At 41.4% G+C, this 72089-nt stretch overlaps 3 protein-coding genes and 1 long non-coding RNA gene across 9 annotated transcripts; all 4 read right to left on the bottom strand.

Annotated features, from left to right (window-relative positions):
• Positions 16673–25431, bottom strand: LOC8067718 (polynucleotide 5'-hydroxyl-kinase NOL9). Its single transcript, XM_002446062.2, has 9 exons — positions 25138–25431; positions 22200–22297; positions 22063–22096; positions 20527–20696; positions 20220–20400; positions 19932–20112; positions 17840–17957; positions 17592–17719; positions 16673–16950 (listed from the first exon to the last, which is right to left on the bottom strand). The coding sequence occupies exons 1-9, from the start codon at positions 25383–25385 to the stop codon at positions 16903–16905; spliced, it is 1206 nt and encodes a 401-aa protein (XP_002446107.2). The 5' UTR covers positions 25386–25431; the 3' UTR covers positions 16673–16902.
• On the bottom strand, positions 28479–30887 carry LOC8067453 (ATP-dependent DNA helicase pfh1). The gene has a single exon (XM_002446061.1). It carries the CDS (start codon positions 30885–30887, stop codon positions 28479–28481), a length of 2409 nt encoding a protein of 802 aa, XP_002446106.1.
• LOC110436092 lies at positions 34059–34395 on the bottom strand. Its single transcript, XR_002453761.1, has 2 exons — positions 34331–34395; positions 34059–34231 (listed from the first exon to the last, which is right to left on the bottom strand). It is a non-coding gene; the product is annotated as an uncharacterized LOC110436092 (long non-coding RNA).
• On the bottom strand, positions 60387–65384 carry LOC8083412 (acyl transferase 15). 6 transcript variants are annotated; one of them, XM_021462414.1, is made up of 6 exons: positions 65101–65379; positions 64705–64868; positions 64479–64569; positions 64229–64395; positions 63130–63222; positions 60387–63044 (listed from the first exon to the last, which is right to left on the bottom strand). In XM_021462414.1, exon 6 carries the CDS (start codon positions 61965–61967, stop codon positions 60531–60533), a length of 1437 nt encoding a protein of 478 aa, XP_021318089.1. In that variant the 5' UTR covers positions 61968–63044; positions 63130–63222; positions 64229–64395; positions 64479–64569; positions 64705–64868; positions 65101–65379; the 3' UTR covers positions 60387–60530. The 6 variants fall into 6 exon arrangements, with proteins under 6 accessions (XP_021318089.1, XP_021318091.1, XP_021318090.1 ...); XM_021462416.1 differs by having other exon boundaries at positions 60387–62802; positions 62889–63044; positions 64229–64868; positions 65101–65384; XM_021462415.1 differs by lacking the exon at positions 64705–64868 and having other exon boundaries at positions 65101–65380.

Below are 72089 nucleotides of genomic sequence, written 5' to 3'. Positions count from 1 at the left end.
TCATTAAGATCTACATTTGATACATAGCACGTTTTTGCATTTGACAAAGCGTTATAAAAGTGCAGTTCTAAATCCATAAGTCCCGCATGTAGTTTCATAAAGTCTATGTGTGATTCAAGACTTTGTGACTAGAGTTTACAAACACTTTCTCAAATGCAAAAATGTCCTGTATATGGAATGTGTATCTTGATGAGCTCTAACTACCTTATATTCAAAATTTTTTCATTTGAGGTCATTTACTCCCTCGTTTGACAAGGTTTGACCAAGTCACGCCTTGGGTTTTCAAAACATGTGAACATAGTTTACCGAAACTTTTTCAAATGCAAAAATGTATTGTATATCAAAGGTAGACCTTGGTGGTGTCTAACTATGCTGTATTCAAATTTTTTCATTTGAGGTCTTTTATTGCCTAGTTTGACCTAGTTTGACCAAGTGAAACATTAGATTTTTCAGAAAATACAATTTGACCGGACCCGAGATGGTCTCAGATGCAAAAGTCATGAATACAAAGTTTGTTCCCCTTATCAAGATACACATTTTGTGTAATAGTTAACTTTTCATCTAAGATGGTTTGGACCACTCAAATTTTGAAATTTCAAATTTTCATGGCAACACGCACGTTTTCGGGACCCTAGACGGCCCCAACTCCAAAAGTCATGAATATCAAGTTTATTCCACTCATCAAGATATACATTTGATACATAGGACATTTTTGCATTAGACAAAGCGTTACGAAAGTGCAGTTCTAAATCCATAAGTCTCGTATGTAGTTTCATAAAGTCTATGTGTGATTCAAGACTTTGTGACTAGAGTTTACAAACACTTTCTGAAATTCAAAAATGTCCTATATATGGAATGTGTATATTTATGAGCTCTAACTACCTTATATTCAAAAGTTTTTCATTTGAGGTCATTTACTCGCTCGTTTGACCTGGTTTGACCAAGTCACACCTTGGGTTTTCCAAACATGTGAACAGAGTTTACCTAAACTTTTCCAAATGCAAAAATGTATTGTGTATCAAAGGTAGACCTTGGTGAGGTCTAACTATGTTGTATTCAAATTGTTTTCATTTGAGGTCTTTTATTGCCTAGTTTGACCTAGTTTGACCAAGTCAAACATTGGATTTTTCAGAAAATACACATTGACCGGACCCGAGATGGTCTCAGATGCAAAAGTTATGAATACAAAGTTTGTTCCTCTTATCAATATACACATTTGGTGTAATAGTCAACTTTTCATCTGAGATGGTTTGGACTACTCAAATTTTGAAATTTCAAATTTTCACGGCAACACACACGTTTTCGGGACCCTAGACGGCCCCAACTCCGAATGTCATCAATAGCAAGTTTGTTCCACTCATCAAGATCTACATTTGATACATAGGACATTTTTGCATTTGACAAAGCGTTACGAAAGTGCAGTTCTAAATCCATAAGTCCCGCATGTAGTTTCATAAAGTCTATGTGTGATTCAAGACTTTGTGACTAGAGTTTTCAAACACTTTCTCAAATGCAAAAATGTCCTATATATGGAATGTGTATCTTGATGAGCTCTAACTACCTTATATTCAAAAGTTTTTCATTTGAGGTCATTTACTCCCTCGTTTGACAAGGTTTGACCAAGTCACGCCTTGGGTTTTCAAAACATGTGAACAGAGTTTACCGAAACTTTTCCAAATGCAAAAATTTATTTTGTATCAAAGTTAGACCTTGGTGGGGTCTAACTATGTTGTATTCAAATTTTTTCATTTGAGGTCTTTTATTGCCTAGTTTGACCAAGTCAAACATTGGATTTTTCAGAAAATACACTTTGACCGGACCCGAGATGGTTTCAGATGCAAAAGTCATGAATACAAAGTTTGTTCCCCTTATCAAGATACACATTTGGCGTAATAGTCAACGTTTCATCTGAGATGGTTTGGACCACTCAAAATTTGAAATTTCAAATTTTCACGGCACCACGCATGTTTTCGGGACCCTAGACGGCCCCAACTCTGAAAGTCATGAATATCAAGTTTGTTCCACTCATCAAGATCTACATTTGATACATAGGACATTTTTGCATTTGACAAAGCGTTACGAAAGTGCAGTTCTAAATCCATGTCCCACATGTAGTTTCATAAAGTCTATGTGTGACTCAAGACTTTGTGACTAGAGTTTACAAACACTTTCTCAAATGCAAAAATGTCTTATGTATGGAATGTGTATCTTGATGAGCTCTAACTACCTTATATTCAAAAGTTTTTCATTTGAGGTCATTTACTCCCACGTTTGACTAGGTTTGACCAAGTCACACCTTGGCTTTTCAAAACATGTGAACAGAGTTTACCGAAACTTTTCCAAATGCAAAAATGTATTGTGTATCAAAGGTAGACCTTGGTGAGGTCTAACTATGTTGTATTCAAATTGTTTTCATTTGAGGTCTTTTATTGCCTAGTTTGACCTAGTTTGACCAAGTAAAACATTGGATTTTTCAGAAAATACACTTTGACCGGACCCGAGATGGTCTCAGATGCAAAAGTCATGAATACAAAGTTTGTTCCTCTTATCAAGATACACATTTGGTGTAATAGTCAACTTTTCATCTGAGATGGTTTGCACCACTCAAATTTTGAAATTTCAAATTTTCACGGCTACACGCACATTTTCAGGACCCTAGACGGCCCCAACTCTGAAAGTCATGAATAGCAAGTTTGTTCCACTCATCAAGATCTACCTTTTATACATTGGACATTTTTACATTTGACAAAGCGTTACGAAAGTGCAGTTCTAAATCCATAAGTCCTGCATGTAGTTTCATAAGGTCTATGTGTGATTCAAAACTTTGTGACTAGAGTTTACAAACACTTTCTCAAATGCAAAAATGCCATATGTATGGAATGTGTATCTTGATGAGCTCTAACTACCTTATATTCAAAAGTTTTTCATTTGAGGTCATTTACTCCCTCGTTTGACCAGGTTTGACCAAGTCACGCCTTGGGTTTTCAAAACATGTGAACAGAGTTTACCGAAACTTTTCTAAATGCAAAAATGTATTGTGTATCAAAGGTAGACCTTGGTGAGGTCTAACAATGTTGTATTCCAATTTTTTTCATTTGAGGTCTTTTATTGCCTAGTTTGACCTAGTTTGACCAAGTCAAACATTGGATTTTTCAGAAAATACACTTTGACCGGACCCGAGATGGTCTCAGATGCAAAAGTCATGAATACAAAGTTTGTTCCCCTTATCAAGATACACATTTGGTTTAATAGTCAACTTTTCATCTGAGATGGTTTGAACCACTCAAATTTTGAAATTTCAAATTTTCACGGCTACACGCACGTTTTCGGGACCCTAGACGGCCCCAACTCCGAAAGTCATGAATAGAAAGTTTGTTCCACTCATCAAGATCTACATTTGATACATATGATATTTTTGCATTTAACAAAGCGTTACGAAAGTGCAGTTCTAAATCCATAAGTCCTGCATGTAGTTTCATAAAGTCTATGTGTGATTCAAGACTTTGTGACTAGAGTTTACAAACACTTTCTCGAATGCAAAAATGTCCTATATATGGAATGTGTATCTTGATGAGCTCTAACTACCTTATATTCAAAAGTTTTTCAAAAATGTCCTATATATGGAATGTGTATCTTTTTATTCATTACTTTTGTTGTTTAGACCATCTAGGGTTTAGTCAAAGTGTATTTGTGTTAACATCCAAGATTTGACTTGGTCAAACTTGGTCAAATGAGGCACTAAATGACCTCCAATGAAAACGTTTTGAATACAAAGATGTTATAACTCATCAAGATCTACATATGATACACAGTTCATTTTACCATTTAGAAAAGTTTTAGTAAACTCTAGTCATATGTTTTAAAAATTCATGATGTGACTTGCTCAAACTTGGTCAAATGAGGCACTAAATGACCTCAAATGAAAAACTTTTGAATACAAGGGTGTTAAAACTTATCAAGATCTACATTTGATACATAGCTAATTTTTGCATTTGAGAAAGTGTTAGTAAACACTAGTCACCAAGTCTTGAATTTCACATAGACTTTATGAAACTATACCTAAGACTTATGGACTTAGAACTACACTTTCCTAACACTTTGTCAAATGAAAAAATGACCTATGTATAAAATTTAGATCTTGATGAGTGGACCAATCTTGGTATTGATGACTTTTCGAGTTGAGACCATCTAGAATTTCGAAAACTAGCATGTAGGTGTGAATTATTCGAGTTGAGATCATCTAGGGTTTCGAAAATTGTTCTGGAGGTGTCAAAATTTCAAATTTCAAAATTTGAATTATTTAAACTTTGTCAAATGAAAAGTTGACAATTTCAAAAAATGTAGACCTCGATGAGTTTTATTTTGTAAGTATTAAAAAAATTATCTGAAGTCATTTAGTGTTTTATTTTTCAAAGTTTGACCAAGTCAAATATTTTACATGTATTTTTTAAATTTTTCAAAAGAACAAATTTTGAAATTATATATATAAATATATCATATATTAAATTGGCATATAAGTATATCATATATTAAATTAATATATATATATATATATATAAACTAGGCTCAAAAAACAAAAAATATTTGTCGAGGATCTAGCCTAGTCCTTAGCAAAGTTGAACCCTAAATCCCAATCGGGCCGGCCCAAGAAAAGGCACGCGTCTCGGTTCCTTCTCCCCCGTGCGTATCCCACCCACCCAAACCCTAACCCAGCAACCCTAGCTCACTCCCAGGCTCGTGAGATATCTCTCTCTACTACGGAAAAGAAGGTAGAGTGGAGGCGGCGGCTTCTGCTTCGGCAGCGGCGACGGTGGGTGCAGTGGCTGTGGCAGCGGCACGCCGCCGAGGGGCGCCAAGCAGAGCAGCCATCTGGAGGTCCAACTCCAAGCTGGCCCCCCAAGCGGCGCGGCTAGCCGGAGCTCCAAGTGGCGCCGGCGGCGGTGCAGTACGAGGACAAGATGCAGCCGGTCTCTGGTGCCTCGGATCCATCCATCACGTTGGTGAGGTCATCCCTGCCTCCTTGCTTTACCTCCTGCAGTCCCCGTTCAGATCCGATTTCACTAGGCCGGTATGGATTCATTGGCATTCGGTTGATTGTCTGAGCACGATGATAGATCCGTTGTTTGCATGGATTGATTGGCGGCGGCCTCCGCAAGACGCTCGTCTTCTACCGCGGCCAAGCCCCCGGCGGCGAGCGCACCGACTGAGTCATGCATGAGTACCGCCTCTGCCAGGACGAAAGGCGCTGGTAAGCAGCAGGGCGAAAGGCGCCGCCACCAGCAGTAGCAGCGCGAGAGGCCAGATGAGCAAGGTCTCCAGCAGCTCGTCCCTCATCAGCAGCGAGCAGCTCAGCGCATCGTTCACGCCCTCCAACTCCACCAGTCCACCTCCTACTCTGGACGTGGGGATGTTCCAGTTCTAGGTACACAACACAAGCAGAACATTTCCTAAGGAGATTTGTTAGATCTCTAGCATGGCTAGATTATTTTTCACCAATATATTATGAACAAGAACAATTGATTCTCAGCATTGTGTTGCAAAGGCAAATGCAATGGTCTGATCTTTGTTTTTCTCATCTCATATTATTAAAAACCACTTGTTCGGTACTGCTATTAGTTTCTATACCCCAAATTTGGCATCTACATATGCTTTTTAGTTTTTCTTTGGATAAAGCTATTGAGATATATTTTGAGGAACCTTTGTTTGGGTCACATGCAATGCAAGCATGGTCGGTGCCTACATTGATCTGTGGACTGCATTTTGGTTTTCAGAAACTGCAGTGCATGCATGCCTATTCAGATGAGTGATGATCCAGTTCTCGATCTCATCTTCCAGGAGGGAAATACCGAAATAGGCAAGTCAATGTGGCTGGCAGGCAGCGTAGTTCCAAAGCTGGCATTGCGTACCTCACACATTTTTTTGGCATACTTAGACACGGAGTGTTCTTTGTATCTCTTTTTTGGGAAGAACGCTGATCTGAATTTATCATTGTGGTTTGCTATGTGGAGCAGGTGCAGACATAGAACGATATTAAATGCTACTTAGACTTGTGAGTTATTGTTTGGTTTAACTAGAAAAATGAGATGCTGATATTATGTCAGTGGTCAGGGGCGAAGCTACGGCTTGCCATTGGGGTCCGCTGACCCCGATGAATTTTGAAAAACAAAGAGAGAATTACTGTACATGATTGTTATTTGCTCTTATGACCCCGCCTTGCTTCATCCAAGACCCCGATGGTCTTCTAGCCTGGCTTCGCCACTGTTAGTGGTGACTCGGTGAGTAGACTGTAGCTCAATTTTTGTTAGGAATGACAGAAGCACTAGTATCTAGGATTCTAGGTTAGATGCTTCATGTTTGATCTTTCATGTGGAGATGCTCGATCTTTCATGTTTGATGTCTTTACAAGCCATTAGCTATAGGGATCAATAGCATATGAATCGGCATAAACTGTACTGCAGCACTTGTTTTACTTGATGTTGAGTGAGTACCCACACATAACACATTCTGCAATAATTTAGTGTCCTTATGCATGTTTGCAGAGAGAGTACTACTGCAGCCCTGAGTTTGTTGGAATGGAGGGTGGGAACAAGACCACAACACCAAAAGTCTAATTGGCCCACTCAAGATCGAGGTAGAAACAAAGATCTTGTCTTGGTGCTTGCTTACCTAAAATTACTACATGTTTTAATGTTGCCTTGTTGCAAGTCTGATTCTCTGTATATGGGTAGTAGCATTTGGATTGTTTTTCTGGCAGCTCTTTTTGTATGTTGACAACACTGAAACATGTAGTTGTGGCATGCCTAGAAAGGATGGATTATCTGCTGAAGTACTGTCAAGTTTTATAGAAACATTTTTGAACAAGTAATCTGGTTTGATACTAGGATAATTTGTAGCTTGATGGTGTTCCTAACATTTAGATAAGAAAATAAATGGCATAATCATTATGCTATTATTTGGCAGGTAGTACTGGATGTATATCTATATCGTAGAGGTCTAACAATAAACCACTCCGCCTATCGTCAGGTATTTCACCACTTCTGTGTGCTTGCTATTTTTGACACATGTTTCTTTAAGGTATACTTACTGGATTCATAAGTAGTAAATTAGTTTTCTATTAATTGCTTTCCTCTCTCACTGTTTCTCTGTGTAATGAATATATTTTACTAATTGCCGTATACTAAAATTAACGAGAATGCACTTGTACTTGGTTCTTGTTATGAACAATATATATCCTCCTTGCAATCTAGTTTTGATTTTTAAGAGATAAGTTTTCATTTTAAAGAGGTAATTGTGTAATGCCAGGATTTGGTTGCTGGAGATCTGCTATTGAGTTCTCATTTCTTTGCACCTCTGAACACGGGAAGCTAAAGATCTGCTGTTGCTAGAGCTAAGCCAGTTGTAGAACGAGGATACCATTGATCTTCTACAAGCCTGAGCTTGTAAGGCTAGGATCTTATTTCTTGCTCTTCGGTGATGGATTTTGATTGCAGTTCTAGCAAGCTAGTATATTAGATTTCTTCATGGATTTTTAGATTTGTAGACAGAGTGAAACTTGTGGATTTGACAACCTTGTGAAACTTGTTATGATAGAACTTTTGAAGTGATGAAACTTGAATTCGATGTTTGTGATGTGGTCAGATTTGATATTATATATATGTTGTGCTGTGGTTAGATTAGATTAGAAAATATATATATATATATATATATGTTGTGGTGACTGCTCTATTTGATTATTGTAATTTTTATTTTTTTCTGAAAATTAACTGTAAGGGCGGCTCTAGATTGAGCCGCCGTTACAAATACAAACAATAGGGGCGGCTGGAACACCAGCCGCCCTTACTAATGCTCACTGCAAGGGCGGCTGGAAACACTAGCCGCCCTTACAGTGGTCACTAGTAAGGGCGGCTGGTGTTCCTAGCCGCTCTTACAGTGGACCACTGTAAGGGCGGCTGGTGTTGAACCGCTCTTACAGTAAAATTCACTGTAAGAGCGTTTGCATAAGGGCGGCTAGCCGGCTAGGCTAGCCGCCCCTGCTGTATCTGACTGTAGTAGTGGGGGATGCTCGTGGTTGGCTGTGCATGTGCTAGGTCCACACCCAGAGGGCCTACCGCTGGATTGGGGCTGAGAACTGGAGGGGCTATGGCCACCGGCAGCAGGTAGATCTAAGGGCAGCGGGCGGCGTCCATAGAGCTGCAGGCGGCGGACCGGCTTGGAGCTGTGGGCGGCGGACCAGACTGGAGAAGGGGTGGAATCACGGAGGGAGCTGGCGGCGGACCTGAGCGCGACGGGATTTTGGTGAGCGATGGGAGGGAGTCATGCCAGGAGAGGATAAGGTTGCCGCGTCTGGAGGATAGGTTTAGGGGGTTTTATTTTATTTTTTTAATTTTTTTACTATCTTATCTATTAGACACCGCGCCAATACCAAAAGCTAGGCGCCAATGCCAAAAGCATAGCGGGAAAGAAAAATCTATGCATAGGACTTAATTTTTCCGTGAGTTAGTAAATTTAATCTGTGTGTAAGAAACAACCCGACAGAATAATTATGATTTTTCTGTGCGTGCATATAGTTTTTTCTGTGAGGTTAGCAAAAACTGACAGAATAATATAAAATTTTCTGTGTAGCCACACGCACAGAAAAAGTACTCGATTTTTCTGTGAGTAATTGGATTTTTCTAGCGGTATTTTTGAAACTCATACTATTATTGCCAATTTTTCTGTATGTACCGAGAAAAACACACAGAAAAATTCAACACCCACAGAAGTATTCGAGTTTCCAGTAGTGATCCTACGATGTCAACCGTGGTGGCTATACATGTTGTCAAATGGTATGACTATACTACAGCCAATATTTTTAGAGGCGATTGTAGAGGCTTTATAGAGATGGCTCGGTCAGCTGCCTCTAAGCTTTGCTAGAAATAAGCTAGAGATGAATCTACAGGAAGAAGGTAGCGTAACCAAACTCTCTAACCCACCCCACAGTCCGATATATCTATTTTAGAAAAAGTAGTTGTAGCTTGTGGTATAAACTTGGGTAATGATATTGATAAAAAAATTGGGAAATACTAAAGTAGATGCACAATGTGTGTTGAAAGAGGCAAAACAAAACTGGCACAAAAAGAGAAGAAAAAACAGAGAGGTTATGTTATTAATTAGATGGGGCAAAGGCCCAAGCAGTAGAGTCTAAGATGTCCTAGAGGCAATAGAGGTGATGGACACGGAGTTCTCGATCTTCCATCATGTGGAGATAACTATCGATTTGGTTGGAGAACGACAATACCGATTCGGCTCCAGATCAAAAGATACAAACCCTACAACCTTAGTACCATGACTCCTTTGGTTATCAACTGTGTCACAATCCAGTTGACCTTGCTGAGAAGGCTAATCCATGTCTGTGAATCAAAGAATAACTCAAGTAATAACTTGAAAGAACACAACTCAATTGAAGTCACAATTGCAAATAAATGATTAAGGACTAGAATATGGTTTCACAACGATGACGGTGATGGTTCGAAGATAAATTGATCTAAGTAAAATCTAAACCCTAACTTGGTCAAAAACTAGTAGATATATAGTAAAGTATGTGGTAGCCAAGGACCCCCCCCCCCCCCCCTCACATCTCTAAGGAGTCCGACACATTACAAGACCTAATGACTGAAAAGATGGCCACGTAACACCCTAATAGTGATTTTTGTTGATTCCAAAGGAACTTTAAGATGAAACTAATGCCATTGGTTAGGTTATATTTTTATATTTTTCAAGCATATATATATATATATATCATCGAAAAAGGAGTCTATATTTGTCCAAGGGGTCAATTATTTTATTGCAGATTGCTCCTAGAGTCTAAGACGAGCTTGAACTTGATACATATTTAGCCTCCAACTTGACTTGAATGCCCACTCTAGCCTCTGTTGACGGTCCTTAAGTATCAAATATAATCAACAAATAAATAGAGAAAATGACCCAAATGCAACCGACACCCACACTTAGGGTTTTATCTGACAGAATTCCACGAGTTTTGGTGTTTGTCTATTTCTGCAGGGGGTTATCAGAAATTATGGAGGAAAGGCCCACACGTCGGGTTTACATAGAGATATTAACGTGCCACGCAATTTTCCCTAACCTAGAAGAGTCCAGAAGCCACGGAAACGAGCGGGAGGTCGAGCGGGCCCGGGGACAGGGCACCCGCCCTCCCCCCATGGGCGCCCGCCCTGGCTCAACAGCCAATCAAGCTAAGTCTCGTGGATCATGCTCCACCGACCTAAGGGATTAAGAAAAACCGTGCGATTAAGGTCGGTTTGATCCGACGGCCCATATTCATTTGGAGGGACTATATAAGCAAGCCCCCTAGCCCCTAGAGGAGACACCTCTGAAACCCTAATTCATTCATTCATCTCGGGAGAAGAAGTCTCTGATCAAGCCCTAGAGCCACCACATCAACTAGATCTCTAGTTTAGCATAGCTACATAGGATTAGAACTAGAAGGAGTCAATCTTCGATTGGTTTCCGGATCTGTCGAGAGGTTCTTCATTTGTTCATCATTGTTCTTCAATATTATGAATATGACTTTGTTCTACTTCAATATATTGATTATGACTTTGCTCTACTTGTTTATATTTGCAATTATATCGTTCTTAGTTTATCATAGTTATATGCTTGCCTTAGTTAGATTGGAATTATATACATGTTTAGGATCGTACAGCGTTTATCCATGTGTACAGTGGGTAAATGATAAGTATTGTGTAGGCGTGGTGCCTATACCGTATTTATCTGCGATTGTACCCTATATGCCGGATCGCAGGGAAGTTCGTGGTGGTGATTCTTATATAGTCCCCTTCCCGTGTATAGGGCAGACAGAGCAACATTATTACAGGGGAGTGATTGCTATGTTTCTCATCTTCCTTGATAATATCACTATGCATGGGCGTAGTCCTGTCTCGCAATGATTGCCAAGTATAATTGCACTAACTATGATATGCTAGACTTTATAGTTAAGAATAACTTAGGAAATATTCTTGTAGTTCATCCTAATTCCATGCTAATGACTTGCTAGAATATCTGTTGAGATGTTTATCATTATTATATGTGGCTAGTTATGCTGATCAGATTAATTATCTTTGTCACCATTCATACTTTATCTATATTTTATGTGACATTTATCCCTATATGAAAGAGATAGATAAATGCTCTCTATTACACTTGCAATGATAGATACTCAATTCCATATTTCATTCCATAATCAACATTGATGATTAGCAATCCTTTCCCAGTGGTAAAAATATAAATAACGATACCTAGAATACTTCCCGGTTAAAATATTATATCGGTATTAATCTGTGCGCTTGCAGAACTCATTTATTATTCATTCAGAAGAGCAATTGCATATTTCAATACCGCGTCTCTCATGTCATGCTGGGAATGACAACTTGGCTTAAGTGGCATGAGGGATAGGTTTGGCATTTTTGGCGCCGTTATCAGAATTAGAAAACTAAGTCTGCTTTTGGTAATGACGTTCAGAACGCCTAACAGCCTCCTAGGGTGGTGGCAAAGAACTAGTACATTCTTGGACATACTTTAGATGTTCTCCACATGGTTGGGGAGTGCTCCCACTTGGTCCAAGGTCCCAACGGTGATTAATAGCTAGGCCTACGACGATGTCGTAGTACTCGATAGAAATATCAGCACGTGTCTTGATGATTTGGAGGTCTTGTTGATGTGATATTGAGGTGATATCAATTCTATTTGAAATCTTACTAAACAAGCTTTCCATCAAGTACTCATTGACCTCAATCGCACTCTGGATGGATGAGTTATGACCTTCTGATGGATGAGTTATGGCCTTCCAAATGAAGTAATGTCGGGCTGCTACTAGTGAACTGAATGTTGAACTTTGTAACCTTGCGCTCCAAGACCGGTCTTGTGCATAATGCGTCCACATCCCTATTAGTTGTAGGGTCCATAGAAACCATCTTTCCCAAGTTTAGATCATCACCACCGTTGTTAATTCCTAAGCATACTGAAAGCAACAAAATTACGTAGCACCAAATTCTTAAGTAATACCTCTGTCCACAAAAGAACACAATTATGGGAAGTTTGACCAAGTTTATAATAAATATTATTTGCATTTATATCTCCAAATAAATTTATTATAAAAATATATTCTATAACTAATCTAATGGTACATATTTTGTATCATGAGCCCTTGCATATGTTTATATAATTTTAGTCAAAGTTCAAACTGTTTTACTTCTCGAAAGGCGAGAATTGCATTCTTTTATGGATGGAGGGAGTACATCATTCTGCAAACATATAGGAATGGTTCACCTTGTTTTAAATTTTCATGGGCGTATCTGTAGGTGTCGTGTCTTTGTCATCATCACCTTCTTGGTATTTCTTAACATATGCGAAAGAATCTGCAAGTATATGGATATTTGTAGCACTTCATCCAGAAGTATTTATGGTATCGTATTTTCACAAGGATCAGAGGTGTAAAAGTTTTCTTATCTAGTTCACCCAAGATAACAAGAAGGAGAGTGTCTTGGGTAGTGATGTTTTCTAAAGATAGAGAACCTAGGTTAAGATAGCTTTGGTCACTATAAACTTGCTTCAAGCACTAGAGCATACCTAGTCTGCCAAGTGATCTCAGCTTGTAGCTCTATGCTAAACCTGAACATGGAGGAAACTAAGGATGGACAGGGCTACCACCACCTACCACTGTCACACCCTGGATCTTTAAAAGAAGACTAGAGTCATCATATATATGCCCAGAAAGTCCACACATACAATAGCAAAATTGAAATATCAAAACAATGTTTATATAAAGAGGGAAACATACTTATAACAATACTTACAACTATCAAAGTATTGCGGAAATGGATGCTAATCTCCTCTTCAGGCTCTAACTCAAATAGAGATGGCTGACTAGGGGCTCTGTACACCAGGCACTTCTGACAGCTCCACATCTTTGTCCTTTTTCTAAGCAACACTTTACTAAACACTAAGGTGTGGGGGAAATAGCAAGGGTGAGTCCATGTCAAACTCAACAAATATAGGCGGAAAATATAATGACATGCAAGGTTTAATCAAAGAAAAAGACTGACACTGTTTAACCACAAATAACTTTCCAGTTGGTAAACTTTTATTAAAGCAATCTATTACTAAAGTGAGTAGAATATCCTAGCCCTTAATTAAATGGAGTAAAGTTAACAATATTATTATTATTATTATTATTATTATTATTATTATTATTATTATTATTATTATTATTATTATTATTATTATTATTATTATTATTATTATTATTATTATTATTATTATTATTATTATTATTATTACCGAGGTATAAACCTCAATTAGTAACTCGGGGTAGCAACCCCAATAAGATCACGACATAGCAATCCCAATTAAGAACACGAGATAGCCATCCCGCTAGACCATGAGGTAGCAAAAGTTTCCTTCTCCAAGTTCCATGTGAGTCCATTTTCTCATCATGTGAGAGTCTAGTCTGCTCGTGTCCATGAGCACGGCTGATATATTAGTTTTCACTCTACAGAGGTGTGCACTTTCACTTCAAGTTGTGATTCCCATTTGACCAGGTTTGCAACTCCCCCAAATACTATCAAGGTTAGTAGGCAAGTTTTCACTATGAGACATTTCACAAGGTCCATAAAGTAGGAGGCGACCCGCTAGGTTTCAACTTAGGCGCATCGCAACCGCCCCCATAGCCACGAGACCCACATTACCATACTTCAAAACCTCAATCCCCCTTTTACGCCTACCTAGTAAGCCACCAACCTATAGTTGGAGGTCCTGCTAATTTTTCAAGCTAGAGCCATATGGCTTCAAGCTACACTCTATGTCCTAGGTGGCCACTCCATGACTATGTCCTTACGGAGGTCAACCACGGGTACCCCCAGAAACTAGGCCAAGCTCTAGGACCTGTTTCACCTTTTCTCATCATAACCACAATGCTAGATCTAGAGTTATCTAGTGCACATACTTAGATGGTTCTTAGGTGACACAAGTAAACAATCTCAACATAGGGAAAAAAAGTATTGGTTCACAGGCGCTTCACCATCTCCTTTTCATGCTCCCTCTCGATCAAATTGTGGCATACTTCATTCATTTCTTGAGAGCTAAAGACCTCCCTAAATCCAGGCTTCACAATCAGGAAGGTGATAGTATGCATTAGAGTACTCACTTGATTGCATAGAGATCGATCTAGTGTGAGATCTAGAGTTATCTAGTGCACATACTTAGATGGTTCTTAGGTGACACAAGCAAACAATCTCAACATAGGGAAATAAATATTGGTTCACAGGCACTTCACCATCTCCTTTTCACGCTCCCTCTCGATCAAATTGTGGCATCCTTCATTCGTTTCTAGAGAGCTAAAGACCTCCCTAAATTCAGGATTCACAATTAGGAAGGTGGTAGTATGCATTAGAGTAGTTCTTTCTTGCACCCCACAATCTTTCACCACCTTCATGACCTCTACAATGGTAGGGATTAGGTAGAGTGGAAGAGTTGTTGATGCTTCATCACTAGAGGAGATCTTCTCTGTTGCGGTTTCTATATTCAAACATGTGTTCTTGTATAGCGGAAGAATGGGCTCTTCTCATCCTTCTCTTCAGTAGCAGCACAGGAGCCCTTGCATTTTCTCTTTCTAGGTTTTGATCTCTTGAAAGCAGCCAACTCGACATCATCATTATCTAGAGTTTTTCATACCTCAACTACGTCCTCATCACTTTCATCAGAGGATATATCTCAAATGCACTAGCCCCACTAACCTGTACCTTGTCAAATAATATATGCATATCATCAAGGTGCTTCAGCCCTTGTTTTCTAAACCTCACGTAGTTAAATTTGATTATTTTGTGAGGATTATTGCATCTCTGACATTAATTGAAAAAATTAGCAAGGCACATCATACCAAAGCATGAAAAGGAATAATGAACAATGACACCATATTTTACCGCATGGTGTTCGTTCCACCATTCCTTAGAGCAGTCAATAGTTTGCTTTCCCTCATCCCATCCAAGCACAGTGGCACAATTCTTGAACTCCATGAACCATGTATATTCCTTTTTTATATTGTCTAACTTGTTCTTCAATTGTTTCTTTGTTCATTTTTTACCCAATTTTTCTTCAAACTTAGCTACCAGATTTTTCCAACCAGTCTTAGTGAAAATTCCCATTGGCTTATTCCCATCTTCTATCTCTCCTTTGCAAACAATGATCAAATGCCTCACAAAGGCATCAGCCCAATCTTCCTTATCACTCATTCATGAATCAAACAAAAGACTGATTTCATCCAATGCTAAACACCATATACACCATGCTGATATTCTAGATTCTAACCATGACACCATTTATGTTGCATCAAGCAATTTGGGAAAGAGACAAAAACAGAGTGCAGAGGATTATCCAACCTATAGATCGACGGAGGAGGCAGGGCTATAATCGATATCGACGGAGGGGACAAGGCTGCACATAGACAGAGGTTGGGGCGGATCCATCCTGCTGGGCACCAGTCTTAGCACACGGATGCAGGATGGCTTGGGGTTGGGGCAGCGGGCACAGCCCTTGGTTTGTCAGGGTTTAGGGCAGCGGGTGCTGCCCTTGGTGCACTGGTGTTGGGCGGTGGGTGTGGCCCTTGGGGAGCTAAGGTTGGGTAGCCAGCGGTGATGCTTGGGTTGCCGAGGTCAGGGCTGGTTGCGGCAACGCCTAGGTGCCAGCGTCGAGCCTGGGGCTGCACCACGGCCAGAGTAGAGTGCAGAGATGCGCCATCGCAGCACCAAATCCTAGTGCCCACCTTTCTTCACGCGCACCTGCCTAGTTCACACAACATGGATGGGGAAAGGGAGGGGAAAGAAATGAATTGGTATCTAATAACCGATGGCATTACGGGTAATTTCGTTGAAAGTCACAGTTCCACAGCAAGTGGAAGCACCTCTTCCTGCTGTGAGAACTGAACTATCATCAAAGCATATCGTTCCAAGAAGCAGGTAGGAGGGGTACCCCTTTTGTTTAGCTTTTGGCTTTTAGGAAGCAAAAGCACTTCCAATAAGCTCAACAAACAGGACCCTTGGCCAAAAGCTCAAACAAACAGATCCTTTCCTAGCATATCTTCAGATTAACCATTGATTTACCGTGGATAGATTAGTAAGAAAAAAAATGGGCATTCCCATATTGAGTTGGAGAGTTAAACTTGGAGAGGCCCTAAACCCTAAACCCAAAAAAAAACGTTCTAGGTGAGATATATAGAGTTCATGTGTTTTCTAGTGTCTTTATAGTTGTTTTCTTGGACCTTTAATTTTCTTGTTAATATAATGATGCACCTATATTGGCCTAAAAAAGAGGAAAACAAGGAGGGAGTGCATCCCTACTCTTACAACCCTATTTGACATTAGTATAGCTCTAACAAATCCATAGGTTTCTTGAAACTAGGTATTGTTGTAGGTACGAGAGATCATATATTCAAAGCTAGAGATGGAGATACATTCAAAGCATTTAGATGATTAATTTTGTTTATAGTTTAGATTACCACTTCAATTTAATCTACTATGGATTTGTTAGCTCTGTACTAAACGGGGCCTAATAAGGCTAAAATATCTAACATATACATTGATCGTGTTAGAACCTAGGAAACTTAAGCTAAACAGAGGCAGAATATCTAATGTTGCATATTCAATAACAGAATATTAACATGTACATCGAAGTATAGTTTATCAACAGTTTCTCCATATCTTTTAATCTTCAAGATAGTTTAACCAACACATTATGAAATTGATATTGCACGGTCCAATTAATTTTGTAGTCTTAGTTTAATTGTTCATCGTCACTTTTGATAATTGAAGACTTGGTATCCGTAATGACCATGCTTGAAGCATCTCCAAAGATCTAGAGTTCCCTCAGTCTGTCTGTTATATCGGTTAATGTATCAGAGGCCTGCAAATTCAAGTACCAGTGAGAAGGAAGTCATGGACCCACTAGGGAAGAACACTTAACTATGGTTTTAAAAATGAAACCACACAACTGTTTTCTTCTTGGTTTAATATTTATGAATAATCAGTTATCAAACAGAATCCAACTCCCAATTGCACTTTATATAACCATGGAAACATTTTTATGCTCCTCTTGGTATCTAGGTACCAAAACTTAGTCCCTCCTGCTGTAAGCATATATGGAATCAAAGTAGAAAATGACAGTCATCGCTAAGGGAAAAAGCTAGTAGTAGCCATCAACTCATGATACTAGTGTCCTGAACCAGGTTATGCTTGTCATATTGTACAAAGGAAGTTTAAGATATTTGGATCAATTGACTATTCGATGCATTGTTTGCCATAAATAATGTGAACAAAAATGCTGATAGTCAGTGTAATATATGTATAGTAGTTAGGTTTTTTTTTGGCAAGAAAATGCTGATAATCAGTATAATATTATATGTATACTAGTTAGGATTTAGGAGTATTCCTTTGGAAACAAAAAAATGATGCATTAGCCATGAACTACAACACCTGCATCATAAGCAACTGTAGGTAACTTAACGTCTCAGTTCATTTTAAATAACTGAAGTAGCAGACAATTACCTGCAAGAGGCAACTAGGAACAGCAATAGAGCTCAGAAGAAGGATGTCGACCTTTTCCATAAGCTTGTGAGAAACAGGTGTTATCAAATGAATACAGTCTTCCGAAATATGTATGGCTTTGATGAAACCTGAAAACTAACTCAGCATAAGAACAGTAACAGGAAACGAATCTCAAAAGCAAATTTAATTAGTTAAAAGGCTACCAAAATATAAACCATTCAACCAAATTATAATTAAACTTGCCATACCCAGTCCAATGCAACAAGGAGTGGAACATTCAGTTGACAAAGGAGGAGGGTCATTTGTTGCCACACCAACAATTGTGCCATTCAAGAAGCGCTGCACATCAGTACCACTAAGTGAAACCTATAAAAGCACACCCATGGACTTCACATCAATGCATTACCATAAAATTCTAAAAATAGAAATATAATGTCTCAAGGAAATGAATTAGACATCTCTCATAATTATATAATTATGTTGGCTCTATTTTTTTTTTGACAAGGAACAAACCGAAATATATTAAACGCAGCATGATGCTGCAAAGATTTGTACATCATACAGGTCTACTGAAAGTATGCTAGATTGCTTGTAGGTTCATCATTGTTTGTCTTCTACTACACCAAAATTGTAGGTTGTTAGCTACTATACACTTGTATAGATTAAATTTTATAATCCAAGGTCTAAATGTCTACGACATGACCCAACCAAGTTAAGACTCCATGCCTAAATTCATACAGGTCATGTTTGGTTGCTTGCATAAGGGCATAATCCAGGCCTTCCATAATGCAGCCTACCTGTGTCAGGTTGGATGAACTAGGGCACTAGACCTAATGCAGCAATGCACAATGCAAAAAGGGTTCTGAAAGCAAGGTGCCAAAGCAGGATCGAAGGCGGTTCAATGGAATCCTCATTTACATTATATGGAACTTGTGGAAGGAGAGGAATAGGAGGATTTTTGAAAACAAACACAAAACGGTCCTACAGGTGGCCTCACTGACAAAAGAGGATATCATGCAAAGACGCAGGGCTGTATCCTTTGACGGGTAAACACCAATAGCAGTGCGACATGCTTGTCTTGCCCCGGTCCTAGGACCGTAGTGTTTGGCGCCAGGGGGTGCCTTCTGTACATAAACTTCTTTATCCTTACTTAATTGAGCGGCAGAGCTCCTGCCTTTTATTTCAAAAAAAAAGGGTTCTGAAAGCTGCATTAGTTAGCACTTGAAATCAGGCATACTTAGGAGCACAAGCTTTGCACAAGCCAGTGGGCCTGGACATTTGCCCCTCACCTCCCCACCTCCACCCCCCATCCCCTGCGCCACCACCCAAGGCGACACCTGGTTCCAGTGATGCGCAGCACAGTGGTGTTGGCCTTCACTAGGGCTGGACGAAAAGCTCACAGCTCATTAGCATGCTCGGCTCATGGTTGACCTCACCATCCTCCTGGTGTGTCCACCATTTCTTCTGGCCCAACAGTGCCTCACCAAACAGCTTCACCGTGCTGTCATCACTGTCTGCCTTTGGCTGTGGTTGAAAAGGAGTCCTGGTACAGCTCCATCAGCATGCAGGACAGGGCACTAGTGCTGAGCAGCTGTCAGTTGTCCTCTGACAACAACGCCGAAACTACCTCGCTGCCACCACCTCTGGTTGATCCTAGCAAGGATGCGCTTGGCACCTTTCCTAAATAACTCATTGGCTGCTGAAGAGAGGAATCCAAGAAAGATTGGAGGAGCTAGCATGCTGATTTAGGGAAGGAGCAGTTGAGATGGAGAAGCTAGCCAAGGTGTGGCCTGGATTGCATTTGATGCTAGTTCTTGGCTTGAATGGGGCAGAGCGTAGCCTGCTACCGATTAAGGAAAGGAAGAACATACGAAAGACAAGGTGGTCAGATGATGGAGGTGATAGATATTAATCTCACCATAAGAATGAGGTGACCACAAGTAATACAAGTCTGGCAACCAACACAATCTTTACAAATGCAACATGCTTACACAAGACAACTAAACACCTCCTCATCACAAAGCCACGATCACAACCATATGTGCCTTTTGCTTTTCTATGCATATGGCACTAATGCAAAAAGAGAATGTAAGGTATGAAGCCTTGCCACATATTCCACATACTATTTCAGTTAACAATCAACTGGAAAATTTAGCAAATACCACTTTTTACATTGAACATACTGAAGGCAAGGGTTAGCTCAAAAATTACTACATTCCACATATAAAGCTAGACACTAGTACAATTAGAAGTTTTCTTTAAGAAAAAAGTACAATTAGAAGTTTTCTTCAAGAAAAATAGTACAATTAGAATGAAGGTAAAGTGGTAGTAAAACGTCACCTGGCAGTGCAGATCAATAACATGTATTTTTGACAGAGGAAGCCGAAATGGATGTATAGAACCAAAGCCTTGAACCAAATCATCAAAACAGAAAACAGGGAACTCTCTTGGTAAGCACTGCCTGAAGTAAGCGATCAGCCTCAGGTCACGCATAATACGTGCCTCTTTCTTTGCTAACATACTGCATTACGGAAACATCCATTAACAAAAGGTAATAACAGTCAAAGTACACACGAATTTCATTTATGAAATATTTCCTCAAAAAAAATTCATTTATGAAATACTCACTGACGAGGAGAGTTCTGTGCTGCAGGAATTTCAACTACATTCACTGATGAATCTCCTTCGCCTTCATTCATCCAAAACATTCCACCTGGTAAATTTTTACGCTCTACTATCGTGGATACTCGAATTACATGAGATGGGGACACATATTTCAACATGTCTGTTAGAACCTGAAGCCCAGTACCTAAACGTTGCACAGACACAATCAATGAGTTCAGAAAAACAAACCAGAGATTCAACAAAGCAGAGGATTATCAAAAGGACCATTGCACACTTGTACTATCAAAAGGAAGCAGCAATCAAATCTTACCTTTTACCCATCCTGAAGTATTAATAACAAGTGGTATAGCTGATTTCTTGGGGTTTCCAACCTCACCAAGGCAATAGAACTCTTGAAGGAAATAATCATGAAGGCCAAATATGTAGGTCAAGAGAAGTTTCGGGTTCCTTTTTGCACAAATATCGCCAAAAAAGAAGCACCTAGAATATTTGTAACAGGGCTTAGATATGTTCCAGATTCCAGATGATCACTGATTTACTAGCTACATGATAAAAAAGAATATTGTAGGCACAAAAAAAAATGAAATAAATTAGAATGGTCAAAACCTTATCCCCCTCCCCCTACTTAATCCTTGAATAGAAAGGAAATCTGCACTTTGCAACCCTAAGGAACTGAACAAGCACATCTTCACTATGCAAAATTTGCAATAATCAGGACCTCCTAAAAGTTAGGATCCATAAGTACTACCTCCGGGCACGAAAACATGTCGTTTAGGACAGGATTTGGTCAAACCTTAAAAACTTCAAACATAACTTTTAAACTATTTAGCTTTGAAAAATACAACTTATGCGTGTGGATTTGTCTAATAACTTGTAAATCTCATGAATTTGAAGGATTCTTAGAAACGTCCCGGAAGGGGAGCAACTAGACAGAGCACTTTCGTTTTAACCTACATTGAGAACCATACAGGTTCATTCTCTGCAAGCAGTCTCTTCCATCCATCCCTGCAAGCCACATCTTACACCATCCCCTGCGAATGCTTGCCCATTGACTGCTGCCCTCACCCCCAGACCTGCCTCCAAGCAACCTCTGGTTCCTCCCTGGCACCATCGCGATACACCCGACCATCACTTTCTGTCGCGGCCTACGGCCAGTGGCCAGGCACCACCAGCTCACTGTGCCGTCCACAAACTCTGCTGCCGCCCCTAGACCCCACCCTCCTCGAACCACTCCGGCAAGATCACCCTGCCTCGACAACCGTATTAAACTGCCTGCCGACACCCCGTGTATGGCAGTGCATTGCCACCTTAGCATGCCGCCTACCGCCAAGCCGACCTGCCAGTCGGAGGGAGAGAACCTCAACCAGATCCCAAAACCCCCATCCCAAAAGGTCAGCCATGGATGGCAGTTTGGGGCAGCTCATGACTCATGAGCTCGAGGAAGAGGGCCAAGGTGGAAGACAAAATTGCCACACAGAAATTCATCCTGTGTGTCAGATCTTGATCACACCGTATCCAGGGGGTTCTCATAATAGTCCTGAAACGAGAGTGCTCTCATTTTAAATTTCAGGTTCCAGAAGATATAGGTGGTCAAAGCGACGCATTGAAGACGGTGCAAAGTCAAATGTGAGAATTTTTTTTGACTGGAGCACTGGAGGTGGTAGAACATGAATGTTTGAACCATAGGACATTGAAGAAGTAATTTTACAAATGAATCCAGAAAATAATTTCACAAAATCATTAATTTAGTCGTCACATATTAGACTCCATATTCATCATTTAACTATAGATATTTCCCAGCAGTGCAACATTAAGAAGTCGTAATGATCATGCCACGTCACCTTACCTCTTTGGATTGCGCAGGTATAAAATTGTCAAATCTGCAATCATAACCGAAGTGACAAAATATCTAATCAATCACAAAAAAAAGGAGCACACAATTTATACAAAGATATTTTTGAGAGAGAAAAATCTAAATACGACCTTTAGGCTTTTCCTCAAAAACATGAAGCGACACAAACCCTGGAGGGGTGAACTCAGGCTGACCAACATCAATATCCAGGTATCCAACCTTCTTGTACCTGAGCATATGAAGTAATCACAACAATGTACCTGAGCATATGTACTAATCACAACAAGTGAAGTAAGAAACTAAGTAACAAATGAGTAAAGAGCATCTCAAGTTCTTGAGTGAGAATAACTAGTTTAACATTGAAACAATGAACAATGAAAGCAGATTAACACCTTATTAATAAATCCACTGCTAGACTAAGCAGACTACAGAAAAACATGATATATCTTTTCACTCCTTCGGAACTATAAATAGACCCAACTAGTTCAGACCACAGTATACACTTCACTCACACCAACCTAAACAAATATTATGAAAAAGAGCACAAGCTCAAATGAAAAGTTAATACACACTTCTAAGAAAGCAACAAATAACCTCAACTTAGAACCCTTGGATAATCATGAGATATCACATTTTCAGCATAAGAGCAACTAAAAAATTAGAGCGACATGAGTAATTTGCAACAAGTGTAGTAGATCAGGATTTCGATCAACACTAGCATATATGAGTATATGATCATCCTAACTCTGTTGTTTCCATAGTAAAATTTCTGCTGTATTTCTGTTGTACAACACAAATTTCTTTCCAAGATTATATTATAAATAAATATTACCTAATCTGTATTTTGGAACCTGTGGAATTAATCTCAGAATAAGTAAAGAAGTACAGAACATATCTATGGAACTTTACATAAAAGATAATGTTCATTATTCATTGTTGATGGCATAAGACTTAATTCGAATTAATGTGATGCTTTCTTCATCTTATAATATTATGCCAACTATGGGCCGGATAACATTTAATTCAACTACAATAACATTTTTTATAATTTGTTTTGCTTCAGAAAAGGTTGTTCAAACAAATGGCAGTAGATATCTAAGTATGAATTCAATTTTGTCATATTATTTTTAACTAACAAAAATGTGTAAATATCAAGGATTAAAATTGCAAGATATGCATGTAAATACATGATATATAGTGAATAAATAAATAAATAAAAAGGGAAACTGGTTCAACAAAAAGTAGTGCTTCTAATTTCTTTAAAAGAACATTTCTGTAACACATTTGATTTTGCAGAATTTTGCTATACCTAAATATAGGATAAAAGGAAGGACTACTACAACATTACTGAATATAAGTTGAATTAACTCAGCAACCGAACTAAGTTGTGATAAATACGTAAAGTGTCAATATAATTTGACCTAAAATATTGTAGCAGATAGTACAACTGTAATTTCAAAGCAGAGGCCACATAACAATCGCACTACATTGGTACTAATTAGTTAAGCTTTGACATGAAAACATGTAAATAAAACAGTCTCATTCTTAATCCATTTGCTTGCTAATAATCCAATGGCATAAGGACTGATTTTTCACTCAAGCAGATAAAATTTGCACCAGAGAAAATATTAGTGTTAATAAAAAAAATGAAGATAAGTGGTCCAGCTATAATTTTTCATAGCTGAGAGTTATAAGAGATGTATTTGAGAGTTTTGATACATACTGGAGGAAGCACAATGAAACAAATAGCAGTAGATATCTAAGTATGAAGACACTTTTGTTAGATTATTTTTAACTAACAAAACAGCAAGGCCATTTTGTTCCATTACAGCAGCAAGTGGGACCATTGCTTCGGGCTTGGGGCAACTATACTATTCAGAACCTTGGTCCTAAAGCTATCTCCAGATCCATTCTCTTGTTTCTACCACTCTACCTCCATTAATACCTAAAAGATTGATACATTACATCACTGAGTGGATATGACCAACATCACCTCTGCAACAATATTGCAAAGAAACACCAAATAGCACTTATGATTCATAAAGTATGATAAGTTTCTAATGGAGCTAAGTTATAGAAGATAGGTGTTACAAGTACCTACCAAAGCACCATTTAGTTAGAGATTCACAAAAAAAAGTAATTCTACTGTTTTCGTATTCAGGTGCAGGTACAACTGAAAAAAAAAACATAACAAATATTATTTTTTGGCTTTCCTTTTAATTCCTCCTTTTCGAAATAATTGGAGTAATAATCTTTCTGCCCATTGGAAACTCAGCTATACGCTCATCAATTCCAACTGTTCTTCTTCATACCAAGTTACCAACGCATGCAACTGCACCCCGATAAGCAAACCCAGTGGCATGCTAACTGCGCTAAGAACTGATGTGATTACTAACTCATTCGTCTCCAATGGGCACTTCTGGAGGAGCATCAGCAGGAAGAGTTCAAAGGCCTCCTCAGTACACTTCCCTGTGGCATACCGTGACACCATAGCAGCCCAGGACACTGCATTCCGATGTGGCATTTCATCAGACACCCTGTGGGCATCAGAAATAGCTCCCAGCTTGCAGTACATGTTTAGAAGGGTGGTCGAGACGAAGACATTATTGGAGCCGGACTGCCGGAGGAGCATGGCAGTGGCAGCTTGCACGTGGGCGCGTGTACGACGGCTCCAGCGGACGCGGAGGGCACGCGGGCGGCGAGGGGAGGACATCATGACATTGACATGGAGCCAAAATTGGACAGCGCGGCGAGGGGGGTGGTGCCTGGTGGCGGGAGAGCGGGTTGAGGAGGCGGCGTCAACATCCACTAGGCGACGTCGTGCAACAAGGAGAGTGCGTCGATCGGCGAGTGCTTGCAAGTAATTAACCACAAGTCGAGAACCATGGCACAAAGAAGACAGCACGAGCGACATAGGCGATCACCCGTAGTAGTTCAACGAGGCAAGCAACATCGATCCCACCCGATTGCCATGGATTGCGAACAACAAAACCCAACTCTAGCTGTGGAGATGGCCGGGGAGAAGAAGGAAGGGGGGAGGGGCGCGCGTGCGCTTGGCTGGCTTATTACCTGTCGATGAGAGTGTTGAGCAGAAGACGGGAGAAGGCGGACTTGCCGCTGTTCCCCGGTCCGCACACCGCCACGACGGGCGGCGGCCAGGTGCACGAGTCGTACGCCACCGCCTCGGCGGCCTCCTCCCACTCCCGCTCCCGCTCCCTCTGCGCCGCTGGCGCTTCCTCCTCCTCCAGCTTCTGTCCGGCGCCGCATCCCGTCTCCATCTCACCCACCCTCGCCCTCGCTCGATCTTCCACTCGCATCGCACACGAGACACTCGCCGAGGAGCCGAGGAAGAGGAGAGACCTTAAATAGCCAATGATCATGCGGGTTGCGACGGGGCGGCCACGCGGTGTCGACTTTTTGGTTGGCGGTACGGCCAGGGCCCACGAGTCAGTGACAGGAGATGTGGTTACTCTGGTTCTGTGCCTCGTATGGACGGTGGGTGCCGGAGGAAATGTTTCGGATTTGGAGATCACACTATTAACCATCGGCCGTGATGGCCGTAAATGCAGACTGTGTGGTGTGTGGTCTTGACTTTTCTTTTCTTTTGCTTCGTTAAGTGAATGCTAAGTTTATTAATTAAATCATCTGTCCTAAAACTAATTTGAGTTCCCTTATCTTTGATCAATAAATTAGCCTGGTTGAATGAAAATTCTTCTTGTGCTATAAAAGTGATTGCATTAGATTTTTTTTATTTAGAAATCCTTTCTAGTAATGATCAATTTTATATTACTATAAAATGATATTTTAAGAGGACTTCGAAATCAAAGAGGGCCGCATCAAGCCAAATTAATTGTCTTTTTGCTACATCCATGCATGTTTGTGTTAGCCATACAGGGTTTAATCAAATAGCCATGCATGAACGGTATATCTTTTAAAGAGACCCTAACACCTAAGGTCTTGTTTGGATGTAGTCGGATTCACATCAATCCACATGTGTTGAGGTGGATTGGAGTGAAACTTGAACTAAATTCCACCCCAATCCACACCAACACACATGGATTGAAGTGAATACGACAACATCCAAACAAGGCCTAAGAGAGTGAATAGTTAGACTTTTTAAAAACTTCTACTCCCTCTAATTTCACTTATCAAAACCTATACGAAAATGTAAGATATAATTCGACTACTCTAATTAAACAGGTAAGACCTAAACTACATAACAATGAAAAGAATTCAAGTAAATAAAGAAGGTAATAACCATATTAATTATACTCAAGTCTTATAAGAGATGGCCAGATACAATAGTATACCAGATCTTCTGAGGGCTTCTCGGAAACCTGAGCTTAGCAGCTCAACTTGCACTAGCTCCCAACTAATCTATTCTACTTCTGCATATTGATATTCACATGTTTTGATATTCGAATTTTCGAAGTTTTTAAACAATCTAGATAGAGACATATGTTAAAATATTAGGCAAATTCAGCAGCAATTTAATCCAGAAAATTAACATGATAATTATATTAGTGACATCGAAAATGTGCTTGTGTGTTCTATACATAAACGTCATGTAGACAAGGCTAACCAGCAAAAATCTAACACAAGCCCTTGTTGGAAAGAAGAGTATAGCATTATACCCAGCGGCACCAGAGCCGGTTGCGCTAGTTGACATAGCGCTTGTCGGAGTAGCCGTCCCGCTCGATACCGTGCAGGAGTGTTGCAGTGCCAACCCGATGACGTGAGTCGCCACCAGGAAGAAGAGGATGATGCGAGTAGTCGTGCCGCCAACGACACCCCCCAAAAACGTGATTGCCGCCCTTCACCCGTGCAGATGAACCCGAAGACGGCAAGCGTTCCGAAGGCCTACTCTTCCAGAACTTATGCGCGCAAGTACCGGAACGTGGAGAGCTTTTGGGATAGCAGAACTTTAGTTACTGTACTTCTGTGCCACATAGGACGGTGGGTGCCGGATGAAATGTTTCGGATTTGGAGATCTCACTATTAACCATCGGCAGTGATGGCCGTAAATGCAGACTGTGTGGTGTGTGGTGTGTGGTCTTGACTTTTCTTTTCTTTCTTTTTTTTTTGCTTCGTTAAGTGAATGCTGAGCTTATTAATTAATCATCTGTCCTAAAACTAGTTTAAGTCCCCTTATCTTTGATCAATAAATTAGCCTAGTTGAATGAAAATTCTTGTGCTATAAAAATGATTAGATTTTTTATTTAGAAATCCTTTTCTAGTAATGATCAATTTTATATTACTATAAAATGACGCTGTAAGAGGACTTCGCAATCAAAGAGAGCCGCATCAAGCCAAATTGCCTTTGCTGCATCCACGTTTGTGTTAGGGCACTCCCAATGCAAGACTCTATTATGGAGTCCAAGACAATTAATTATATATTATTTATGGTATTTTGCTGATGTGGCACCATATTTATTGAAGAAAGAGGTAGAAAAAATAAGACTCCAAGTCTTATTTAGACTCCAAGTCCACATTGTTCGAGGTAATAAATGATTTTAGACTCCATGATAGAGTCTGCATTGTGCACATCAGCAAAATACCATAAATAATATGTAATTAATTGTTTTGGACTCCATAATAGAGTCTTGCATTGGGAGTGCCCTTAGCCATACAGGGTTTAATCAAATAGCCATGCATGAACAGGTACGTTTTTGGGACGATGTGTGTGTAATGCCACGTCTGCTAAAGTCGGTATTTCCTGCATTATATAATACTAGGTAGCGTGCCCGTGCGTTGCTACGAGATAACTAACATTTTTTATTTAAAATTCACAGATCACACAATAAGATAATAATATTATAATAAAACTTAAATACCAACTATAAAGTTACATTTGACTTAAAGAAACAAGCACGACGTTATAGGCTCACAATATGACCAACAGCAACAGAAAGTCATCCCCTAAATTAAAAAATTACTAAAAAACCTTCATTCTAACATTCAAAAGAATACAATAGACGCATCAACCACCGCGACCCTAGCACCAGCTTATCGAACAGGCGTTTTGTCGTTTTGAAGCACCTCGAATGTGTGACACGATGGAACGAAGATGGGGCGGAACTATTTGTGGAATTATTGGCACACGAAAAAAAATATCCAAGATTTTTTTCTGCCGATTAAAAATACCTATCGACCAAAAAAAATACAGAATGTGGTGAGACTTCCGACTGGCTTACTTAAAAAAAAAATACAGAATGCCTGATGGGCTCCACCTCCACTTGATGGGCCTCAGTGTCCTCGAATGAATGACCGATTGAATGGCCGATGGGCTCCACAGCCAATTGAAAATACCTAGAAACAACAACAAATATGGAGATAGTGAGATATTATTTTGCCAAAAAAATTAAATTAAATAATTACAATTATCAGTCATTAAAGTTATGTTACCTCGTCTATGGCGTTAGGACCTCTTTAAAAACAATATTTTTCGTGAAAGTTCCATCCGTTGCTGGGGTCTTCTTATCCTTTTCTTTTTTATTTAACGCAGTCTTAGGTTTTTTCCCCACAGAATTCTTTTTAGTATTTTTCTTCTCCATCTTTTTGGCATCCTCCTCTTGTGCCTCCGCATCAGGTGGTAGGGCAAGGATCTTAATATTCGTTCTTGATGTGGCTCTGGACATCGCAACGTACAACTGGCCGTGAGAGAAGACTGGTGCGGGTAGGTACACATCCACGTTTGGGATAGTTTGACCCTGTGACTTGTTGACCGTCATGGCAAAGCTTAGTCTGATAGGAAACTGCTTCCTCTTAAACTGGAAAGGGAACATCTCATCATCAGATGGGTATAGCGGTATTCGAGGAAGAAATACCCGTTTCCCAGCATGCTGCCCCACAACGATTTCAGCATCGATTGTATTTCTTCGGAACCCCCGCACCACCAACCTTGTACCGTTGCATAGCCCATTGGCGGGGTCAATATTCCTAAGCAATATGACAGGACACCCGAGCTTCAACTTCAAGACATGTGGTGGCAGCCCGTTGGGGGTCAGGCTATTAAGGAACTCCGATGGATAGTAGTTATGTGGATCATCTACCGCGGTGTCAAAACTGTGATACATCGTCTCACCACCTTGGAACATATCAATTATTTTCATATTAATCATGTCCACCCAATCATTACGTGTAGATAAAATCGCTCTGGTGGTGATGTAGTCTTTGTCTGCCATGTTTGCATTCAGATTTGGAAATATGATGTCAATCAAACTATGAAGATCTTTCTCAGCATCACCAGAGTACGGGATACAGATCTCATCTGGAATACGAACGTTGTCATCTCCGTTAACCTCTTCCGTTCCACCACCAATGCGCAACAAATAATCTACAAACCACGGATCACTTTGAGCCCTCATGTTGTGAACAAGCTTTAGGTGGCGCATGGATTCCCAAAGATATGACCTTCGTAGAGAAGCACCAACTATTTGAGCCCTAGATCCTTTCCGCACAACAGGGAGGACTTGTCTGAAATCCCCACCAAGGACAACAGTCTTCCCACCAAAGGGTAGGTGTGACCGACCCATTATATCACGTAGGCTGTTGTCTAGTGCTTCCACATTTTGCCTCTTTGTCATAGATGCCTCGTCCCAAATTATGAGAGCTGCTTGCTGCAACAACTTGGCAGTACCACTCTGTTTCGTGAAGCTACAGCAACCGCCCTCTTGAAGAGTTAGGGGTATCTTGAAACGTGAGTGAGCCGTCCTCCCGCTTGGCATTATGGCCGCTGCGACTCTAGATGTAGCTGTGGCAACGGCAAGCTTATCCTGGCTACGTAGTTTTGCGAGAAGTGCCCTATACAAAAATGTCTTTCCCGTCCCACCAGGTCCATCCACAAAGAATAGCCCGCCTTGTTTGCTATAGACAGCTGCCATTATCTCATTGTAGGCAGACTTTTGCTCGGCGTTGAGTGAGTCACACAATAGCACATCTTCAGGATTCTGCTCAACGCTAGCTTCCTCAAATATCTCACGAGGTATTTGGCTGGCATCATCATATGAGTAATCAATATCTGGAAGAGGAAATGACCTTATATCCTTACCCATAGACTGCAACATGTTTCTAATGTCTATCAAAACCATCTGTTGTACGAGATCCGAGGATGGATTATTGCGGCTATAGTCCTCTGACATTGCATTGTAGTGTTTTATCCACAACCCCATCACATCATGCGGTTCGCAGAATACCAATATTGTTGCAAATAGCCTTCGTAGAGAGGTAGGCATCTCGAACAAAGTAGCTTCCGTTAGACATTCATCTAGGGTATTATCCTCTTCGATTAGACCCCTCCTTTCTGCAGCTTCACGAAATGAAGGTAGTAGCACTCCATCAACTGTCCTGAGGTGTTCATATGAGGTAGCACCAGCAACATTGTTCAAGAGAACACGAAGAAAGTAGCGTTCACCCTCGGCAGGATGAGCCGAGATGACTGTACCAGTTTGGAAAACAGAGTTTTTCCTTTTCTGCCAGAATTTACCATCAGACTGCCAGGTAAAATACTCTGGGAAGTCCCGATATAAGATTTTACGAGCTTCCTCATCATGCCTGTTTGCATCAAAGTATGCTGTCAGCATTGACTCTTCTACACCTGGTCTATTAATGATCTTTTCGACCTTGTCCCGTTTATGAAATGCCACCATGTGCATGTTAGGTAGATGAAGCTGCAGCTGCTGTACTAGCGGATGGTTCTTGCTCAAGTCAAAGCCATATATCCTCCATAGCGCTTCTGGAGGCGTCACCCAATGGGCGTCTCTATACTGTTTGATCTCATCAATGTTTCCTTTCCCGTCCTCTTTGTCGGTCTCCCTCATCACAACTGATGCCCTATCATGTCCCTTGTATATATACCTGAATAGATACTTTACTGATTTAATGCTCCCACAAGCCTCAACATTTATATGGCAGTTGAAGGTACGAAGCAAGCAAGGATTGTAAGGCACGACCCATTGATTGTCCAGGTAATGGCCTCGAACCTTTAGCATCCGACCATCATTGCGTCGCCGATAGATGGGGTATGAATCCTTTCCCTATGATGTTGCCTCACAGAATGGGCGTGGGTAACGGTTCTTGCATGACCCACGGCCTGCCGTGCACGGACGGGATGGATTAAGCATCCCGCAAGGACCATGCATCATATGCTTCGTAACCATCTTGTATAGCTCAGGGTACTTTTTCTTGTTTGGTAGTTCTGCACTAATGATCATGTCATATTGCTCGGGACATGTGAGCTTGTACTTTTGTTCCATTATTAGCAAGAAGTGTGCATGCGGCAATCCCCTCTTTTGGAACTCTACTACATATGCATAGGCCTTCACCTTACCAAGTATGTCTATCTCCATCAACATTTTTCGCATTGCATCCAACTTTGCTCTGAACACCCGTGTGACGAGATCTGGGCGGTCCTGTGGTGTCTGGCCTGGGTAAAGTTCATTCTTGATCTCATCCCAATTAGGGTTGCATGTCATTGTGAGGAAGATATCAGGTTTACCATACTTTCGAACCAGAGCCATTGCATCCATGTATCGACGCCTCATGTCACGGGGTCCTCCGATGAATGACGAAGACAACACAGTACGCCGTCCAACATTCTCAGCAGACCCTTCACCCGAATTCATGCTATCCACGAGGCCTTGGTATAGGTCAGCCCTCAATGTATCCTGATCGTTCCTCATGTAGTCTAAATGTGAGCTCTCAATCTTGATGTAGGTGTCGACAGCAAACTGCTGGAAAAGGCGTCGGCCATAGAGTATTGGATTAAATATCCCTGGCCGCATCTGAAACTTGTAGCAATAGTAGTCATGCACTGAGACACATGTATTTGAAATAGGTTCTACAGAGAGACATTGTTTGAATTAGTATCATGAGTTGGCAGAAAGAGTTTACTTTGCATTATTGAAAAAAGATCATGTTACCTCCATCATCGTCACCATTCTTAGCACACCTTTGACGGGTTGCTCGAGCTCGATCAACTTGAGCCATAGTAACACCCACTTTTGGAATGCAATTGTGCCACCCGAGCTCACCCTTTTGAAAGAACAACGGGTATGATAGTGAGTCGTAGCATGCATTATATGAGCTGATGCCATGTATAGACCGATCCTTTCCTTGGAGGAGAACACTATGCTCGAATTGGCTGTGACGCTCACTACCCTCAACCCATACGGCGGCCACCTCTGATGTCAACGGTACATTATATGTTCTTTGATCAAGGCGTTGGTCAAGGTTCAGCTCAACTCGATAATCCTCGAGGTTTTCAACATTACCCATACTCCTTAGTTGCTGAGAGTAGGGATTCCCTTCAAGGATCCCTACCAATTGTTGTATAACTTCTCTGTCTTTTTGAGCGCATTGCTCACGACACTTGCTCATGCGATGCTCGAGGGACGGGTCGTCATCATAAAAATAAAGTTCGAGGTGTCTCTTTTCGACACCCTCCTCTTTACCAAATGATCGTATGTTATGGTAAATCTGACCATGGGCACGAAATGTGTAGACACCACAGATTCGCATGTTAGTGGTGATACGATCTAGGTGGCAGTACAAAGACGTGAAAGAGAAGTGGCCGTTGAAGTATCTGATGTTTGCACGAAAGTGCCTAGCATCAGCATCTGAGCTTGACCACAACCTCATGAGCTCTGGTGGTGTCTCGGGACTTGAAAGATGAATCTTTCCACCCTTACAACAGAATCCGGGGGGTTCGCCATCGAATTTCTTTGCATTACAGTGCTTGCAGTTCGGCACCAAGGGTAACATGTGCGACTCTGATGGGACATTAGCATAGACCCGGTCATATGGATCTGGGACATCAGGCTCATGATCCTCTTGCTCATCTGTGTCAATATTGTGCTCGACATCGGTTCCCTCCTCCTTGTCTTCTAAGAAAAAGTTCACTTGTTACGTGTTGAAAGAAAATTTATGAATTAAACTTTTTACTGTTACGCAATGTACCTTGATCGGCGAAAAAGTATGCCTCATCCTCTTCCTCGTCCTCCTCAAATATGACATCTTCGTCATAGTCTGTTTAACATGGCCACATATATGTTGAAAGAAATATTATGGCATATAAACACCAGAAAGAGATAAAATGTAATAAAGAAAATACCATCCTCGACCATAGAGTCTGATGTATGATCTTGTGCACTATATGGAGGCATTGAAGAGGTACCGTCAGCTACAGACGGTTGTGTTTGTGTGCCTATACAATTATTAGGTGCTTGAATTGGAGTTTGTTGGGTGACACCATCTGTAGTAAGAGAAAGTATGAGTTTTTGTAATATGTTAGTGAAGATAAAAAAATCTTCCTAATATATGGTGAGGAAGGTTCATTACCGTTGTAAACAACACTCGGTTGAGTCAGTCCGTTCGAATCGTTGCATTTTCCATCTGTAGAACCTCTAGCGCTTCTTCCAATGTTTGCTTCAAAAACCCGATTGCGACGGGACAGAACGGCATTTCTCTCGCCAGTGGTCACTCGATGTCTATGTATGGTCTGTGCCGCAACCAATTCAGGGGTCTGGACTTCTGGATTTTGAACTACAGTTGGTGCAATGTGGACGGGCGTGCCGCCGAATTCAGGTATTTCCATATCATCTAAAGATGCTTCAGGCGATTGAGGTGAAGCAGGAAAAATAATTTGAGGGTTGAAGTGAGGGCTCTCTATGGCAATTGAGTCCGGATGCAAATTGTTGGCTCGGTTTTCCCTCACCATCCTATTATAGTATTTCTTGCTCTCTTTCTGTTTCACTTTCTTTTCTTGTGGAGTCATTTGCAGTTTTCTTTCAGCATTTTTCTGTGCGTACAAGTCACGTCATCTCTTATTTAATAACGCCTTTTGTTCAGGAGACATTGCAGCCCTTCGTGCTCTATGTAGCTCACGCATACGCTTTTTTGGACACTTGACTAAATTATCGATGGAACTGGATGCATTTATAACACCTATATAATAAAAAAATATTGTCTCAAATAAAATAAAGACGGACCCGGAATAACATTGATTCCTTATTACATTGTCATGAACCACAATTCCAACTACACTTTTTCTTCTCAAATAGATAACATTAATAAAAAGAAAACAATATACCTGGGGTTATATCAAGTGATGCATCAGTCATGTCAATCATGCCACTTTGATTTATACATGTATCAGAGTATTCATCTACATATATATAATAACATGATTTTAACTTTGGCCTCCACATTAAAAAAACACAAGAAAAAATAATTAGTAATATGAAAAAAAAAATCAAAATGGTACATGTGTTATCTTTATCAATCTGCATGGGATTGTATGAGTCGTTTCGATGTAGCCAGTCACTATCTCATAGCCATCAGTGTTCTCTGTGGTTGTTTGAAATCCAACTGGAACAAAATATACTTTTAGAACATACAGATATGCAATATTGAATTCAGAAAAGCAAAATCAGATTTACCTATTTTTTTCTGATGATATCATTCACGACGCTTTCTATTTTTTTCATTTCTTTCTTCCTGAGTCATCGCCATAAATCACGCCTTTACCCTTTCCCTTTTTAGACTCATGGCATCTGTGTTTTCCTTGTTAGATTCAACCCCAACACCTATTTACATAATAATTAAAGATAAAGTAACTATATGAGAACAAATATTTATTCTATGTTTGGTTGTTAAAAATTGTTTATGGTGGACCTATTGAGCCAGCAGATATTTCAGTTTCTGTCTTTTTTTGATGATACTTTTCCCTAATTTTTTTATTTTTTTCATCTCTTTCTGTTTGAGTCATTGACGCATGTCGTGCTTTTTCTCTTTCCCTTTTACGTTGCACACGTTCATCAACTTGCGCTTGTGAATTTGATATTGTCTTGTCACCTGTTTGAAAAATAATTTGATAGATATTTACTTAATATCCAAAAATACTACAAGTGAACGACCTTCATTATTTTGCATAGGATCCATTGTGATCAAACTGGACACAAAAATTTGACATAGTTTCAATCAGAAATTAATCTATGACAGTGGTCTAAGCTAGCAGGCATAATACATTAACATATATGTAATTAGATCAGATCCGAATACTGATATAACCAAATGGCGATCAATAGGACACATCTAAAAAATCATTGAGCAATTAACAGAGATTAAAATCTAGGCTCACATTGCAGAGGCAAATATTGAGGTAGCAAAAACAGTGTTGCTATCCTTATTTACAAATTCTAACTAAATACTTGGTAAAGAGTTAGTAAATACTTATCCTATTTTTTCTCTATTTCAGGAACTCACTCTTTTAATTGAGTAGGCAAGAAGAAAAGGAAGGGAAAAGGTCCAAGATGGCTCTTCTTAATGCACCAGTTTAAACCTAGGCACTGGAGAGGATGAGAGAGATGGTCAATATGTTGTCTCAAAATTATTTTTTCAGCAACAGTTTAAACCTGGAGACAAAAATGATCAAGAGCAAACCACGTGGGATGATCTGGAATCAAAGACTGCTGAAGCAGATCTCCCTAATTTTACTACATTGTCTGCAGACAAAGATGATGGTACAATCTAAGAAATTCTCCATAATCCTGAGCATAATCTTTACCAAGTAACTGAATATTCTTGTGTTCATTATCTATATTTTGTATGCGGCACACATTTGTAGGTGATAGGTAACTTGAACCAGAAAATAGAACATATACTGCTAACTTGTTTATTGATAATCAAAAATACAATTTGGAATATATATTTTTCTGCCTAATGTGCAGGTTAACCGAAACTGTGAAATAAACATTGAAGAGACTGTTGTCCTCCCGCCCTCCGAAAAAACAGAGGACAGAGATAATCCACAATTGCAAGATCTAAAGTTGTGGAAAGGTGATTCCCAGTTTGAATTGCTCTCAGCAGCTGACATAGAACTGGCCAAGCCTTGCCTGACTGCTTATGCCCACTGTCAGCATAGGACTTCAAGAAGGATTTAGATGAGTGCCAGCTGTTGGAGCCCAAAGATAATACAAACCTTGAGCTTGACAACAATAATGAGTTTCGACTAAGCCAAACTGTATGGTTCCAGAACCATCAGTTACATGATCAGTTCTCCATTTCTCCCCATACTTGCTAAACTTGACCTCTGCCTGCAGGATTTTTCAGAAGATAGCTTTATAGCATGGGCAGGTGGCAAGATGACTAATGACTGATGCCACTGTGGTGCACTCTCGGCACCATTTGATAGATGAAGAAATCACCGTAGATCAATGGGACCTATATTCAGATAGTTTGCACTGATAGCCGAAAATGTTCATGGCCTAGTGTGATCTTTAAGCAATATATTTGAGCGCTAATTCAATACATTGTTTCAACTGGGTGGGGCTTGATTATTCAATACATTTTGATTTATATTGTAACCTGGGTGGGGCTTGATTATTGCGTTACTGATTTATTAACGCAGGAGGCTGTCAAGAATTAAATTTCCCATATGTATGGAAGAGAAAAGCACCCATAAAAGGAATTGTTTAGTTTTACTCCTTTTATTTCACACGATTACTGTCTGGGGCCTTGTTTTCACATGTTCTTTGCTTCTGCAGGAAAGTTTAAGCCTTGAATGTTGTCGGTGAGATAACTTACCTATCTCGTATGGCATCTGACTATCTGAGTGACTTGTACATATTGTCAAGTTATTTTTTTTTGAGAATAAATCACTCTCAGCAATTATTCACAGTAGTGCCCTATTTGCCTGCCAAGAACCAGTAAACACTGCTATTCTTTATCTGGCTCATTGGTTTGGTGTATTTGATGATGTTTCAGGAACCTGCAGCAGAATTATTTGACAGGTCCCGTACCATCATTCATGGGAAAATTTCCATTGCAGTACTGGCTATGAATCCACTCTCTGGAACACTTCCAAAGGAGCTTGGCAACCTTACCAATCACAAAAATAGCTTGGCATCCTTACCAATCTCTGTTTATTGTATACTTTAGCTACTAAGTTGTACATAAAACTTGCTATCCTTGCACGACCAAAAAAGACTGAACCTAAGCAGCAAAATAAATAATAGAATTCTGTGGACAAATCAAGCACAAGTACTGAGATGAGAGAAAGGAGATAGGAGAAGGGATTGCATACTTTGTAAACAGGGAGCTTGTTAACTTGGGCCAGCGGGCACGTCGCAGCGGTCTCCGCGTGGTAGGGCAGAGGATGCTGTTGGGTATTCTTAACATCACTACCAAAAGTAGACAGTTTTCTAATTCTGATAACGGTGCCAAAAATGCCAAACCTATCCCTCACACCACTTAAGCCAAGTTGTCATCCCCAGCATGACATGAGAGACGCGGTATTGAAATATGCAATTGCTCTTCTAAATAAATAATGAATGGGATCTGCAAGCGCACAGATTAATACCGATGTAGCATTCTAACCGGGAAGTATTCCAGGTATCGTTATTTATATTTTTACCACTAGGAAGGGATTAGCAACCATCAATATTGATTATAGAATAGAACATGAGATTGAGTATCTATCATTGCAAGTATAATTGAGAACATTTAACTAACTCTTTCATACAGGGATAAGTGTCACATAAAGGATATATAAAGTAATGAATAGTGACAAAGATAATTAATCTGATCAGCATAACTTAGCCACATAATAAATATGATAAGCACCTCAATTAGATATTCTAGAAAGTCATTAGCATGGAATTAGAACGAACTACAAGAATATTTCCTAAGTTATTCTCAACTATATAGTCTAGCATTATCATAGTTAGTGCAAGCATACTTAGCAATCATTGTGAGAAAAGACTACGCCCATGCATAGTGATATTAGCAAGGTAAATGAGAAACATAGCAATCACTCCCCTTTAATAATGTTGCTCTGCCAGCCCAATACACGAGAGGGGGACTATATAAGAATCAATGAAGCTGTCACTATCACGATCTACCCCACGATCTAGCATATTGGGTACAATCGCAAATAAATACGGTATAAGCACCACGCCTACACAATATCTATCATTTACCCATGGATCCAATGGATAAACGCTATACGATCCTAAACATGTATATAGATCCAATCTAACTAAGCCAAGTATATAACTATGATAAACTAAGAACAATATAATCTTGAATAAACAAGTAGAGCAAAGTCATAAGCAATATATTGAAGTAGAACAAAGTCATATTCATAATATTGAAGAACAAAGATGATTAGAAGAACAATTAGAGAATTACCAAGAATCCTCCTGACAGATCCGGAAACCAATCGAAGATTGACTCCTTCTAGTTCTAATCCTATGTAGCTATGCTAATCTAGATGTCTAATTGATGTGGTGGCTCTAGGCTTGATCAGAGGCTTCTTCTCCCTTGAGAATAATGAATTAGGGTTGAGAGGCTCTCTCCTCCAGGGGCCAGGGGGTCTGGTTTTATAGTCCCTTCAAGTGAATATGGGTCGTTGGATCAAACCGACATTGATTGAACGGCCGTTATCCTTGATCCTTTAGGTCGGTGGAGATCTTTTCCAAAAGAGAGTCCTGATCCAACTCCAGGAGGGGGCGGGCGCCCAGGTCAACTGGGCGGGCGCCCAGTGCCTGGCCCCGTTCGGCCTCCGCTTCCTTCTCGTGGCTTCTGGAGTCTTCTAGATGTAAGATAATTGCGCGACACGTTGATACCTCTATGTAATCCCGACGTGTGGGCCTTTATTCCCTATTTCCTGATAACCCCTGCAGAAATAGACAAACACCAAAACTCGTGTAATTCTATCAGATAAAACCCTAAGTCTAGATGTTGATTTCATTTGGATCTTTTTCTTTGTTTATTTGATAATTAAATTTGATACTTAAGGACCGTCAACAAACTCCCCCAAGCTTACCTCTTGCTCGTCCCTGAGCAAGGATAGACTCAGTGATAGATCAGAAGTTGTTGCAACATTTAAAAATTGACGGTACACATGCTCTAAATAAAGTCTCATCTCTGAGTTAGAGTAAACTGTCAAGACTTAAAACTTACTTACTTTACCTTTCACCATGGGACTTGTAACTGTCTCTTTTGTCTTGAGTAGTTAAAAGATAGAACGGTCTAATCAAGTGTCATGTCTCTTATTCTTGATCAGCTATAGCTCTGGAGTTTTTACAGATTTTTAAATAAAACTCAGAGATTCCTTGTATGATTCTCTCATATCTCTCTTTTGTGGTATTTCTGGATCCTTACCAGCCTTCTCTCTCACCCTACTCTAATAAGGCTTTAATATCTGGAGCTCATAGGTGGGAGATAAAATATACATACTTACAAGACATGTATTGCATAGTCAAACCATGGATCCAAAGAAACAAATCAATAAGTCAAATCAAGATGTGCATGTGTGGCGAATGAATGGTGTATGGTGATGATAATGATAACAATGGTGAAAGTCTAATTCTACTTATGCTCTTTTGAGGGGATACATACCTTTCTTGCTCTTTTGAAACTTTCTGAGGAGAATGAGATGCTCTATATTTTCTTTTCTTTTTTCTTTTCTCTCAGGTGGGTATCTTGTACCCCTAATTCTACTATCGGACACTTGTCTATTTTTACCTCTCGTCTCACTTTTTCTTTTCTTTCGAGGTTCCGGGCACTTGCCCCTATTTATTTCTTCGTATTTTTTCTTTTTCTCTTTTTTTTAGAGCACTCATCTCTTGAGATAATATAGCAAGTGGTAGTAACAAGATAACTTGAGCATTTATTTCACAAGGGAAAAACAGAAATGTTTTTGGCTATTCTCTCCCGGATTAGGAGTAGAATATTTTTGGGTGGTTCTGGAGATGGGAATGAATGGATATATGTGGATGGTACTTCTGGAGTAGAAGTAGCATATGTGAGCGAATGTGCAAGTGAATCTTGATTTAACCACATGACAAGCTCCTAAGGGTCTACACAGCTTGACCACGCTCAATGCTCATAAGCAGTAAAAAGTAAATGTGTAGCTCAAAGTCTAGCAAGCATGTATATATGGCTGTGGTAGGAATATAAACTCTCATCATACAGGAACTCATCATGTAATATTTTAAAGATTTTCAAAGATAAAATTCTCCAGAATTCTAGCATCTCTAGGAACAAATAAACAGCAGCTCAGCCTTCCCATATCATATCCGTTAACAACTTAGACTTCAGATCAAGTTTTCTTCCCACAAGTTCAGATTTAGAGCAAGCTTTAAATCATAACAGTTATGTCTAAACTTGAGAGAGAACTTAAAATTAGAAATTAGGTAGAGCAACTATTCATCATATCCATGCTAGAGTTTTATTATTAAGATTCAGATTAGCATAGTCACTTTATTTATTTATTAAACACACTAAGCAAAAGATATATATATATATAAGCATAAAATCTTTATTTGGTTTTTCATAGTTATGTATATTTATATTTTAATATAGTATAAGTATAAAGATAGATAGAAATACTTATCGGGATAAATGGGGGTGCTCTCCCCAAACTGAATTTTGACATAATTTCTTTTGATGTAGCTAGGAGATGGCAGAGGTGTATTTGAAAGTCGGCAGTATCTTGACAACGATTAGAATGTCCTCCGTCTACTAGTCTTCTTGATTCTTAAATTCTGTGGAGCTCAAATAGACAACAAAGTTTTGTGGAACTGATTAAGTGTTAGCATAAATATCTAGCCTTCATCATGTTGAGACTCCTGAATAAATATTACTCTCTATTTTTATATTTTCATTTTATAAAGCAGAAAAAAAATATTTATTTTATTTTTATGCCACCACAGTGAATGTACTTATGGGTTTTATGCCACTCGTATACTCACATGGGGCTTGCTGTTTTTAACATTTTTTTATTTTCTTTTTAGGATAGTATGAATATGATTAACTAAGTAAACTATTTTAAAATAATTGAAAGGGAAAGGATAACTACCAAGTTTACCTCTTGGCAAGGCGTTCGGTGTTTTTAAGTCCTCCGAACGGGACTCTCCGTTTTCTCTAGTTGTCCTGGGATTCGTTGGGTGGCGTAGTCGGTACTTCTGGCAGCGCCTCTTCTTCGTGAATAGTTATCTTCTCTCTCCATACCTGACTCGGTGCTACGGTCTCCTCTGGATAATTCTGTTTAAACTCTATGTCTTCTCACCTTACAACTTCTCCTTCATAGTCTGCCCATCCGTCCTTAATGATTTGCCTCCTCTGGTTGCGGTTGCGTCGTTTTCTGACCTTCTTAGATTCTTCAACGATATAATTAGGGTCAGTAAAATAACGGCGTACCTTCTCTGAGGGGAAGTGCATATGGACTTCTCCAGTTCCAATATAGATAATTGCTTTAACGGTGCTGAGGAACGGTCTTCCAAGGATGATGGGTGGATCGTACTCATCTTCTCCCATGTCAATAACAAGTCTGTGTAGACAAAGTGATCGTCTATTTTGACTGGGACATTAGTTACTGTACCTTTAATCTCTCGAAATGTCTGATCTGCCATCTGGAGCTGAATGTATGTTAGTTTTAAAGGCATGGTTCCGAACAAGAGTCCATAGGTGACTGCGGCCATTATGTTGACGTCTGATCCTGTGTCGCAAGTCGTCTTGTAGAAGTTGTATCCATTTATGGAGCAATAGATGCTTGGTGTTGGGTATTCTTAACATCATTACTAAAAGTAGACTAAGTTCTCTAAATCTAGTAACGGTGCCAAAAATGCCAAACCTATTCCTCACACCACTTAAGCCAAGTTGTCATCCCCAGCATGACATGAGAGACGCGGTATTGAAATATGCAATTGCTCTTCTAAATAAATAATGAATGGGATCTGCAAGCGCACAAATTAATACCGATGCAGCATTTTAACCGGGAAGTATTCTAGGTATCGTTATTTATATTTTTACCACTGGGAAGGGATTAGCAATCATCACTATTGATTACAGAATAGAATATGAGATTGAGTATCTATCATTGCATGTATAATTGAGAACATTTATCTAACTCTTTCATACAGAGATAAGTGTCACATAAAGGATATATGAAATAATGAATAGTGACAAAGATAATTGATCTGATCAGCCACATATAAATATGATAAGCACCTCAATTAGATACTCTAGAAAGTCATTAGCATGGTATTAGAACGAACTACAAGAATATTCCCTAAGTTATTCTCAACTATATAGTCTAGCATTATCAAAGTTAGTGCAAGCATACTTAGCAATCATTGTGAGACAAGACTACGCCCATGCATAGTGATATTAGCAAGGTAAATGAGAAACATAGCAATCACTCCCCTGTAATAATATTGCTCTGCCAGCCCAATACACGAGAGGGGGACTATATAAAAATCAATGAAGCTGTCACTATCACGAACTACCCCACGATCTGGCATATTGGGTACAATCGCAGATAAATACGGTATAAGCACCACGCCTACACAATATCTATCATTTACCCATGGATCCGATGGATAAACGTTATACGATCCTAAGCATGTATATAAATCCAATCTAACTAAGCCAAGTACATAACTATGATAAACTAAGAACAATATAATCTTGAATATAAACAAGTAGAGCAAAGTCATAAGCAATATATTGAAGTAGAACAAAGTCATATTCATAATATTGAAGAACAAAGATAATTAGAAAGCAATTAGAAGCACAATTAGAGAATTACCAAGAATCCTCTTGACAGATCCGGAAACCAATCGAAGATTGACTCCTTCTAGTTCTAATCCTATGTAGCTATGCTAATCTAGATGTCTAATTGATGTGGTGGCTCTAATCTTGATCAGAGGCTTCTTCTCCCTTGAGGAATAATGAATTAGGGTTGAGAGGCTCTCTCCTCCAGGGGCTAGGGGGTCTGGTTTTATAGTCCCTTCAAGTGAATATGGGTCGTTGGATCAAACCGACATTGATTGTATGGTTTAGATTCATCCTTTAGGTCGGTGGAAATCTCCCACGAAGCAGAGTCCTATTGGACTCAGGAGGGGGCGGGCGCCTAGGGGAACAGGGCGGGCGCCCTGCCTCTGGCCCCGTTTCGTCTCCGCTTCGGTCTCGTGGCTTCTAGAGTCTTCTAGATGTAAGATAATTGCGCGGCACGTTAATATCTCTATGTAATCCCGACGTGTGGGCCTTTCTTTCATATTTCCTGATAACCCCCTGCAGAAATAGACAAACACCAAAACTCGTGGAATTCTAACAGATAAAACCCTAAGTCTAGATGTTGATTTCATTTGGATCCTTTTCTTTGTTTATTTAATAATTAAATTTGATACTTAAGGACCGTCAACACTTGGCATTCCTAGGTCGTCCTTCTTGGTTAGAAACGGTGACTTAAGTTGATGATCTTGACCTCCATGAACTGCAGTGACCATCTTAGCTGACTCGGTCGACACTTGCTTGTTCCTGTTCCTCTTGTTGGTCCTCTTCCTTGATTCATGTCTGGATTGATCTGGAATTTGTGTAGTCTTATTCTTGAAGAAAAATGTCTCCTTTCTCCCTTTGATGTAGAAACTGATCTTGGCAGCACTGGCGTAGATGACAGCTCCCGAGGTGTTCAAGAATGGCCTTCCTAAGATGATGGGTGCCCTCTCATCATTACCGGTCTCTATCACCACGAAGTCTGCTGGGGCGTATAAGGTACCAACTCGGACACAATGGTTCTTCAGTATTCCTTTTGGAAAACTTAATGCCTGATCTGCAAACTGCAAACACATGGTTGTTTCTAATAAAGGATATGTAAAGAATTTTTCATAGAGTACCCTAGGCATAATGTTGACGCTGGAGCCAAAGTCACAGAGTGCTTCTAGGAAGTCCACCATGCCGATGGAGATCGGGATGACGGGGCGTCCTGGATCGCCTCTCTGAGTAGTTAGGCCTCTGTTGATTCCAACCTTGATTTTGTTGAGGACAGTTGTAATAGTTGTTGTTGTTGTTGTTGTTGATATAGTTCACATCCTCAAGCATCTCAGGGCAGTGATTGCCTGAGTGTCCAGTATCTCCACACTCCTCACAAGTCATGTGAGAGTCATAGATGTGCATCACTTCCTTCTTATCTCCAGCTCTATCATCGAGCTTCTTCATGAGCAGGTCTAGCTTTGCAGACAGCATGTCTACCTCCTTGAGCTGATGCATACCTCCACCTTTCTTCCGTGTCTGGGTCCTTTCTTCATTCCAACTTTGGTTGGACGCCATCTTCTCCACAAGAGCTGTGGCTTGTGGTATAGTAAGTGATAAGAATGCTCCTCCAGCTGCAGCATCCATGGTCCCTCGGGCACTGTTGCCGAGCCCATGATAGAACGTCTGCATCAATAGCCAACTCTCCATTCCATGATGGGGCATTCTAGGATGTAGTCTTGAAAGCGCTCCCATGCTTCTGGAACAGATTCATCATTTTGATGCTGAAAACTTGTAATTTTCCCACGGAGAGCATTGGTCTTGCCCATGGGAAAGAACTTAGCCAGGAAGTTTGTTGAGCAGAGTGCCCACGTAGTATTCTTCTCCTTTGTAGCGTAGAACCACTGCTTCGCTCTCCCTAACAGTGAGAATGGGAAGAGGCAAAGTAGTATAGCATCTTTGGAAACTCCTGATATGGTGAATGTGTTGCATATCTCCAGGAAGTGTTGGAGATGAGCACTAGCATCTTCGTGTGCCTTCCCACAGAACTGGTTGGATTGCACCATGTTGATAAGTCCAGGCTTGAGCTCAAAGCTGCCATCGATCTCTGCAGCAGGTCCAGTGCGGATGTTGTCCGTAGTGGGAGCTGAGAACTCCGGGATCGATTTGTTCGCCATGGCTTCAAACTCTGAAGACAACTTCCGGTGATCTTCTAGATTGGATGAAGCTTCTTGTTGAAGTGTTGATGATCTCTTCTTGAGCTTGGCTCTTGTCTTTCTGAATAACGCTTCGGGCTTGTCAACAAAATTTCCTGCAAGATGTCTTCTATTCATACATTCCACTGCATAAGATAAAATAGAAAAATATCGGGGTAAAACTGTATGAGAGAATAGATAAGCTCAATCATATTAGTGATGCGAATGATAACTCAAAATCTATATCCATTCCTGATTAGTAATCAACCTTCCCCGGCAACGGCGCCAAAAATGCTTGTTGGGTATTCTTAACATCACTACCAAAAGTAGACAGTTTTCTAATTCTGATAACGGTGCCAAAAAAATGCCAAACCTATCCCTCACACCACTTAAGCCAAGTTGTCATCCCCAGCATGACATGAGAGACACGGTATTGAAATATACAATTGCTCTTCTAAATATATAATGAATGGGATCTGCAAGCGCACAGATTAATACCGATGTAGCATTTTAACCGGGAAGTATTCCAGGTATCGTTATTTATATTTTTACCACTAGGAAGAGATTAGCAACCATCAATATTGATTATAGAATAGAACATGAGATTGAGTATCTATCATTGCATGTATAATTGAGAACATTTATCTAACTCTTTCATACAGGGATAAGTGTCACATAAAGGATATATAAAGTAATGAATAGTGACAAAGATAATTAATCTGATCAGCATAACTTAGCCACATAATAAATATGATAAGCACCTCAATTAGATATTCTAGAAAGTCATTAGCATGGAATTAGAACGAACTACAAGAATATTTCCTAAGTTATTCTCAACTATATAGTCTAGCATTATCATAGTTAGTGCAAGCATACTTAGCAATCATTGTGAGAAAAGACTACGCCCATGCATAGTGATATTAGCAAGGTAGATGAGAAACATAGCAATCACTCCCCTGTAATAATGTTGCTCTGCCAGCCCAATACACGAGAGGGGGACTATATAAGAATCAATGAAGCTGTCACTATCACGAACTACCCCACGATCTGGCATATTGGGTACAATCGCAGATAAATACGGTATAAGCACCACGCCTACACAATATCTATCATTTACCCATGGATCCAATGGATAAACGCTATACGATCCTAAACATGTATATAGATCCAATCTAACTAAGCCAAGTATATAACTATGATAAACTAAGAACAATATAATCTTGAATATAAACAAGTAGAGCAAAGTCATAAGCAATATATTGAAGTAGAATAAAGTCATATTCATAATATTGAAGAACAAGGATGATTAGAAGAACAATTAGAAGAACAATTAGAGAATTACCAAGAATCCTCCTGACAGATCCGGAAACCAATCGAAGATTGACTCCTTCTAGTTCTAATTCTATGTAGCTATGCTAATCTAGATGTCTAATTGATGTGGTGGCTCTAGGCTTGATCAGAGGCTTCTTCTCCCTTGAGAATAATGAATTAGGGTTGAGAGGCTCTCTCCTCCAGGGCCAGGGGGTCTGGTTTTATAGTCCCTTCAAGTGAATATAGGCCGTTGGATCAAACCGACATTGATTGAACGGTTATCCTTGATCCTTTATGTCGGTGGAGATCTTTCCCGAAAGAGAGTCCTGATCCAACTCCAGGAGGGGGCGGGCGCCCAGGTCAACTGGGCAGGCGCCCAGTGCCTAGCCCCGTTCGGCCTCCGCTTCCTTCTCGTGGCTTCTGGAGTCTTCTAGATGTAAGATAATTGCGCGACACGTTGATACCTCTATGTAATCCCGACGTGTGGGCCTTTATTCCGTATTTCCTCATAACCCCCTGCAGAAATAGACAAACACCAAAACTCGTGGAATTCTGTCAGATAAAACCCTAAGTCTAGATGTTGATTTCATTTGGATCCTTTTCTTTGTTTATTTGATAATTAAATTTGATACTTAAGGACCGTCAACAGACGGCTGCGTGCTCTTCGTGTTGCTTTCCAGAGGACGGCGGCGAGCTCCGTGTCGTCGCAGCGGTCTCCGTAATGTCGCAGCTCTCTCCGTGACACCAGAGAATGGAGTTCGCCGGTGGGAAGTAGGCCGTTGGACGGTGGTTCGGCGGCACCGCAGAGCGCAGGCCGTCGGGCCGTCGCAGCGGTCCCCGCGTCAAAGGCAGAGGACGCCTGCGTGCTCTTCGTGTTGCTTTCCAGAAGATGGCGACGAGCTCCGTGTCGTCGCAGCGGTCTCCGTGTCGTCGGAGAATGGAGGTCCGATTTCGGTGGATGGAGGTCCGATTTCGCCGGTGCGGTGCCACAGTTGGACGGTGGTTCGTCCGTTGGACTGGACTGCAGCAAGCGAATGGAGACGCCAGCTCGCGAATGGAGACGCGGCGAGTGCCCGGTGGAACCGGAGACGGCGGCGAGTGCGCAGGGAGGCAGAGGACGCCCGCGTCCGGATCTAGAAGACAAAAGCTCAAGCGCGCGGAGGCGTATCCACCGGCCGCAGGGCGCGTCCACCGGGGGGCGCGGGGCTCGCTACGGGCGGGGGCGCGTCCACCGGGGTGCACCGGGGTGCGCGCGGGCTCGCGGCGGGCTCGAGAGTCTGCCGCGACGGGGTGCGCGCGGGCTCGCGGCGGCCTCGGGAGTCGGCGGTGAATGTGTAGAGGTCCACCGGCCGCATGGCGCGTCCACCGGGGGGCGCGGTGCGCGCCGCGGGCACCGTCGCTGCGGGCGGGGGGCGCGGGGCGCGTCCACCGGCCGCGGGTCACGTCCACCGGGGTGCGCGCGGGCTCGCGGCGGGCTCAGGAGTCAGCCGCGACGGGGTGCGCGCAGGCTCGCGGCGACCTCGGGAGTCGGCGGTGAATGCGCAGACGAGCGTGGAGTGGAACGCAGGGACGGAGACCAGAGGCAGCGGGCTTGATGCCGATCGGAGAAGGGAGGCAGGAAATCAGCGGGCTCGAGAAGGAAGGTGGAGATTGGGAACTTTCTATTTTTGCGTGTTTGCGCGAGGGGAGGAGGACTCGTTCGTAGGTACCGGAGGCAGACGGAAGAACCAATTTTTTTGCACCAAAAGATGTCCACACTTTGGTCTTTTTAGTTGTAGGAGATTGTCGGAAGCAAGGGGGTATCGGTGAGAATGGTGCTATCTACGATACCGCTGAATGTGGCGTTCCAAAGATCTCTAGTAGGTGTTAATTTACATTCATGGCATGTTGTGGTTGTTAGAGCATCTCCAGCAGACTACCTAAATCCACTACCTATTCTGTATTTGGGTAGTAGAGAGCAAAAAAACACACTCCAGCAGACTACCTATCTGAGTACCTACTTTTGTTGGCCCAACAAATTCCCCCTCCCACTACCTAGATTTGTTGGCCCAACAAACATGCCTACCTATTCCCTCCCACGCTCCTCTCTCTCCCGCACTCGTACGCACGCAACCCCGCCGCACCGCTCGACGGCGGCGCTCCAGCCCTCCCCTGCTCGCCGCCCTGCACCCCGGCGGCACTCCTCTAGCTCCCCTCTCCTCCAACACTGCTCCTCCCGATGGCGCACAGGCGCGCTTCCTCCCCCGCGGCTCGCTCCCAGATGCGGCGGGCTCCTCCGGCTCCAAGGTGCTCCTCCTGCTCCTCTCTCTTCCCAATGGCGTGAGAGCGGCTCCCGTTCCCTCCGACGGTGCACGACCGCGGCGACCCTGTTCGGCAACTGTACCCGATGGCCTTTCCTCCGATGGTGCTTGACCTCCCAGGGGCGGCCCCATCCGACAACTCCACCTGATGTTGTTCGTCGACAGCAACAAGGAAGAAGATGACAAGTGGGTCCCATATGTCATAGACTTCTAAAATAAATTTAGGAACCATGTTTTAGGTAGTACTGTTGGAGTTGAAGGTAAAATATAGGTAGTACAAAAATAGGTGGCTACCTAAATAGGCATTTAGGTAGTCTGTTTTAGGTAGCACTGCTGGAGATGCTCTTATGGTAGTAGATGTAAAATTAACAAATCGAAGGGATCCTTTTGTTTGGAGGCTACATCAGAATGGGTCTTTTACAGTAAAATCCATGTATCGAGCCTTGTTAGGATTACCGTATAATAATATAATATGGAAATTGAAACTACCTCTTAAAATCAAAGTATTCTTGTGGTATTTGTATAAAGGAGTAATTCTAACAAAAGATAATATAGCAAGAAGGCACTGGCAAGGAGACAACAAATCTTGTTTTTGTTCATCTGAGGAGACTATACAACATCTTCTCTTTGATTGTCATATTGCTTGATTTATGTGGAGGGTTATTCATATTTTATTTAACTTATCTCCTCCAACTAGTGTACACAATTTGTTTACAGATTGGTTACTTGGATGAATAGGAAATTGAAATATAAGATTCTTGTGGATGCGGCTACTTTTTGCTGGGTCATTGGTTAACTCGGAATGACTTGGTCTTTGATAAGATCTTAGCACCATCTTATTTATAGGTTATCTTCAAAGGGACCTATTGGATTATATTTTGGTTCCTTCTTCAGAAGGAGGAGGAGCGCCAAATAATCTTGTTGGGGTGCAGGAAAATTGAGACAGCCGCAATGAAGGTCTTTGCAAGAAACGGCTGAAGATTCGTTAATAGAATTGCGGCTTAGATGTTTCTTCGAGAGACTTTTCCTTCTTTCTTTTTGGTTCAGAACTTTGTGTTTGAGATTGCTTGGACCTTTGTGTTTCTCTGTGTAATAAGGAACATCTATATGCATTAGTCGATGTAGAAGCTAGGATATTAATATATTCCCTTTTCTAAAAAAATGCATGAGCGGTATATCTTTTAAAGAGACCCTAACACCTAAGAGAGTGAATAGTTAGACTTTTTAAAAACTTCTACTCCCTCTAGTTTCACTTGTCAAAACCTATACGAAAATGTAAGATATAATTCGACTACTCTAATTAAACAGGTAAGACCTAAACTACATAACCATGAAAAGAATTCAAGTAAATAGAAAAGATAATAATAACCATATTAATACTCAAGTCTTATAAGATATGGCTAGATACAATAGTATACCAGATCTTCGTGGGCTTCTCGGAAACCTGAGCATAGTAGCTCAACTTGCACTAGCTCCCAACTAATCTATTCTACTTCTGCATATTGATATTCACATGTTTTGATATTCAAATTTTCGAAGTTTTCAAATAATCTAGATAGAGACATACCTGTAACAAAGTTATAGTTCTTAACAAGATCTAAGCTTTGGTAGTTCGAACTTTTCTTCATTTACAATTATTTAGCAGCCACAATATATTTAACATAAGATTACAAAAATGTTAATATAAAAGGATAACATCTCATATTTATGCATTGCAGAGGTAGGGAGGTGTTGCATAAAGATCTTATTTTCATATCAAATCCTATAAAATACATGCCTTTTGATTTTCTACAAATTATTATTAAAGGTGGATATTTTAGCCTTTAGGAGGAAGGTGTCATGTGGGGGTTCAGATCCCTGCTGGCTGCTTTCCCGGCCCACATGAAAGCCACCGGCCTTTTGCTTATCATAACGATTGGGCTCATTAACATTATACAAATTAGACTAGTATTCCTGACTTCCTGTTAGAAACGGTTTCAGAGCAAGGTTCCATATGAACCGAATGGTGCCTTAATCAGAATTGATTTGATTACTGTTCTGAAATTGAAGAAAAAAACAGATTTATTTTTTAGTTTGAGGGAGTAAATTCATCAACTAGCTGTTAGTTTATGAATTACATTACGTGTAAGGTCTTATTTCGATGTAGTTGGATTCACTTTGATCCATATGTGTTGAGGTGGATTGAGTGGAACTTCAACTAAATTCCACCTCATATAGAAGTCAAATATTAGTACCGTCCTACTGCTGAGTACGTTGAGGTGGATTGAGTGGAACTTCAACTAAATTGCTGAGTACGTTGGCTAGATGGTGCCAAATATTAGTACAATACCATCCTACTCACTTAAGTCTTAAAATGTTTGCACATTATTACAAGCCCTTCATATAGAAGTCCAAACTAGCTTACTAGCCATGACATACATGACTTAGCTGAGGGGATTTATTTATTCATCCTATTCACCATAGGAGGTGCCAACAACTTGACTATAGCTTCCTCATAGCCATCATCCCAATCTGTGTAGGCATAACCATCATCTAGAGATTCTTGAGGATCTTCAGAAGAGGAAGAGTTAATACAAAAGTAATACAACGTACTCAGCAAGCATATATATCAAAGCAATGCAATCTGATCATATCAAATGATCAATAATATATCATCTTGCTGTTTGAATTAGTATTTGTAGAAAAAGTCAAGTTCAGTTTAAAAAACACTACTAATCACTTGTATCTTGAGGAAGAGCCACCCATAGGTTTCGTAGCCTCTAATCCAAGAGACAAGATATGAATTCATGATTTAACTCTGTGCAGGTTTGTATCACTTTATCCATAATTATATTGACTAACTTTCCATGACACTTCTTTTGATTACTACTCATGGCCAAGATATCAAACTTTTCTCATTTTTGTATATTATACATCTACATCTATCCATGTGTGCTAATATATGCGCCTAGGCGATGTACTTCGTCAACATCTGAATGAGGATTTCATCACCTAAACCTCTCTTCACTTATCATAGGAATTATATAACAACTTTATGGATAAGAATTGGCCCGTTTCAAACAAGTTCATGGTTGACACAATTTGATATGACCCAATAACACAAGTGAGAGTTGGTTATTAATCCTACCAACTTTCCATCCAAATATTGTAGGGAATTAGCTGCTCCATCAGCTAGCCCCATGTCATCCAATTCACATGTCATTCATCCATAATTAATTTTAGAAAATACATTTAATGCATGTTACATTTATTTTACCAAATTTTGCATAAAACGTCAAGGATAAAATGATCAAGAGTTATTGCCTAAGTTGTAGGATTCAACTCTAGCTCAATCTGTTTCGCTGGATGTTCGTGCACCTGATTTTGCTGCTTCCTATAATTAGTATATGTGTACTGAAACTTAGAAAAATAGAAAATACACAAGTATATATATACACAACACTTATGTGACAATGTGGCTCATCCTACAGTCAAAGATGATATTAATTATACTGTGATTTTTAGGAAAATGTGTTGCATATTGGTAGCTAGTCTATACCTAATAATAAAGAGGCAAAATTTCAGCCACTTTTTTGTCTGGATTTTTTTGGTCTGGCCTATTTATTTCCCAACTATACCTCATTGCAGAGTTAAGAGATCGAGACCGCACCCAAATAAAAATACAATAGAAATATAGAAATCGATTTTTCTGTGTTCGTCTGGCGTCTGCATTATCTTATCTCTACTCATGCCTGTAAGTAACACCCAAAAATTTGATTTCAGTTATAGGAATTAATTGGATTTATTTAAGCATTTTTTTGTGAGCATTTGAATGTAGTGAATAAATAAACTTTATTGAAATTAAAATCCAACATAAAGTATAGTAACTTGTTTATGCATTCATGCTGAATCATATTTCATTTTGTGTTGATTGCCTTTGGCTTGAAATTATTTTGCATTCAAAATCCTATTTAGAAAAGGTTTTGGAAAAGGAATAAAAAAAAAGAAAAAGAAAAGCACCAACCCTGCCCTCGGCCTGGTGGCCTTTCGGCCCAGCAGTCTTTCCCCCGTGGCCAGCTTTCTCCCTCGCCCGGCCCATCCCCCCAGCCCAGCCGCGCGTGCCTCTTCCCTCCTTCCCCTTTTCTCTCTCTGACCGACAGACCCCACTCCCTATCTCTCTGACATTTTGGGCCCATCTGTCAGCTGGCTTCTTCAACCTCAAGCCGTGACCGGCTTGGACTCTGCTCCATCGGAACCTTCCCCCGATTTCTCGGGATTTCTTGCCGTGCACACGCTGAGCCACTATAAAGCTCTGTTTCCGCCCCCGCAACTCCTCTTTCCCATCTATTAGGGCCGTGAGTCCCTAGCTGCTGCACAGCCTTGCGTTCGGATCTCGCCAAGAAGCAGGGAACGCCGCCGCCGTGAAACTCTTCCTCGGCTGCCGCGTTTCCAAATTCAAGAGCTTGCCAAGCTTTGGATCGAGGTTACGAAGATGCCTAGCCCTTCTCTTGCTCTCTACTGTGTTCTAATGCACTCCCATCAAAGCCGAACCTGCAGGAGGACTCCCCGTCCGCGGTTTTGCGTCGCGCGCCTCCCCCGAGATCTCCGGAGCCTCAATAACCCCCTAGGTGAGTTCGCACGAAGTTCCTCTACGCCCTGGATCTTTTCCCATCGAAAACCATGGCTCCTAGTGTTTTCTCCCCGAACTCCGGCGAGTTTCTTCTCTTTCCGGCAATGGAGCCACCGTCTGGCTCCTGGGCACCGCCGGCTGAGACTCCCAATCCCCTGGATGCATTCTGAGTCATCGGATCAGGATCCAACGGATGAAAATAAAACATACTCCTTCGATGGCTATTTTTCTAAAGAGTCCCTGCGTTTTCTTGAAAGCAACCCGCAGTCCAAAACGTATAGAAAGAAATAAGCCTTCTGATTTTGAAGACGTAAAGTCTGCCGGCTTGATTTCAAAATGCGTTTTCAGTATTTACTAAACTGCCACTGGATTTGTTTAGCTCATAAAATCTTTGTTTTAAATCCGATTTGACCCATTCAAATTTCGTTAGATTCGTATTTACGAGCTCTACATGTTAGAAGTATTTATTCTCAGTTTTAAAACTTTTTATTTTCGCAGTAGCATTTAATTAATTATTTATCTGTAGGAAATCTTAGAAAATTTATAACTTCTACGTTTTAAGTTCGATTTTCGTTAACTTTACGTTTGTGTGATCGTAGCACTGCGTAGAATATTTTTATAAACTTTTATATTTGTTTTATCACCGTTGGTGTATTGTTCTAATTATAGCTTGTTTGCTTCGTGTATGATTGTCTACATTGGATTGCGTGTTGTTGATTGATGATCGAGTTTAGTCGGTGAGCTTTACGTTGGTGATCAAGGTCAAGCTTTTGACAACCAGCAGCAGGCTCAGGAGAGCTTTGATCAAGGCAAGTATAACTTGGGACTATCCTTGTTACCTATACACAATTAATACAATATATATCATATGCATGTGTCCACCTTGATGACCTTAGCAAAATCATAGATGATTGTTATTCTGAATTCCTTGTTACCTTTTTGGATATGCATTTGGATAGTTCTTGCTAGTGCTTGATTAATAATCCATGATCTTGTAACATGAATATTTGGATATACATATACAATAAACAATAAAATAAGCTTTCTAGCAACTTGAATATAAAGGGTGGAAAGAACTCTGGCTTTTGCTAGATTGATCTTGACCCTCCATAAGGACTTATCCCTTGGCAAAAGCTGGGACAACTCGTACAACAATGAGGGCTATATGGCTCTGGCTTTAGTCAAGCATGAGTAACTTTTCTAGCTCGTTAGCGGTTACCCGTGTGGCGCAATTGGGGAATAGCAGACCGTGGATTCCTGCGGGTGAATCACATGGACTGACTAATGAAACTAAGCGGCCCTAACTTGTTAGACGAACCTTTGAAAGACTTCATAGTGATCCCTGCCGACCTTCCTAGGAAGGGGGTTAAGAGACTCATGACCTCGGGCGAAAGGGTAAATCATGACTCATGGGTAAAGATGTACAACCTCTGCAGAGTGTTAAATCTGGTATACTAGCCGTGCCCACGGATACGGGTGGCCCGGAAAACTGACGGAATAGATGGACACTGATGAATATGATTAATGATAATAAAAGATGGTTTATTATGTTGTTTATATGTGTTATTCATAATTCTTGTATACATTTGATCATGTGGTTATGGGCTTTAATTATGCTACCTTGGCATTTGCTATCTAAATATAAAAATACTATCTACATATAAAAGCTAAATGCAGTCAAACCAGTGTCAGCTAATTGAGCCTCATGAACCCCTGGTTATACTTGTTGAGTACGATATGTGCTCACTCTTGCAATTTCCCCCACACCTCAGGAGAAGTTTTGGGCTCGTGATCAACCAGTCAGTTGGATCCTGTAGAGAGAAGTTAATACCCGAAGTTTGGAGTTGTCTATCCACTGTTTGCTATCAAAGGTTATATCTTTTATACTGAGTACGTTATATATTTATGCATTGTCTTTTGATATTACCCCTTATTTGTAGCTATATGTGAGATTTGGTTTCTAAGACTCACATATGGTGCGTATCTGGTTTTGTCCTCGGGTATTACAATGCCCAATCCGTAATCATGCACACTCAACTAGATTTCTCACAAATCTACGTGCTCAAGATTTTTCAAATCTCCAACCAAAGTGCAAGGGACCAAATCGAGACTGAATCAAATCCACCACATGGATCCAAATCCAAATCCAATCCAAATTAGACTAAATGTAGCTAGAAAAGGACAACTTATAAAGTCAAATAAATACTCTGCAGACCTCCACAACAATCAACAAAAATTGAATCTATGTCGACCTCGGCCTGGCCCAGCATGCCGCCGATGTCGATGACGGAGGAGACGGCGGTGGCAGGGAAGGGGAAGTCCTTCCTCGGGACGCCGCGGCCGCGAGCGCCGCCGAAGGGGACGACGGGGAGGTCGATATCGAAGGGCATGGGCATCCGCTTGTGCGGCGCGGGGGGCCACGGGAACTATGACGGCACCTGGAGCAGGCCCGTGAAGCCCTGCGCGAGGCGGTCCGCGAGGTCCTGGCTGTGCCGGTGCACGCCCTCCCACGCCTCGAAGGAGATCTCCATGGAAGGAGCCGACGGGAGGAGGCAAGGAATCGGCGATGGAAAGGGGAAAGGAGGTAAAATAATAATAGTGGCCGCGGATCCGGTCGCGCCTGGTGAGGTCCGGGAGGGATCAGTGACGGGGAGGCAGGAGGATAGTAATAAAGAAGGCCTTGGCCGTGTCGACGTGGATCGACAGAGACAAGAAGGTCGCCCGCACTGCTTCGTCTCACCGCGCCGGAGTGGATAAGACCGGAACGCGTGCCTGCGCGACAACCGCGGCACTCTCTGCTGTGCTCAGCTCGCGTCTGTGCTGTGCCGGGTGAGAGCTGAGAACGGAGGCAGAACGGTGTCCGTGCGCCGTCCGGTTGCTCTCGCGCCTATATATATATATATCTTTGTGTGGCCGCTTTTTACTCATGGTTTATCTCTGTTTCCACTCGAGCGCACGCACGCGCGCGACACATGTGTTTTCTCCAAATGTATATGCCATCGTTGGTTTCAAAAAGAAATTTTCACTTCGTCGACTCAAATGTTTAAACATATGTTTAAATATATGTATAGGGCATTAAGATTTTGTTCGCTTGAGTGAATCTATCAGCCACTCACTAGTATTTTTCTCTCATAAAAAAATCAGCAAATCAGTTATGGCTTTTCACACAAGCGAATACTGACTCTAAATCTATATCTATAACTAATAATAAAGAGATAAAATTTTAGCCACTTTTTAGTCTAATTTTTTTTTTTTTTTTGGTTTTGTCTATTTATTTGCCCAGCTATACCTCGTTGCAGAGTTAAGAAACCAAGACCCAATCCAAATAGAAATACAATAGAAATATAGAAATCAATTTTCTGTGTTCGTCTGGCCTCTGCATTATCTCTACTTGATGCCCAATCCGTAACCATGCACACTTCGATATCAACTAGATTTCTCACAAATCTATGTGCTTAAGATTTTTCAAATCTCCAAGCAAAGTGCAAGGGACCAAATCAAGACTGACATCGATCCAAATCCAAATCCAATCCAAATTAGAATAAATCTAGCTAGAAAGACAACTTATAAAGTCAAATTAAAACTCTGCAGAACTCAACAACAATCAACAAAAAAAATTGATTCTATGTCAACCTCCACAACAATCGACAAAAAATGATTCCGATAGAAGACGAACTCAAAGAAAGAATCGACGAGAAAGGATCGAAGAGGACAGGCAGCCTGAGGCCCCCGCGCCACCACCTCTGCACTCGCCGGCCAGGGTACCCGCGCCATCGCCTCCTCTGTGCGCGCGTGCTCAGATGCATCCACGCCGCCCTAGGACTGCGCCATCTCCTCGAAGAGGCGAGCTCCTGTGGCTGCCGCCTACGAGCCCGCGAGAATCTAGGTAAATGGAGCAGAGAACAACAATCTAGGTTTGCGGAGAACTAAAGGAGGCCGCTGCCCGGGTGGAAGCAGAGGGAAACAACCACGCAAACGGCAAGGGAGGGCCGGGCGGCACAAGCGGCAAGGGATGGCCTGGATGCGTCGTGACTACCGAGGAGCGGTGTGGGTGGCACAACAGCAGACAACAGAGGGAGAGCTTAATATTTAATTGTAACAACATGTAATAGTGTAATAAAGACATTGTCATATTATTACCAATATTAACTTATATATTTTGAATGTTATATTCATCTTACAATAAACTATAACTTTTAAAATTTATAGAAAGGATAGAGTAAGTATTATTTTCATCTCTTTATAAATATTTGATAACCTTTTCTCTCCCATTGCAACGCATACTTCCCATGTTCCATTTGCAGTGATGGAGTGCATCTCACTACGGACTGCATCCTTCCAATAATCTGTATCTGGTGATGCATATGCCTCTGCAATGGTCGTGGGAGTATCATCTATAAGATAGATAATGAAGTCATCACCAAAGGATTTTTCAACCCTTTGTCTCTTACTCCTTCTAGGAGCTACAATATTGTTATCCTCTTCAATACCAACTGGGTCTATAATTGGCTCTATTGAGGGTGTGGGCTCAGGAATAATAAATTCATTAGACGTACTCGGTAAAGAATTAGCAATATTCATCGGGAAAATATTCTTAAAGAAAGTAACATCCTGTGACTCTAAAAGTGTATCAACTAAAACATCAGGTGCTTTAGATTTTATCACTAAGAACTTATAAACTGTGCTATGGTGCGCATAACCCAAACAGATACAATCAACGGTCTTTGGTCCAAGCTTGTGTTTCTTATTAATTGGTACGCTAACTATGGCCAAACAGCCCCACGTACGCAAGTAATGGAGTGATGGTTTCCTTCCTTTCCATCATTCATACGGAGTAACTTCACTATTCATAGTTGGAACTCTATTTAGAATATGTCATGCTGTTAAAACAGCCTCCCCCACCATGTTTTAGCCATACCGGATGTTCCTAACATGGCATTCACTAAGTCCATCAGCGTCCGGTTCTTTCTTTCGACAACCCCATTAGATTGGGGCAAATATGGTGGTGTCCGTTCTTGAATTATTCCATTATCCACACAGAAAAGATCGAACTCATTGGAAAAATACTCTCCACCACGATCAGACCTAACACGCTTGATTTTCTTTTCTAATTGGTTCTCTACCTCAGCCTTATAAGTCTTAAAACATTCAAACGCCTCATCTTTAGTTTTTAGAAGAAACACATGGCAATATTTAGTTGCATCATCAATTAAAGTCATGAAGTATCTTTTTCCTCCTTTTGTAAACACACTATTCATTTGACAAATATAAAATATTATATTCTCTTTCTGTGCACACACAACCACTTAGGGCTGTTTGGTTGTGCAGCCAGGCAAGGTTGCCTGCCAGGCAGCAGCCCCTAGGCATCTGATTTTGTCTGCCTGTGGCCAGGATGGCTTGGCTGGCAGGCAACTGCTTGGAGTTTTCCACCCAAACAGGCCCCATAATACTCTCTCTCTCTCTCTCTCTGCGTGCTTTCTTTCCTCTTCTTCCATGTTGTTCAAGTTATCAACACCAGATCAACAATCATGGTTGGGGCTTTTAAAAGATTTTGACTCCAGAATAATCTGTATGGATTATGGTTGCTATATACTGATTTCCCCTTCGATTTCTTCCTCTCATATGCTTGCAGGTCAGGGACAGAGCCAAGGAGCCCATGCATGCTGCTGTGTACTTGTGTGGTGTTGTGTTGGGGTTCGAACTCGGACAGCGACTTCCCTAACCTAGTAGTAAGTGCTCTTTTTTTGGTTCTTCATAAGCCTATCTAGTCTGCAACTCTGTACTCAAAGCTACATACCTGAGTGCTCTAGATGTGCAGATTGATCCTTGTGTTAGAGTTTTAGGCTTTTAGCCAAAGTTTAAGTATTTTATGAGTAGAACTAAAGAAGGGATGCTAGTTCTTCTTCTAACAGTTGGCACATCTCTCTTGGCCCAATATATTATTGAGCACCTAATTGTTGCGCTGCTCTCCATGGAAGGTGCTTTTTGTTGTTGGTAGAGGGAAAAGAAATGTTCTAAGATGTGCTTGTGAACCCCACTTTAATATTGATGATGTTTAGCTCCAATCTTAGGCTTATTTTTCTCAGACACTCACTCCTCTCCTGCACGTCTTAATTGATTCAAATGTGCTTCTGGATTTGCTTCCAAGCAGTTGGGCTCTCTGCTTACTTCCTCTCTTGGTCAGCCCCTCCCCTTCTCACCCCATGTCGCTCTCCATGGTGATCATATCACCATATTGTGCTGGTGTGTGTTGTTGGTGATTTCTAAAGCAAGGAGTAGGTGATATGTTTTTTCTGGAGGCCTCGGTCGTGAGTGGAGAGCCAAGAATTGGATGATTACTCTTCGATGGAGGCAAGGCTCCTTTCACCTTTACTGAGCCCTTTTTCTACAACCTTCCTCCATCTCTCCTATGATATTTAATCCCAATCATGGCCTAGTCAAGGAACCTCATTGTGTGCCATTGAGCTGCTGCTACTGATTGGATTACTCCATTCTAGAAGGGCATGACTACACCTCATGGTAACGTTTTTTGTGCCCTTGAGGGCACATGATCTCACCCTCCCGCCCATCGAAACTGTCCAACGGGTGGAAAGGTGAGAGTATGTGCCCTCCGCGTTCCTCACCTCATATATTGTACTAACTAGGTGACTATAGCCAGTGTTATGTGCACTATTGTACTTATATATGTAAAAGAATGGTGGTCTGAATTCTTTTTGTGGAGTGAACTTGGTATACAAGTGTACCTAAAACACCATCAAAGTTTGATAATTGATTCATGTATTTTAATATCAAAGTGTACTAAATTATCCAGCTTGTTGTAATTAGTTTTATATTACCGTGCACTTAGCTATGATTAGCTATGAGCTAAAATGGTGGCCGTTACACTTATAGCGAATTAGCGACAAGTTAGGTGAGAGCTGAGATGAGCCTGTAACTACTCCCCTGTTTATTAGACTATCTTTCTTTGTATTGCTAATAATCAACTGGTCCTTCCGTCACCATCTGATGAATCACCAAACATTGCCGGCTACTAGTAAGTAGTCAATGAGGAACCATGAGAAGCAACAAAGGCTGTTTGTAGGACTATATATTATGACAATAAGATAAGATGCACCATATATACGTAGTTAAATACTCAATTCATCTCAAATTATAAGATGTTTGACTTTTTAACACCAAGTTTGATGGTCACTCATCTTATTTACAAATTTATATAAAATATGACTTCTTTTTGTCGTGACTTGGTTTACTAATAATTTTTTTAAGAATAATTTAAATTTGATTATGTTTGCTAAAATTTTTTAAATAAAATAAGTGATCAAATTTAAAGTAAAAAAAGTCAAACATCATATAATTTAGAATGGAAGAAATAGTTACCTATCAGACGCCACGAACAATATTTCTCATGAACTCAGAAAACAAATTACAGATACGAATCAACAAAGATGTGTCACGCAATAATAAGCTGCTTCCAACGATCTGAACATGATATGCGCGATGATGCATCGTCAATCACATGACGAAGTTTTGCAGCGCCGCGAGGAAGGCGTCGACGTGCTCCTCCCTGACACACAGCGCCAGCACGTTGGCCCCGTCCTTGCCGCGACACGGCACGCACGCGACGCAGTTGGGCACCGCCGTCAGCTCCACGTGGCACATCACCCTCGCCGGCGTCCCGCCGCCCATGTCCGCCGCGTCGAAGCCGAGGTTCCGCCAGCTCGACACGTAGAACGCGTTGTACCCGAACAGCACGCCACCGAGCTGCTCTATCATCGTCGTCGCCGTCGGCGCCGAATAATAATCTGCTTGCCGGTAGTGCAGGCCGCCACCGCCTTCTTCTTCTTCTTCTTCTTCTTCTTCTTCTCCGTTGGCGGCGGCGCTGTCGTCGTCGTCGTCGTTGTTCTTGATGAACTGGCTTGGTATCCCTTGCTTGGCGCGCTTGATGAGCTTCACGACGTCCTTGATGTCGCCGTTCGCCACCTCGCCACTCCGTGGGATGGTCACCGCCGACGTGACGCAGTTGCCGAAGTACCCGTCCCTGGCGCCGACGTGCCTGCGAACGTTGGCTGCAAAGACGAGCGGCGCGGGGGCGTCGGGGTCGGAGTCGGACATGACCACGCGGGTGCGGCACTGCCACAACACGGCCACCACCGCCTCGAACACGGTGCATGGCTCCTCGTCGTGCCCGGCGGCGGCGAAGTCGGATCTGATACGGTCGACGAGTTTCCATGGAACGGTGATGTCCTGGTAGACCAACCCCTGTGGTTGGAGCGTCACCATCATCTTCTCGATGAAGGTGACCAACGGCGGCAGCTCCGGGAGCGAGTCGTCGTCGTCGCCGCAGCTGACAGGGAGCACGGCGGACGGCTGTGGTAGCCCCCGTGCGAGATCGCCGACGGCGTGTAGGAACTGGGCCATCCCCGTGCCGTCAGCAAGGGCATGGTTCCACGTGGTCCCGACGACGTACCCGCCGCAGGAGAACTCCGTCACCTGCACGAGCAGCAAAGGGTCCGACTGGCGGCAGCTCTCCTCGGGGTAGACGACGGCGAGCTCCCTCAGAAGGTCAGCGAAAGGCGGGTCGAAGAGCTTCACGTCGTCCAGGGAGCAGTTGGCCGACGCGGAGACGAACAGGACGCCCTCGCCGGTGCAAGATATGCGGAGCACGCCGCCGCCGTCGTCGGCATCCACGACAGCACGGCCGGCGACGGGGAAGTAGTGGACCAGAGCACGCGACAAGGCGCTCCGCACGGTCTCGGCTGGCTCGTGGATCGCGTGGTCGAACACAAGGAACGAGGTGAACGGGGAGAACGCGAGAGCCTTGTCGAAGGATGAGAGTTTAATGTGCTTCACCGTCGTCGGCGTTGCCGTCGACGGCGAGGTAGCCGGAAAAACGACCACCGGCGAGGATTTGGTAACGACGATGGTGCTCATTAGCCCCGTCGACGACATCTATATATGCCAAACTATCGTTAGTTATACAGTATATTGGACATATGTAGCCCCTTTCAGAAGCATCTCCCGCCGCTCTTCTTCGCAATGTTGGAGCGAAGACCGAACCCGGAATTTGAGCAACTCCAGCCAAGTCGCTAAATTAAGTCTTTAAATTTTTATTTACAGGTTATGATAAAAAAAGTAGGGGCTCAAGTGAAGACCCAACTCCAATAGAAAAAATAGACCAAATCCTTATCTCATATAGGACCCACCTAGTATATTACCCGTGCTAACGCTACGGTGTCATCTAAAAACACAAATCGACCAAACAAAAGACAATACATGTTTTGATAATTGATCATGAATAAAAAATGAATGGCACAAAGAAAGCCTATGTTACCCTAATCGAGTGAGGAGAGTTGGAAGCGGCTTCTCACCTCTTAATCTCAGACGTTGGACTCTTAGTTGGTGTGTTGTGAGCCGTTGATCTTGAAGGAGAGAGGAGACTTCAAGAAGATTTCAATTATAGTAGAGATGTGATTAGAATAAACCAAATTAATGGCCACATACATTGCCATAGTTTTTTATTTGTTTGAAAACACAGAGAAAGTATACATCAAATTTGCATATGGGCCGGGCAGCAAGAACATATCCAAAACAAACATGAAATTGGGTGTTTTCATTTGACAAAGTCTGAATTGATAGGCAGTAAACATGGGTCCAAAAGAATGTAGTAAATGATATATAGGCAAGCATGGTTTCCCTTGCCAGTTAAAATGCTTTCCATTACAGAGAACTCTGTCGGCCCCTAGTCGTCCATCTCAAAACATTTGACTAATGCAGCCATGTAAAGCTGCAAAACAAACCAGCAAACGAAGTGAGAATATCCTATGGCAGCATTTTTTACATACACATCACTATGATTGCGCATGATCATACAAGAAAAATTTAACAGGGCGTGTCGTAGGTCATCCGCTGAGCAGCTTCCTTGGCAAGCAGCTTTTCCCTGCCCTTGGTTTTCACCTGTGATTTGGAACCCATGACACCACCACCCCAGTTCTTCTTGACCTCATGAAACTTATCTTTGAAGTTGGCCTAGGAGTGAATGAGTTCCAAATCAGTACATAAGTCAATTGAACACGAATTGGATGCGGAGAAAAAGATATTCATAAAATCCAACCTTAATAGCCTGTGGGATCTTGCTGAACTGAAGCTTGCCCTCATTCTCGACGGTGGTCATGCAAAGAACAAATGCAGTATTCTTGTGAAGAACCTGCATGAAGTTATTCATTAGCTATGAAACATATAACCCAACTAACAAGAAACATAACATTCTATGTTTTATGCATAGCTAACGTGTTAATAATGATATGAAGTACTCTCCAAATATGTGTACCCTATTCAATTGAGCAACACCAAAGTATTTTCAATCAGCACTAAACTGAAAAATGAGGCTATCATCAAACATGGAAATCTGCTAAAAGAATGTACCAATTTTACGCAAATGGCAGAGAAGCAACAAGAAAAAGAAGACAGAAGCTTGTACTACTTCAGATGCAGAGTCACTGACACTTAAATTTTTACTAACAGTAAGAGTTATGTGTATCATTATGATTTTCCTAAACCAACAGGCATACTTATATGGGAATTTGGAAGTAAAATAGTCCATTTGTTACCCCACTTATAAAGCCCATATGTTTACTATTGGCTTTTGAACATAAATATTAAAGAGCCATGGAAATACATAGTTGGCATGATGCCATGACCCTCTCAAAATCTTTACAAGCATAGTGTTTCCCAACTGGAGAAAATACCAGTACAGGATCATTTGCATATATCAAATTTGTATGATGATTGATGAACACAGTTAGATTCATATATCTTTACCTTTAAAGTAGAGGTGAATTATCAACTAATATATTGGGAAAAAAATAAGCCTTCAATATTGAAATGGAATGGTGATGGGCATCGACACATAGCAAAGCAACATTTACATGTCGCATGGTTACCCACAGAAGTTTGAGGCCAGACTTCCATGGTTTAAAAAATGTTACTTTGACCTCCTTGTTGCATCAAATTCAACAGTTGACAAATTTGTAAGAAAAATAACTGAAAAAGCTAAATGGAACATGGATAACTTAATTAAAAAAACTAATCACCTACTCTGTATTTGCTCTGCATCATGCATGTATAAGCAAAAAGTGAGGTGGGGTCCCTCAAATTACAAGCATTGACAATGGAACAATTAGAATAGCAGGATTTCAAAATTCAGTAGATACCTGTCAAAGTATTTTGCATACATCATCACTAACCCAATGCATTTTCATCCTTAAAGGAGCAAGTCATCTGAAATCAAATATCTTTGTTCCAGAATTACGTACTCATCATGCAACGTCTCTTGCTTTTCTGTCTTGAGTGCATTCAGGAAGTTCTATTTCCTTGTATACTTCAGATTATTGAAGCCAAGAACTTAATTATTTCAAACTTTTTATTAAATCAATAAAGTACATACAATAAGGACCACCTTACCAGGATTAAAGGGTGAATATTACATACATATATGTGCAATCGGCATCTCTATCTGTACACCACTCGGTTGCGTCACTTACACAGCCTGCACCTGCACACAATGACACATAGACGATTAAATAATCAATCCACAACAATTGATTAGCAAATCAGTAATAGACGCAAGATGGTGCAGTGGAGTAGGAGTAGCTGCTGATCAGCTGTAGCCATCTGCGCCAGAGGACACCTGAGACACCGCCCCGGTGCCCAGTTGGAAGGCACGGCCCCGCCGAGCGCTCGTCCTCGGACGGGCGCGCCTCGGCCGCCGGTGATTCAGGAGAAACCTCCTCGGATGAGCACGCCTCCGGCGATTCCATCTCCGTCGGTTGCCATGACACCAAACAGGAGCACCTACAGGCAGAGCGCGCCGATGTCGAGGTCACGATGGGGCAGGGAAGGGAGCGGAGTCGAAGTCGCGAGTGGCAGAGCCTGCAAGGCCATGAAGGCGTCACCCCGCCTCGTCCTTGGTTGGAGCGCCACTATAGCAGCCATTGCTGCTGTGTCGCCGGTGGCCGTAGCTGGGGTTTCGAACCTGGGAAGGCGCGCTGGGGAAGGGAGGGGAGAGGAGGAGATGAAGTTGCACCTGGGGGAGAAAGGTCGAGCTTGGACTACCATCGGCCTGGCCTGGCCTGGTGGCCAGCGGCGGCGCCCTGCCATGGTCCGTCCGTAGGGGAGAGGAGAGGAAGAGTCGCGCGAGTCCGATCTACGGGAGAGGCGTCGAGGATGCGTGGGATGAGTTGCAGCAGCCGCTGCCGGTGTTTTCTCGTGTTTGGAGAAAAAAAGGAAAACTACGTAATTTCATTTGCCGGTGATTGAAGGCATCGGTGCTCGATCCCACGACGTTGGGTCAGTGCGCGCAGGCGAGGGTGGGAGTGAGTAGAGATGGAAGCGGCTTCTCACCTCTTAATCTCAGACGTTGGACTCTTAGTTGGTGTGTTGTGAGCCGTTGATCTTGAAGGAGAGAGGAGACTTCAAAAAGATTTCAATTATAGTAGAGATAGAACCCACCTGTCATTGATAAATCCTACATCAACTTCACCATTTGTAATTCTTGTCTTGATTTATGGGTGGGGAGAGAAAAGTGGGTGGAACCCACTGGATAGGGGGTTGTGGATGTGAGGAGCTGAAAGGTCATGGAAAATGGGAGCCCAAGTAGGAGGTGGGGGTTGGAGTTGATTTTTTTATCAAGTCCCTAGATTTAGAATAGGGACTTGTTTAGGAGGTGGGCTGGAGTTGGCCTTTGGCCTTGTTTAGTTCCGAAAAGTGAAAAGTTTTCGGTACTGTAGCACTTTCGTTTGTTTGTAACAAATATTATCCAACCATGGACTAACTAGGATCAAAAAATTCGTCTTGTGATTTACAACTAAACTGTGTAATTAGTTTTTGTTTTTGTCTATATTTAATGTTTCATGCATGTGCTACAAGATTCGATGTGACGGGGAATCTTGAAAACTTTTTGGTTTTCAGAGTGAACTAAACAAGGCCTTTGTTTAGTGTTGGGGTGATTTTTATTTTACTATTATATAGCATTTTCATTTATATTTAATAATTATTTTACAATTATAGACTAACTAGGCTCAAAAAATCATCTCGCAAATTACAAATAAATTGTACAATTAGTTATTATTTTAATCTATATTTAATACTGCCGCAAGATTTAATGTGATAGAAAATCTTTAAAAGATTTTGGTTTTAAATTGGATTAAAAAAGGCCTTTAGTCAAGTCGGTATCTTCTGGCATGTCAGGTTATTTGATTTTGTGTTTATTATTAATGGATATGCACGTGCCTCAGGCACGTGTCTATTAAAAAAATATTCACAATCAAGCAAACATCACGCAAATGAGGTAACCATGATTTAATTGAGATTAAAAAACCATGATTTAATTTGGCACATTTTAATTGTAGTATTTGATTTGTAAGGATGAGGAAACAAAGCAAATATCCGATATATGATACACATGATGGTAATTGTCCAGTAGCAATATTCTATATCGACCATGTTAAGCCACCTTGTATTTATTTTACAAAGCTGGCACCTGGCAGTACCTCTTCTATAATTATTGACTTAAAAATGGCTAATTGTCCTGACAACCGTATATGTAATTGAAAAAAGAATAAAGTCCATCACCGGTCCCTAAACCTATACGGTCGTATCATCCTGGTCTCTAAACCTCACAAATTGATCGTTTAAGTCCTCGAATTTGTTCGTCTGTGTCATCTCAGTTCCTAAACTTGTTCAGTTGTATTATCTCGATCCCTAAACTTAGAAATCACCCGTTTAGGTCATCAAATTTGTTCAACTGTGTCATCCCGATTCTTAAACTTGGTTTTAAATCTCATCTGGGTCAAATCTAAAAACTCTATATCAAAAAATAATTCATAACTTTTCCATATGAACTCGAATGAAGACAATTATAGTCCTCAGCACAATCTACTAGTAGTTGAAAAGTTTTTTATTTGATGTTGTTTAGTGTTATAAAATTTAATTTTAAATTTTAAATTTCAAAATCTATAAACTTATAAAAAATATTTTGGGACCCTAAACGATTTTAATTTAAAAACTTTTCAACTGCAAAGTTGTACGCGATGCTGCCTACAATTTTGATATAAATTTTATCTTCATTTGAGTTCATATGAAAAAGTTATGAGTTATTTTTCAATATAGAGTTTTAGATTCGTCCTGTTTTGATCCAGATTAGACTTAAAAACAAGTTTAGGGATCGGGATGACACAACTGAACAAGTTTGAGGAACTATATGGAAGATTTTTAAGTTTAGAGACTAGGATGACACAACCAAATAAGTTTAGGTACCTAAAAAGTCGTTTTGCGAGTTTGACCGGGATGACACATCCAAACAAATTTAGGGACTGCTGATGGACTCTACTAATTGTCCTGGCAGTATCTTCATTCAATTTCCCGCAGTATCTTCATTCAATTTCCCGCTGAATGTATATGTAAATTCTAATTTTTTTTAAGAGTCAAAGCATCTAAAGTTTAACCAAAACTTATATAATCAAATAATAACATTTACAAGGTTGAAAAAACATTATTAATCTTTGTTTAGGGTTAATCACTCGGTTGATTTCTGCATGTCAATCCTCAACTGATGAATTGGATTGGTATTTAGGGTTAATATTAAATGTGTACTACCTCAGTAGCTCCATAGTCCTTATGATCCGTTGATATGTTGGTCCTTATTATGCCTTGTACTCTTGGTCTTGGATTGGGATTAGGATGTCGACGTCAGAAGCTGCAGATAGCCCTTTCACAAGCATCTCCGCGCGCTCTTACTTCGCAATGTTGGACCGAAGGCCGATCCCTTCAAATTTGGCAGCTTCTGGGATTTCATTTTAGTCAAGTCGGTGTCCTCTTACGTGTCACGTCATTTGATTTCGTGTTCTTTTTTATTATTATATAAAATATACAAGAGATTTTTTTGTCTAGTACTCCCTCCGTCCCCGAAAGAATCAATTCCTAGGATCCGTGCCAGTCAAACTTTTTAAAGTTTGACTAACTTTATAGAAAAGAGTAACAACATCTATAATATAAAATACACATTATATGAAAATATATTCTATGATGAATCTAATAATACTAATTTGATACTATAAATCTTAGCATTTTTTTCTAGAAATTTGGTCAAAGTTTAAAAAGTTTGACTTAGGACAACTCTAGAAATTGACTCTTTCGTGGACGGAGGGAGTAACTGATAATAGTTGTCCCCTCTTCTCCATAGATTTAAAGATTATATCACAATTCCAAGTAGGTATCTGATTATGACTCTTCTATTGTATTCGACTATGCCTAAATCAATATGTCTGTCTTCTGGATTATATAAAGAGAGGTATATCTAATCATATATAACAGTCCAACGCAAGGCTACACGCCTAACGTAAGGTGTTACACTATCCAAGTGGCTTGAATAAGTATAAATTGTTATCTTTGTGTTCACCATTGAAGTCTACCTTCATCGAAGCCCACCAATCATCAATCATCGTTCTAGGTGCCCTATAACATGTTTCCGGTCAGACACCAACACCGATCCGATGCCATGTGCACCGTTAGGTGTGCCAATAGCTAGTGGAGCATTTGCTCCAATGGTTTTATCTCTACTATAATTCATCCAACCCAACAGAATTATGCTTAGTCCGCCTAAAAAAATCACTCCCGCTGAGGGCCTCAATCATTGTGTACTCAGAAAAATGCACATATGATTTTGTCTCTATTAAAATCAATAACTAATAAAGCATCCATATCAGATCCAACGACTGATCAGCTGGCCATGGTTCACGCGGTTATTCTAAAATTTGATGAAGAGCAGGAGGTTCGGCCGTTGCATCAGTGGGAATTAGAACTGTGCCGTGCTCTCAAGCCCCGTGTCCTTGGCCTGGCCTCGCTGGCTAGGACGATCGCCAGACAGCGTTCGCGCATGCTGTTTCTTGCTGAAGGTGACGCCAATACTAGGTTTTACCACCTGCAGGCCTGCCACCGTGGACGCCTGTAAGGTCCAAATGGCTAGAGGGGGGGTGAATAGCCTATTTAAAAATTCTACAAACTTCAACTAGACAAGTTGATTAATAAAACAAAAGGCGAAGCTATTCTAGCACTAGCACAACTAAGCTATGCAAGCCACCTACACAAGTCTAGCAAGAAAGCTAAACACTAGTTACAACAAGAAAGCACAACTAGAAGCTTGCTACACTCCTAAACAAGAAAGCTAAGCTAAACAAGCTACACAACTAGCAAGGTATATACAAAGGTAAAGGAGAGGGGAGTGATTGTTATACCGACGTTGTAGAGTAAAAATATATCCAATCAATCACTCACAATCACAAGAGAATCCTCGGTAAGAGATGACACAAGATTTTTTACCGAGGTTCACTTGCTTCCCGGCAAGCTACTCCTCGTTGTGGCGATACACCCACTTGATGGATCATGAGCTAATTGGCAATCCAAAGCCAAACCCTCAGCGGGTGCCGCACATCCACTCACAAGATGGGGATCCTCCAAGCCACGAGCAATCCACTAGAGTAGCCAATTGCGATCTCCCGCGGGGAAGGCTCAAGAACCCCTCACAAATCACTTGGTGAGGCTCGAAACAATCTCCAATCACGAGCTCAACACCACCGCTGCTCCAAGCCGTCTAGGGTGTTGGGAAACACCCAAGAGTAACAAGAAATCCGCAGCAAACTCAAGAATCAAGTGCCACTAAATGCAACTCTCAAAGCAATGCACTTGAATCTCACTCAATCTCACTAGAATGAGCAATCAAGCAAGGAGATGAGTGGAGGGAGTGTTCTCTAGCTCAATGTATGCCTCAAGTATTCAAATGTGCAAGAGAGAACCTCCCAAAGCCGGCCACCAACTATTTATAAGCCACCTCAAAGAACTAGCCGTTGGCTGTTTTTCACTGGGCTGAAAACGGGGGCACCGGACGCTCGACCCCCTGCGTCCGGTGCACTGGAGTTGGCCACGTGTCCTCTTTGAATCTCGCGCGTCAGTTTCTAACGGCTACCTGCAACACACCGGACGCTCTGCAAGTCCACACCGGACGGTCCGGTGCTCACCGGACTCGTGCGCAGAGAGGGTTGCAAAAACCCCTCACACCGGACGCTTACCACCGGACGCTCTCAGAGTGCGTCCGGTGCTCAACCCTAGCAGGGTCAAGCACACCGGACGCTGAGGCCAGCGTTCGGTGCCTCTGCACTCAGCGTCCGGTGAGTGTTTCTCACTGAGAAAACACTCCCGCAACTTCTCCAAATTTTCCACCGGCGCAATAGAAAATATACACTTATTTTTCTCAAAAGCGCCGAATCCCGCCGAGCTTGAGAGAGGAACCCACACCCCTCTCAACCCTAGAAACTCCACCTCCTTTGTAAATGTGCTAACACCAGCAAGTGTCTACCACCAAAGTGCATGTGTGTTAGCTTTTCACAAACATTTTCCCAAAGGAGTTAAGTTAGCACTTTACTAGATCCTAATGCATATGCTCAAGATGTAGACCTAGTAGCACTTGATTCGAGAGATGACCGTGATTTCCCCTCTTGATAGTCGGCTATCTATCCTAAACCCGGTCAATCACTTCTCTACTCATCTTAGACCGACAAAAGTAAAACCCTATGTTTATACCTTTGCCTTGATAACTTTGCTCCTCGTCTATCATCATGATCTCCACATCATGCTTCATTTCTTTGTAATCATATGGCCACCTTTCCATGCCACCATGCACCTTCATCACATGTGTTGCTATGACTAACTTAAATCACTTAAACACAAGGCATTAGCAACTTGGTGTCATTAATTACCAAAACCAAACTTGGGCTTTCAACGCCAGAACAAAATCAGATCGCTGCTGGTTGAAGAGGAACAGGTCACTTCAGCTCAAGACATATCCTCGGCGCTTTATGACTTCTATAATAATGTCTTGGGTACCAACTTTCAGCGGTCCAGAAGGATAGATTTAAATACTATCGGGGTTCCTTCACTTGACCTGTCCGCTCTCGAGGTTCTCTTCTCTGAGGATGAGGTCTGGGCCGTGGTTAAGGAGCTCCCAAATGATAAATTGCCTGGACCGGATGGGTTCACGGGGAGGTTCTACAAGGTGGCTTGGGCCACAATCAAGGCCGACATCATTAATGCAATAAATGCGTTCTGGGCCAATGACTTCAGAAGTTTCAGCCACCTTAACGATGCACATCTCGTCCTGCTAAAGAAGAAAGAGCATCCAGAACAGATTAAAGATTTCAGGCCCATTAGCCTTATCCACAGTTTTGGAAAGCTCATCACAAAATGTTTGGCCAATCGCCTGGCTGCGGTGCTGGACCAGCTTGTGCAGAATAATCAGAGTGCTTTCATAAAAGGGAGAAGCCTACATGACAACTTTCGCAATGTTCAGCTTACCTGCAAGGCTTTACATAGAGCTCGTAGGCCGTGTATTCTCCTCAAGGTGGATATAGCTAGGGCCTTTGATTCTGTGGACTGGATCTTTTTGCTGGAAGTTTTGACGCAAATGGGCTTCGGGCAGCGATGGAGAGACTGGATTTCTGCCATTTTAGCAACAGCCAGCACGCGCATCCTGCTCAATGGGCAGCCAGGGAGAAGGATCTGTCATGCTCGGGGTCTCAGGCAGGGTGACCCCTTGTCTCCAATGTTGTTCGTGCTGGTAATGGAAGTTCTGAACCTTCTCCTGCTTTGGGTTGATCAACAACAGCTTTTGACCCCAGTAACTAGTATTGTTGGCTCAAGGGTCAGCTTGTGTGCCGATGATCTAGTCATCTTTGTCGCGCCGGTGGAAGAGGACCTCTGGACCATTAGGATAGTTCTCTAGATTTTTGGCCAGGCTACAGGTTTATTCTCTAATCTTGACAAGAGCAAGGCCACACCCATCCACTGCACCGAGCACGACTTGGCACGCGTGCAGCGCATCCTGCGTTGCCAGGCTGAGGGCTTCCCCTCGTGTTATCTATTTCCGCTGTCGGTATAAAAGTTGAAAAGGTCTGATGAGCAGCCACAAGTGGACAGGGTGGCCAACCGAATCCCAGGGTGGAAAGGGCAGATGCTAAATGTGGC

This window comes from Sorghum bicolor, chromosome 6 (genome assembly GCF_000003195.3).
Source record: "Sorghum bicolor cultivar BTx623 chromosome 6, Sorghum_bicolor_NCBIv3, whole genome shotgun sequence".
NCBI lineage: Eukaryota > Viridiplantae > Streptophyta > Magnoliopsida > Poales > Poaceae > Sorghum > Sorghum bicolor.
The sequence above is the reverse complement of the archived record's forward strand: the minus strand, read 5'-3'. Positions and strand labels throughout refer to the sequence as shown.

Coding starts and splice junctions, on each gene's coding strand:
- LOC8067453 (XM_002446061.1), bottom strand. CDS start 30,887: ATGAGGGAGACCGACAAAGAGGACGGGAAAGGAAACATTGATGAGATC.
- LOC8067718 (XM_002446062.2), bottom strand. CDS start 25,385: ATGCGAGTGGAAGATCGAGCGAGGGCGAGGGTGGGTGAGATGGAGACG. Junction 22,298..25,137: donor CTCAACACTCTCATCGACAG/GTAATAAGCCAG, acceptor TCATATGCTCAG/GTACAAGAAGGTTGGATACC. Junction 17,958..19,931: donor TTATTGATCTGCACTGCCAG/GTGACGTTTTAC, acceptor GTGCTTTTATAG/GTTTCACTTAGTGGTACTGA.
- LOC8083412 (XM_021462416.1), bottom strand. CDS start 61,967: ATGTCGTCGACGGGGCTAATGAGCACCATCGTCGTTACCAAATCCTCG.